Source organism: Enhydra lutris, unplaced genomic scaffold, assembly GCF_002288905.1.
Source record: "Enhydra lutris kenyoni isolate GAN:26980312 unplaced genomic scaffold, ASM228890v2 scaffoldscaffold76, whole genome shotgun sequence".
NCBI classification, from domain to species: Eukaryota; Metazoa; Chordata; class Mammalia; order Carnivora; family Mustelidae; genus Enhydra; species Enhydra lutris.
In genome coordinates, this window is record NW_019154160.1 from 1,009,522 (window position 1) to 1,080,608 (window position 71,087).

Sequence of the window (71,087 nt, forward strand, 5' to 3'; positions counted from 1 at the left end):
CGCAAATACGATTTAGTAGGTGTGCCCTTTCGTGCGATTTCTCTAGAAGCACTGCCTTGGGGCAACGACAATGCTGTTCTTGGCTGTTTGGGAGACATGGGATCTGTTTTAAACAAGGAAAAGGTGGTTTGACCTGTTTCACTGCCTTTGAGCATACCTGGTGGTCCCATGGCTTCCAGATTAATTTGAGTAAGCAGCGGGCCACCTGTGGACAATGTGCAGCTGGCTGACAACCCACCGTCCCCGGACGTGCGCTGCAGCTGCCCTCTCTACCTCAGGTTGACATTCTGTCTTTGTGAGGTGCTCGGAGGGACTGCAGATCTATCCCTGGGGCAGCACTTTTTCTTCTCGAAACGAAGGGAAGGCTCTGGGGCTCCTGTGCCCTGTGCAGCACGCCATCTACGAGACATCATAATAAGATGGTTGGGACCTCGTTTCTGGAGAGATGGCACCCCCATGCCCAAAAGTGACGGTGACCGTTTCCAGTAGGAGTGACGTGTGAATGACATGTAAGCCAACCGTTCCTCTTGGGGGAATTGCGGGCTATATTCACTTTCTGCCGAGGTTTCGTGGTCTTTTCCGCGTGTAATGAATTGAAGCGCTGGCAGCGCCGAGGGGTCCAAGCCGCAGCATAGTCTGTGGTCCGTCACGTGCAGTCGGTCGACAAACACTTGCGGACTGTCTCTGTGCTGCGTGCGGGGCGTGCTTTCCTCGGCGACACAGCGAGAAGAGCGATGGTAAAGGCTGGGAGAAGTTCCTGTGAACAAAAGCTGGCGGCGTTTTGAAGTTATCTGAGGGGGTTATTTAAAGGGAAATGTAGAATAGCGTCTTCCGTGTTTCTAAGTGTGCGTGGCCTTATGCCCTCCGAACTCGTGGCCTTGCCTCTGACATCTTCGGAGCCCAGGGCAGGAGGACCACCGGGGGCCATCGTGTGTCCCAGTATTTAGGAATGTAAATCAAGCCTACCAATATTTAAATAAAACATGCTGCGTCCTCTTACTTTTAAAAAACACACATTCAGGGGCACCTGGGTGGCTCAGTCATTGGGTGTGTCTGCCTTTGGCTCAGGTCATGGTCTCAGGGTCCTGGGATCGAGCCCTACATCGGGCTCCCTGCTCCGTGGAAGTCTGCTTCTGCCTCTCCCACTCCCCCTGCTTGTGTTCTCTCTCTCGCTGTCTCTCTCTGTCAAAATAGACAAAATCTTAAAAAAAAAAAAAAGCACATTCATAAAGATGAAATGGAAAAATGTGTAAAGGTATACTTTTTACATGACCCAAAGGTAGCAGGTTTAAAAATGGCTAAATTAATTATTATTGCATATTTTTAAATGTTTGAATGACTAACAGCATGAAGGCATGTAATTTTTTTAAAAAAGATTTTAATTATTTACTTGAGAGAGGAGAGAGAGAGTGAGAGAGCATGAGAGGGGAGAGGGTCAGAGGGAGAAGCAGACTCTCTGCTGAGCAGGGAGCCCGATGTGGGACTCGATCCCAGGACTCCAGGATCATGACCTGAGCTGAAGGCAGTCACTTCACCAACTGAGCCACCCAGGTGCCCCGAAGGCATGTAATTTTTAAAAAAGATTTATTTGTTAATTTACATGCATGTAGGGGGAGGGGCAGAGGGAAAGCATCTCCAGCAGACTCCCTGCTGAGTGCAGAGCCAGATGTAGGGCTTGATCTCATGACCCTAAGATCAGGACCTGGGTTGAAACCAAGAGCTGGACACTTAACCCACTAAGCCACCCAGGTGCCCAATGGAGGCATATAATTTGTAATTATTTCATATGTATTTTCTTAAATTTTTGTCTTCATTACGGCATGATCATGAATTCTGTCATTATCGTGAACATGGCCATGTAAGTTTGTTCTATCCACAGCAATGAGCTAAAGGATTTAAAAAATCTAAGTGTATTTAAAATACACAGCGTGCGAGTGTATTTCATAAAAAATGTGAAGTACATGTAAACATATCAAAATTCATTTTTCATCTGTATTTTCAAAGAAAGTTACTTTCTCTTTTTCTTTTTAAAAATTTTTATTTATTTGACAGAGAACAGAAATCACAAGTAGGCAGAGAGGCAGGCAGAGAGAGGAGGAAGCAGGCTCCCTGCTGAGCAGAGAGCCGGATGCGGGGCTCGATCCCAGGACCCTGAGATCACGACCTGAGCCGAAGGCAGAGGCTTAACCACTGAGCCACCCAGGTGCCCTAAAAGTTACTTTTTCTTATAAAACATAAAAATTAAAATGGGAAAGGGAAAATACAGATTATAATTAACATGTGTAAAAATGTTAAAATAAAATTACTTAAAGAAAACTGAATTTTAAGTTTAATTTTCTAAAACTTAAATCTCACTAAATATTCGTGCTAATGATGCTTCCTATTTCTAGTATTCAGCTCTCATCCAGCAGCTAACATAAAGGATGTGTATTTTGCAGCACCGTTGTTACATACATACTGGTTGGAAAGTAACAGGTATTGTGAGGTATCTCGCCATGTTTCTTAGCCGCCCCATGCAATTGTTGCAAATACCACGCTAATTCTCGAGTAGCTCCAGGACCAGGAATTGAAGCAAAGAAACAGATGAGTTGTGGCCCTGGGAAGTGACGTGTCTGAGGAGAAAGAGCTGACACGTGAATTTGCTTGTCTTTTCTCTCCCCTGCATGCATTACTGGTCAAATCCTTTCTGCGCTCTGAACTACCATCCTGCCTCGCATCGGTGGCCCCAGTACAACCTGCAGAACTTCATGGTCCTTGGACACAGTGGATTCTTCTTTTTTCCCAAGGACATAGGGCAGAAGATACAGAGAAGCTTTGGAGAAGCGGTATCCTGGGGCCTGAGCTGTGTTGATCACAGGAGTGGGTGTTTGGGTGATGAGCGAGACTTTGCCAGCCCTGAGCACTGGATCCCCAGCAGCGGAAGGGGCCGTGTGAGCCTTAGCAACGTTGTTCTTGTGAGTGTCCAAGGCACGGGTCTCAGGGCAGGATCTCTTTTACCTCAGTCTCTTGGTAGTGCCAACCTCTCCAATGTAGCAAGATCCCAGGAAGGATTTCCTACCGGGGTGACTTCTGGTACCTTCCAGTGGCTCTGGCCTGCCCACTTCTGGGGGGCAGGGGCCTTTGAAGAGGCGTGGCTTGCCACATGGCTCATTTCTGTCCTTCTTGGAACAGTTCAGTGTTGGAGTTGAAGTAAAGGTTGTACAGTTGGCTGGGAATGAGTATCCTCGTGTGGACTGCATGAAGTTGCGGTATGTGTTGGTCTTGTCCAGAGGTACACTGCAGAGGAATATCTGCTCTCACCCTGGTTTTAAAGATTTTATTTATTTATTTATTTATTTGAGAGAGAGAGAGAGACAGAGGGAGAGAGAGAATCCCAAGCAGACTCTGGTCTAAGCGTGGAGCCCAACGCGGGGTCCGATCTCATGACCCCAAGATCATGACCTGAGCTGAAACCAAGAGTCAGATGCTCAACCAACCAAGCACTTACAGGTGCCCCTCTTACCCTGGTTTAGACCCTCACTCCCGGGCTAGTAGTGGGAAGGACGTGCCTGGTGCTGATGCCTGATGGTGCTTCTGCAGTAAATTCACAGTTGCCACGATGGTCTGATGCTTTTGTCTGTCTCGTTGCTGATTTTGAAGCCGAACTGGGCCATTCTGTGAATATTGTGTGCAGAAGACGTCATGCTCCACTGGAGTACAGGGGAGTAGCGACAGGACTCTTGTCCCAGCCAACGACGTCTATCCCTTGTCTGTAACGTAGGTCCTGCAGGGAAGAAGACAGGCGGTCACACAGGCTTAAGCAGTCAGCGGGGACCACAGTGAGAAGGTGGTGGGCCAGGCATATCTAACGCCATCAGGGCCTCTTTTCCTGCTCAGCCTGCCCCTCGGCCCCACTCCGGAACCTGCTTCGTGTTTCTCCCTCATGACTGGGCACAGCTGATCTGGCCTTCGCCTTCTCTGTTCTTGACCTCGCTTCCTAGTTGCTGGATCTTCTTTCCCCAGACCCTGAGTTCTGTCATCTCCTCCCCACTGGTCAGTTCGCCTGGACTCCCGATTCCTCTCCTGGCTGATTACGTTATTCCAGCAGCTTCCCTGAACATAAGACAAAACACATGGGGAAGAGGTTTGAAATCCTTGCTCCCGAGGGTCTGACAGATCGAGACAGACATTCTCACCTAGAGAAAGAGCATACAGGCAAAGTTTTTTTTTTTTTTTTTTTTTTTTTTTTTTTTTTTTTTAAGTGAATGCATGGGCAGATGTAAGACCCACACAACATTTTGGGCGGGTGTCCATGCCACAGAGGCTCACCAGGGAGAGTAGCAGCCGGATACCATGGCCAGCCCCACAGGGCCCTGCTGGCCGCTGTCCCTCCGGTCACCTGGCAGTCTCACCCTTCGAGAAGGTTCCAAGGTTCTCACAATGAAAACACATGACTATAGTGACCCCCACTCTTCATTTGTCTCCTCCACAAACTGAGCTTTATGCCTGGTGACATTCGGTGTGTCTCACGGCCCAGTCAGATTAGATTGAGGTTGTGCTGTTATGCCGTTGTTCCCAAGGATGCCCCATTTCACTGGTTTCACAGATGTTTTGGTTGGATTGTATTTTTAGACTGTCTTGGCCAAAAACATCTTCGCGAACCAGCAGGTCACGTCAGTGTCTCACTGCGGACAATTGCCTGACTCCGTTTCACACCCCACGCTGGGGCTCAGGCTCCCCAGCCCTGCGTGCTTCTCCCCCATTAGCAACAGTGGGGGTCTCGGCAGACAGATTGAGGCCAAGGGAAGGTGGGCGCCTCGGGCTGCACTGTGGGGCCTCGAGCGTTGCAGAGCGGGAAGCTGGTCCCCGGGGAGAGTCGTAAACAGTGTATTGCCAGCCCGATGCTTGCTTAGATGGCATTTACGTTGAGATGTACAACATCTTGTTATCAAAGAAAGCAAGACACAACACTGAGCAGGAGATCGCAGCCACAGTGAGCACCCGAGTCCTCGTCCTCTGCCTGCTGTTGCCTGGGCGTTAAATCTGGCAGGAGGTCTGATCGGGTCTGTGCAAGGAAGTGTGACAGCGCCTCGTGTTGTGGGCCCATGGATGGAGGGAGGTTCTCCCTAAGTGCTAAAGCTGAAAGCTGTTTGGGTTTCTGCACCCTGGCTAGAGGATCCCTCCAGGAACTGGCGGAGGTCCTCAGGCCTAGCCCAATGTATGCCCCAGGACCTGACTGAGGGCCTTATAAGACCCAATCCTGGAGGGAGGCCGCCTCAAGACCCATCTGTGAAACTCTGTGGCTGAGAGTGTAGCAGAAGTCGACCTGGAGCCCAGTGGACGTACAGGGCCCAGCAGCCTAACGTCTGGTGGGTACACTGTCACCCAGTGGGAGCCTGACCACTGAACGCAGAGTGGTGGTGGCTGCTGGGGCGTAGGTGTGACCCTACATCGTTGCTCAACCTGAATCAGGGTTTTGTGACTGTGGGGGGCTCTCCCCTGTGATGAGTTCTGTAGAGGTGAGGTCCCGGCTCAGAGTCCACTGTGGCCCAGGTGACAGAGAAAAGCCCTCTCTCCTGGCTGGAAGGCAGAGAAGCAGAGGAGGAAGGGAGGGAGCCCCTTTGCCCGTGGCCTGGCCATAGCTCCCCGAAATTCACATGGATTTGGTAGGCACTCCCATTTGCTGAGCTCCCTGTTGGCAGGAAGCGGTCCGGGTATTAAAATGTTCTCACACGTTAGGGGACCACCCTCTGGGGGAAAGGTGAAAGTGGAAATTCAGGCTAGATACTCCAGAGAGAGATTTTCTGGAGTTCCTTAACGGGTGGACCCTCACGTTTGGGCCGATTATCCCTGGGCACGGGCGAGCTGGAAGTCTGATGAGTTTTAATGCAATTATCTAACGAAGTTGCCAGGGATTTTAGGGATTTTAGGACCCACTCTGCACCCGAGATTCTGTATGGTCAGTCAGGGGCTGAGTGCACACTCTCCCTTCAGGGACCCCTGAGTTTAAGTCCCATCTCCCAGGTTTTTTGCTGTGCCGCCTGGGGCAAGTTACTTAACCTCTCAGAACTTCAGTTTCCTTACCCTTAAAATGGTATGAGAAGTAGCCTGGCTCATAGTAGATGCTGAGTAAATGGTGATTGCATTCCTTTCCCTCTCCTTTGAGTTGGCAAAGGCCCATCGACACAATCCCTCCTTCTCCCAAGTGCGCTCTACCATGGACCCAAGTCTCCTTCCCACACCAGGAGGGGAGGATCTCCAGATACAGTGTAATTCAGAAGGAATACACTGGCTCTCGAGGACAGCTGTTCTCTTTCTGAGAGCCCATGGCCTCTGTTGATGCTTACAGACCCAAGGTGCCCGTGACCCCCACACCCTCGAAGGGGCTGGCTTGTTTGTGGCTGACGGAGCTGGTTTTCTACTGGCTTGCATGGCAGTAGGCTTTGTCAGTGCAAATCATTCTGTGCTGCTTTGCACGATGCCCTGCTCTGCATGTAGCCACCTCCTGCCCCTCCAGCCAGCCCCAGGCTCACCAGACGAGGTGGGAAATAAGACAAAGAGAAGGAGAGCTTCCAGTCTCTCTGACCTCAGTTAGAGTCTCGACGGTGCTGGTGCTTAGCTGCGTAATGTTAGGCATGTCCCTGAGCTCCCGAGCCCCAGCATTCTGGTCTGTGAAACAGGATATTAATTCCTTCTTGGCAGGAGTGTTGTAAATATCAAAGGCAGTGAAGTATCTGGCACATGGGAGGCATTTGATAATAATATCCTTGTTATTCAGAGCAATGTTCTCATGCCCTTAAATCATTCTCCTTAAATAATTAGAACAGCGGTTCTCAAAGTGTGGCTCCTGAGACAGTAGCCTCAGCATCTGCTGGAGCTCGTCAGAGACACAGATCCCCGGCCCCACCCAGGACTCCTGATTGAGAAGCCCTGGGGACAGGCAGCCTCAGCAATCTGTGTTCTGGGATTGGGATGCACCACCAAGTTGGAGAACCTCTGAGTTAGAAACATTTTTCAAAACATTGTCTTTCAAGGTCATTTCCTTTGCCTGCCTCATGATGCCTGCTTTCTCCTGGGTGTGATCGGGAGGGTTTATAAATTTAAGAGCCATGGAGGCCAGTGCAGAGCCCTGAGTCCTGGGGCTGAGTAAACGCCTGCCTGAATACAAGAGAAGGGCTCCAGCACCCTCCAGCCCCTCCTCCCATCACAGACAAGGGCTTCTGCTTAGTGTTCTGGGCTTTGCTTTCCTCCATCACCACCCACCCCCGGGAAGAGCTGCCCCCTTCCTTCACTGGGAGCAGAAGTGGGCAGGCCCTGTGCCATTCCGTTCTCTTGTAGCCAGAGCACAGGCACTTGCTCTCATCTTGGCTCTGTTTCCCAGGGCAAGGGCAGCCAGGGCCTCGAGGCTGGATGGGCCCGCGATTACCCAGGTGTGCAGCTGGAGTGTACTTCTTGAACGGCCACGGCCACGGTGCCTAGACCAGTACGGTGCCTGGACCCAGATAGCGTTATTCATCCCGCAGGGCGGCCTTGATTGTAGGGAAACCGGATGACTTGGTGTGTCGCGTTCTGTCGAGCAGCCTTCCGGAGGGTGTGCTTATTCCTTTCCCTGTGGTTTGTTATCCAGCTCACGGCATTACTGACCGCAGGCGCGTCCAAGAGTGTTCGACTCCGAGTTCTGTGACCTGAAGTTCTCCTGGATGCCAGGCACGCCACGAGGGGCCACGGAGCGTTCGCAGCCTGGGATGGCATCTGTTCCAAGAATGGAACATTTCCAATAGCTCCCCAGAGTTTTTCAAGGACACAGATATCTGGTGTCCTAAATAGACCTGGCCTCAGTGGGAGTCTTTAAGGTTTCGCTTCCCTTTTCAGACGCAGTGTGGTTTTGCAGGGACGCAGATCTGGGTCTGATTCTGGCTCTGCCACTCACTAGCTGTGTGACCTGGGGAACTTTAGTCAACATCTCTGAGCCTCAGTTCCCTTCTCTCTCCAATGGCCGTAAGAGCGCTTGTAGGGCTGTTGGGGATATTGCAAGAGATCTAGAGCAAGTTGCCTGCACGCAGAGGGGGATCTGTAAACTATTGTTGTTTTGTTATTACCATGGAGTTTGCCTCTGGGTGAAGCCTTGGAAAAGACAATACACCTTCCCCAGTGGAAAAATAACTTTGGAGGACCTGTTTCAAAATTTTAATGGAAGAAAGATGTAAGAGTTTCCAGAAGTAGAAAACAGAGGTCTTTCCAGGAACGTCTGAGCTTCTGGTTTCACTGTCCCTCACAAGGTGCCCCTCTGGTGAGTCCCCTATAGCGCTCCTCCTAGACACGGGGTGAGGGACATCTGCCCCGAACCAGGCCCTTGAGCCACGGTCCAGCCTGTCAGCAGACGGGGGGCTGACTCAGGATGCTGGCGTGCTTGGCTGTCCATTCTCCTCTAGGAAACGTGTGTCGGCAGCCCTGCGACTGACCGCGGTGGAAGCCTTGGCCAGCCGAGCCAAGCGGAAGACCTGCTTCTTGACTTTTCACTGTGATCTCGCAGTCAGGTCACCTGAATGCTTTGGGGTGGACGGAGCCGTCCAGATGAAAGGCTGGGTGAGACTGGGTCTAGAGAGTTCTACATAGGAGGAAGCCACTGGAACAGCCACACTGCGAGGCCGACGGCTCCCACACAGGCCCGGCCGCAGGTGTGTGGGTGCAAGCCCCCGGGTGCTCAGCGAAGCAGGTGTTTTGAAGGCAGAATTAGTAATTAGGTAAATTCATTCAAACAGGCTATTCTTAAAGATGAAGAGCACAACGGAATAGGCTTGTAAACCCTTTCAGATTCTTTCCAGCATGGTGACAGTTTTTTTAAAAATTTCATTGACACTTTTATTTTGCATGATTTTTTTATGGTAAAATACACTTAACATAAAATTTGCCATTTGATCTATTTTTTATTTTTATTTTTTTAATAAAAAAAATTTTTTTAAAGATTTTATTTATTTATTTGACAGAGATCAGAAGTAGGCAGAGCAGCAGGCAGAGAGAGAGGAAGGGAAGCAGGCCTCCCTCCGAGCAGAGATCCCGATGCGGGGCTCGATCCCAGGACCCTGAGATCATGACCTGAGCTGAACGAAGGCAGATGCTTAACGACTGAGCCACCCAGGCGCCCATAGTTGAGCCATTTTCAAGTGTACAGTTCAGTGGCATTAGGCGTGTCCACACTACCGTCCAGCCCTCAGCACCATACGTCTCCGGAGCTTTTTTTAATCTTCCCAGACACTCTGCCCTCGTGAAGTACTCACCCCTCTCCCTGCTTCTCCCAACCCCTGGTAAGCACCATTTATTCCACTGAAACGTTTGTAAAGACCAAAGGAAGGTTCTAGAAGAGAGTAGAAGGTGCTTCAGATAACCGCCTCCTTCAGTGGTGTATTCTGGAACCCCGTCTTCTCCATGGAGGAACGGTGACCCCTCAGACGGAGGCACAAACAAAAGCTTGAACGTAGGCAGAAATGTTTTGCGTCCTCGGGCAGCGGCGCCTGCCTGCGCTGTGCCCCTGCTGGAAAGGGCAGCCGCGTGTTTACTGACGATCGCTTGCAAAGAAGAAAGACTTGGAACGCGGCGCCGTCTTCCTGAGCTGCTGACAGCTGCTCTTCAGTGGAAATCTCAGTGGAAACAAAGAAATCCTGCAGCACTGTTATAACGTGCACATGGGAAGTGGCTTCCTTCCAGAGCGGGGCCGATCTGGGTACCCGGGATCTTTGGCCCAAGCCTCCCGCGCGGTCTCCGTTGCTCCCCGCGGCTATTGTTGTCACAGCTGCAGGAAGGTCTGGTGCACGTCCTGAGTCCGCGATCGCTTCCACTCGCTGGGGGCCCCGGGGTTCCAGGCTTCCAGGCCGGGTGCTGTCCCTTCCAGGAGCGGGTGTCTTCAGCAGAAGCAGGCTCTCCCTTGTTGAGAAGGTTCGGGGCTTTCTCAGAATCCAGGGGCCGTGGCTGCCGACCCAGATTTCGGTGGAAAACCACCACAGCAGGAAGGGAGGAGGAATCTGGGGGCATTTAAGAGAAGCGGGCGTTTTCCCCAGCTCGGCATCATTGGTCTTCCTCTCTGTGGCATGTGAGACATGCGATTGGGCCTCTTTCGGGCCTGGGCACCATGTGGCAGGGCCGCTCACCTCGCCTGGATGCTGACTCATTGCGTGCCCCGCTGAGTCGTTTCATGTCTCTTTTTTTTTTCCATCCGCAAAGTGGGGTTAATAACACCACTATAAGACTCAAATGAGAAAACATATGTGAAAGTGATTTGAAAATTGTCAAGTGCTTTCCAAGTGAGGTGTGGCGGGCCTGGCGCTGTGTGGGGTGTGCGGTGTTAGAGGTGTGGGTGGGGTGTTGAGCCCCTCGGCCCTCTGGCTGTGCCGTATCTCCTGGGCGAGGGCTCCCATGACATCCTTCCTCTGGTCATCCCGGCTCAAATGTCACTTCTTCCAGGATGTCCTCCGTCAGCCCCCAGGCACCTGGACTCCCACAGTGGCCACACTGCTTTGGGGTTTCTTGTTTCACTGTCTGCCCTCATCCCCCCCCACAGACCGTAGAGCCCACGAGGGCAGGTGCCCGCAAGGATCTCCCCTGTAGCAGCAGCTTCTCGAACGCGGGCTGTTCACTGACTTCCCCGCTTGGCCACTCGCTAGCTGTGTGACCTCAGTTTTCCTGTCTGGTGAGTGGGTATTTATGTCCCCCTTTCGAGGCCGGAATGAGGACTGACACAGTGGGTGTGGAGCCTGGGAGGTGCTCGGAGGGGAGGTCCGGGATCCTGTCGTGTTCAGTCCATGGAGGCAGCCTCCTGGGGGGACTTTCCTCATTCCCAATTTACGGCTGTTGCCGAGCGTGTTCTTTGCAAGCCCTTCCACTCCAGCCTCATCGCAAACTCATCCTCGATCCCGTCCCGTGTTCAAGCCGAGCAACCTCGGGGCTAAATTCTTTGAACCCATGTTTACTTATGTCACCAGATTGAGCAATGGGTTTGTGACATTCCTTTTTGGGACAAGGACACTCTCACATATGTTTTCTCATCCTGATGCTCATATTCCCCTGCAAAAGGCCCAGCTGAACAGTGAAATACCACATGTCCGGGATTTCCAGGGGCAGGATAGCCCGACTCGGCCCATTCTTTATCTTTCCAGCGGACTTTGTTTGAGGCACAACTTATACACAATAAAACATGCGGATACATACAGTGACTGCACAGCTCACCGAATGGTCGCGTTTGCACACATGTGTGACCACTTCCCAGGTCAAGCTAGAGAGCATTTCACCATCCCAGCAAGTTTCTTCCTACTCCTTTGCAGGAGACAGCCCACTGCCCACCTGACGTCCCTCACTTCTCAAGTTGGATCCTCTTAGGTTAGTTTGGCCTGTTCTTGAACTCTGCGTCACGGGGATCCCGTAGTCACACTTGTTTGTGCCCAGCTGATGCGTCGCTCATGGGGCACGGCCGCTCACGTCATTACACTGAGCCTCGTCCTGCAGGCACTCCTCCGCCCCCTCCTACCTCAGCTCTCTTCCCAGCGAGCCCCCCTCCCGGCCCCGCTCCCACGCCAGCCCTCCAGTCCCTGCAGGCTGGAATCTGGCAGCGGCCCTACTGGGCCGTGACCCCGGGGAGGGCTCAGCAGCCATGCGTGGCTGATGGCGCCCCAGTGATGGGTTCCCCTGCAGAGTGTGGCTCAAAGAGCAAGGACAGGGGCTTTTCTTGGCTCTGGGAAGGGGAAGGCCACAGCCTGGAGTCTGGAGAGGCAGACTGGTGATGAATGGGAACGCTAGCTCTATGACCTTGAGAAAGGCATCCGACCTTCCTGGGTCTCTCCGTGTTCTCTTTCCCAAAATGAAAGGGTTGTTGGGCTAGAGGCTAATGCAGGTTCCCTGTGATCTAGAGTCCATGATCCTGAATCGTCCCTACACAAGTTCATCTGTACCTCCTCTGTGCATGTGTGCTTCCCAAGCGATGTGTCCACTGAGTGTGTGTGTGTGTGTGTGTTCATCCCATCTTGAAGCTCAACATTCCTGCAGACCTCATTTATTTTATACTCCGGGTTGAAAAAAAAAGACATTCCAACAGCAGGGGTTCTGGGCTGGTAGAGGGCTGGCCTCCTTGTACTGATTGATGAGGGGCTTTTTTTTCTCCCAGCTGACCTCAGGGGCTTGCCCCTACTCTCAGGCAAAGGGCTATCTGGTGGTCCTCTCTATAGAAGTTTCCAGAAATGGATGAAAGGACAGTTATGTTTGGAGAGTATTTTGATGTCTCGGTTCAGTAGTTTTTAGAAGGCCTTTAGACTCCGAAAAAGTCTGTATTTTGGGATTCAGTTCAAAATGGGCTCTCGGATTCCATGGTGGGTGATTCAACCGTCAGCTGTGGGCCAGCTCCTGGGCCACGATGCTCTGTTTCCCATCTGTAAAATGGGTGAATAATCCTTGCTTTATCTTGCAGGATTGTTACCAGCATCCAATAGAACACAGGCCAGAGACGAGGCATTGTTCCAGTGAATCTGAGGGGTAGGCCAGTGGGTTTGGTCAAGAGTCTGGCTGGAAAGTGAACTGATTCTGGTTTTTATGTCCTGGTTTGGTTGGGGCCTATGATTTCAGTTCTTCCTAGCTGTCTTTCTGCCTTTTCCTACCTCTGCTCTTTTCTCCTGAACACCACCCCTCTCTCTTACCTCTCCTGCTACAGGGTGCGTTCAAAGGAGCCCTCCTCTCTCTCTGCCCTTAGATGCCCACTTATCCCTCAAAGGAAAAGCCTGGGTCCAGCTTAGGGGGGCCACAGGTGTGCCGGGGCCTGCTGACCTAGACATGTGGGCTTCTATTGCTACCTGCCGGCTTGGGATATTTAGAACGATGGTATATCAGTGCTCGGCAGGACTTTGATTTCTTTCTTTCTTTCTTTTTTTAAGGTTTTATTTATTTATTTGACAGAGAGACCCAGTGAGAGAGGGAACACAAGCAGGGGGAGTGGGAGAGGGAGAAGCAGGCCTCCCGCCAAGCTGGGAGCCCAATGTGAGACTCGATCCCAGGACCCTGGGAGCATGACCTGAGCCGAAGGCAGATGCTTAATGACTGAGCCACCCAGGGACCCAGGACATCCATTTCTTAAGTGAGAGCTGAACGCACTGCCGCTGGAGAGGCTGAATCCCCTGCCCCAGGCCCCTGGACGGTGAGCTCTGATTCCCCTTTACATTAGCTCTTTCAACCTGCTGTGTCCGGTGGCTCTACACTCATTTAGGTGGGTTTGCTTTGTGTTAGGCTCTTTGAGGACCTGGCCTAAGCCTTACACAGGTACTCAATATTTATTTTTGATCAGATCGGAGAGTTAATAAATATTTGTTTCCGTTAATGGAAGTCTGAAGGAACAGATCCATCGGGCAATGTGTTCTTGCATGTGAACGATCTGTGACTACACCTGGCCTTTGGTGCCAAGGCTGGGAAACCTCCCAACACCGCCCCCCGCCACCCCCACCTTTCCTGGCAGTGCCTTTTGCCATTACTTGTAGCTGAGAAGGTCCCGGCCAACAGGAGGTGGAGGCGAAGGGGTTAAGGTCCATCCTGGGTTTCTTCCTTTGCCTCCCGTGCTCTGAGCATCCTTGAAACATTACCTGCAGGTTACTAGAGCTTTAAATCGAAATGTCAACCCCCTCTTCATCCACACTTACCGTGCCGGCCCTGAGGGACAGAAGGTACCACTTTCATCGTGGGTGACATCCTTCCAATGCGTCTGCTGTGGGTGACTTCACCCAAGTGGCATCGGCTAGGCCGACGATGGGCTCACAGGTAACGAGTCCTGGGGTCTTACACTTCTATTATGTCATTGGGTTCCCAACTTCCGAAACTCAGAATCGAGACGCGAGCACCGCACAGGGGGAGCTTTTCAGAGTTCAGCGTCACCTCTGGCTTCTCGGTGAACATGCAGAGCCCGACGCCCCGGAGCCTCCCTGTGCTGGGTCATTGGCTGAAGCTGAAAACAAAAGCATTGCTATAGAGGAGCAGGGCCGTGGGAGACATCCTTTTTCCAGAAAAACGAATGCAGAGGGACCCACCCTTTCTGTTTCCAGCGTGGGGTGCTGCCTGTGTTTCTCAGCTGTGCCCACCTCTGTGAGCCAGGCAACTTGGCCCAACAGCTCTTGGCATTGGGCAGGGGGATGGTGCTTTGGGTCCCCCCACATCCCAGCTGCCAGGCACCAAACTGCTGGACTCGTTCATAACGTGAGCCCTGGTTACTCCATCTTCATAGATCCAGATTCGACGTGGTGCTGTTCGTTGGCTTACAGTAGAGATACAATCCCAAACCCGGAGGAAGATGACAAGGGTTATTTCATAGCCTCCTTCAAAAGAGCTGGGGTTGCCCTTCCAGTGATAAGTGAGGTAAGTTATAAGTGTTCCCCCTAAACTAATTTCCAGAAATAGTGGAGCTTTTTCACAGTCAAGATTGCCTCAAGGCCAAGGTCTACTGGAAGTTCAGATGTGGTACTTTCCCCACAAGGGAGCCAGCTAACAACTACTATGGCTCTCTGAGGCTCCCCCTGCTCCCAGGCTGCTGCAGGGCCTGGGCTGTCTCCAGGGACAGTAATAACGTTGACCATTCTAGGTAAAGCTGGGGTCCTCTGTGCTCCTGGTCATCCAAGAGGTCACAGGCAGTGGGAAAGAGAAAGGAGCCCTAACTTCAATCAGGGTTCACCTACCCTGCCCTCTGGGCTGCTGACCCTCAGCAGAAGGCTCCTTGCACTGTGGCCTTTTGTCCCCAATGCCATGGAGCTGGTGAGTGTGATCAGTCATAGACAAGCTCCACTTTCCCTCCCATACCCCACTTAGCCTGTCCCTTTTAGGGGGACACATCCATGGGGACATGGCTGTGTATCCAGAGGTGTCAAGTCTGGGAGAACTCAGGATGTCAGACCAGCTGCTCCAACCTCCCTCTGCTTCTCAGGAGGGCCTCTCCTGGTCTGTTCATCTCCTTTTATTTATGATGAATGGGATCCTCTTGGGACATTGGCCATTCCATGGGTCTCATGCAGTTTAGGCTGCCATAACAAATTATGGTAGACTGGGCATCTTAAAACAACAGATACTTATTTCTTATGGTTCTGGAGGCTGGGAAGTCCAAGGTCAAGACACTAGCAGATTCAGTGTTTGGTGAGGACCTGCTTCTGGGTTCATAGACGGCCATCTTCTCGCTGTGTCTTCGAGTTACAGAGAGAGAGGAAGCAAAATCTTATGCCTCTGGGCACTAATCCTCTGGGGAGGCCCCCACCCTCATGACCTAATCACCTCCCAAAGGCTCCACCTCCTAATGCCATCACACTGGGGATTAGGGGTTCAATATATGAACTTCATGGGGGGACTCAAACATTCAGTTCAGAATATCACGGGGCAGGTACATAGGTGTGGAGCCCCTCTCCAGAGCTCTCTGCCTCAGAGAGGGTGATTTAGGGCACAGAAGGGCCAGCAATCATTAGGGTTTACCTCTAAGAGAGGCTGTTTGCTCTGATCCATGAGAACGAAGCCAAGGATACCAGTCCATTCAAGGGTCAGCTAAGCACAATCCCAACAGTCATTGCCCGGCCCATTGACTGTTTTGAGGGCTGGTCTAATGTTGGCCTAGCCCCAGGATTGTGTGTGTGTGTGTCTCCTTGGGGTACCTAGTTGGTATTCTTTAGTCTTTCCTGGGACCCTCCTCGGGTCAGAGGTCTCCTGGAAGGCTAGTCTGGTTCCTGGAGGAGTCCAGTTGTGTATCTGTAAATTCCTCCATATGTTCAAAGATGCTTATTAAATAATTGCAACATGCTAGGCTCTTGGGGAGCAAGATAAAAAATAAATGTGGTCTAAGCCTTTGTATAACTCATAGTCTTAGAGAGACTATAGGCAAAGAAACAGGTGTATTAGCTAGCTATCACTGTGTAACAAAGCACTCCAGAAGTCCCAGTAGCGAATGACAATAAACATCTTCAGGGATTTGTGGGTTAAGTGGGATGGTTGAGTTTCAGGCTGTAGGTCTGTGAGGGTTAGTTGGGCTGCTCTTATTCCATGGTTGTTTATCCCAGGTCCCAGGCTAAGGGGTCACAGTGACCTGGAAGTAGCTCTTCTTTTGATAACGACGGAGCAACAAAAGAGCAAGTGGAAACACACAAAACTCTCAAGACCCAGGTCTGGAATTGGCGCATGGCCTTTCTGTCCACATAACTGTGGCCAACACAAGTCACATGGCCAAGCCCAAGGGGTGAGGAAGGGTTATTCCTCAATGGCAAGGCTACATGCATAGGGGAGAAGAACAGGGCTGATGGTGCAATCCACCATACCATGGGCAACTCCCATAGGCATAGACTGCTGGGCCTGGGGGACACTGGGCCTGGGGCACTGGCACAGGGCAGCAGGAGGCCACAGGTCTATGCTGCCATTAATTACATTAGTTTTCTGGGAGGGACTAGCAGGTTCTCCATGCAGGGTCTGGAAAGGTGCTGTTCCTGGCTTTGGGGACTCTACATGGCCGTGGCTCTGCTAACTCCAGTGTCCAGAGTGTGCATGGGCACGAGTTCGACCATTCTTTGGGGGATCGGTATGCTGCAGGGAGGGGACCACTGAGGTCCCACTGGGCCTGTTCTTGCTCTGGGAAGGGCAGGCCCATCTCTATGGCCAAGGCCCGCCCACCGTCTGATGTCTACGCTTTGAGCATAGCCCAGGACGTGGCAGCGAGCAGCAGGCCATCTGTCCAGGCAGGCTCTTCCCTCAAGCCCTTTGGCAGCATCAGGCCCCTCCGAGTGTGGCACTAGAGGCTTCCCTCCCTCCTGCACAGCTCTCCTTCCTGCCACAGAGCCACGCGTGCAGCATTCTCCAGAATCAGTGTGTCTCTGCCAGCCTCCCGGCCGAGGCCACGCTTGTCTTTGCCCTGACTTTTCCCGGAGTCTCCGGACGGGTCCCTCCTCTCCCACCCTTGTCTCTCTTCCGTTTCTGCTGGACACAGCCCCCACGTGAACTCCCTCCAGTGTAACTTGGAACACGCCATTCTCCACCTCACCCCTTCTGGGGCTTTCCATCATGCCAAGGAGACAGCCCCACTTTTTAGGGAGACTCTGGGACGTTGTGGCTCTTTGAGAACAATGCTAAGGCATCATTTGTCTCTTTTGCCTTTGCTCTCCCACGAGCGTGCGATGGAGTTTCCCACCCACTTCACGACAGGGCGACACAGTGGTTTCAGAAGCAGAAACGAGAATTTGGTCCCGGAGCTCAGCACTCAGGAGGTTCACGAAATTGTGAAACGCTGCCGCTCTTCCCGCTAGCTTGGTTTACACTCCTCTTCTGCCAAAATACAGCGTTTGTGTTAGCACGTGGGAAGTTATTATTGTTGTTTTTAAGCAAATTATGAATATTAAAATTGTTTCGGTTTCAGTTCTAAGACAGTACATTTGATAGACATAAGCTGCATAAACAGAAGCCCTTTGGGGATTTCGATCATAGAAATTTAAAAAAGAAGATTTTATTTATTTATTTGATTCAGAAAGAGAGAGAATGAGTAGGAGGCAGAACAGAGGGAGAGGGAGAAGCAGGTGCCCTCCTAAGCAGGGAGCCCGATGCTGGGCTTGATTCCAGGACGCCGGGATCATGACCGGAGCTGAAGGCAGATACTTAACCAACTGAGCCACCCAAGTACCCTGATAATAGAATTTTTAAAAAAGATTTTATTTATTTATTTGGGAGAGAGAGAGAGAGAGAGAGAGAACATAAGAAGGGGGAGAGGCAGAGGGTGAGGGAGAAGCAGACTCCCCACTTAATGAGGGTCCTGACATGAGGCTTGATCCCAGGACCCTGGGATCATGACCTGAGCCAAAGGCAGACGCTTAACGGACTGAGCCACCCAGGCACTCTAATAATAGAAATTTTTAAGGGCTGTGAAAGGTTCCTGAAACAAAAGGTTTGAGAACCGCGGGGATGGAGTATTTCTGAAACCTCTTTGACCCAGAATCCCCCTCCCTCACCCTTTTCAGGTCAGGAAGCCGCTGTTAGCACCTGTTGCTGTCTGGTTCCGTTCGGGCAGCCCTGGGACCGCCGATGCTATGGGGCAGGCGGGGGCGTAATGTCTTAGCGAATAGGGTTCAGGACAGATTTGGGTAACCTCGGTTCATGCCTAGTAGCTGTGTGACTCTGGGCACGTGACCTAACCTTGCAGGCCAGTCTTGTCACCTGTGTGTGGACAGTGACAAGAGTACTCACCACCAGCAGTACCTATACTCCAGGCCTGCTGGGAAAGTTATACGGGACCGCGGACACGGGCACCAGATACATAGCAAGCAGCCAGCAAGTCCTTGCTGATGTCACTACTCCATAATCATACAACTGCTACAGTTGTGTCTTTTTTTCTTTTTTAAGATTTTATTTATTCATTTGACAGAGATCACAAGCAGGCAGAGAGGCAGGCAGAGAGAGAGGGGAGGAAGCAGGCTCCCTGCGGAGCAGAGAGCCCAACACGGGACTCGATGCCAGGACCCTGAGATCATGGCCCAAGCCGAAGGCAGAGGCTTTAACCCATTGAGCCACCCAGGTGCCCCTATAGCTGTGTCTTAATTACAAAAAACAACACTAACAAAAGAAGCATGAGACTAAGCCTAGGAGGAATGGAGGAAGAATTTACTGGGCGCATGAGGAAAGAGGAAGACAGAGGTATCGAGGAGAAATGGCTTCTCTGGGGTATGGCCTCGAAGCCCTGCCTCAAAAGGCTAGAGGTGGGTTTTCCCAGCAGGGTCCCTGTGGCTCACAAGGAGGGGGTCTCGCCTTAGCCAGTCCGTGGGAGGTGGGATCTCCAAGGAGAGTGACTTGGGGACGCTTGTTTGCTCAGTCCAAGCCTTTGGGGGGACCAGGAGTGTGTGATGGGCCTGGCCTCACTGTAGGGCGCTCTGGCTGCCACATCCAAAAGGCCAGATACAAAGCCAGTTCTGTCTCTGTCCCGGGTGGAGCAAATCTGTCCCCTCTCCCTTTGCTGGCCGCTACCTGCTGTCTGTTTCGGAGTAACTGCTTCTTTGGCTGGTCGAGTGAAACTAAGACAGCTTTGACCTTGGTGTATTTATAGCCGGGAAGTAGGAAAGCATCATGAGTAAAACCAGAGCAGGGAAACCATATGAAGTCCCCTAGGGAATGGCAGAGTTTGTGTGAAGTGTGAGTGTGTGTGTCTGAGAGAGAGAGAGAACAGGTTTGAATGTGTGTATGTGTGTGTCTGTGTGTGTGTGAACAATTTGGTCAAAGGCTTGATTATTTCTAGAAGTAAGCCTGATTGGTTAGGTCAACTTAAAGACCAGCATTTCCTCCCTTATCTGAACTTAGTTTCACCACCTGTAAAATGGGCCTGGTGCTTGTGTGTGGGAGTAACAAATTTATAAACAGTTGCAGACATAAAGTGCTCTAGAAGGCATTTTGTTCCCTCTATGGTCCAATAAGAAAAACCACAGGATTGCTGGCCGAAGAGGGAAAAAATGTCCAGACATCAGCAGTTCAACTATCTGTGGCATCCTAACCCTTCCTTCAAGTTTCTCTTGTCATGGTGTGGTAACCACAGAGGACAATCAGCCCGAGGGATGGGGAGCTTCAGTCTGTCTGGCCTATGACGTCCTTGGCTCCATGTGCCTCTCCTCGGACTGAAGCCACTTCCAGGCCTTGGGAGCCACCACCAGGGGCAGCCCTGGGTGAGGGGGGCTGCTATGGCAGAGGTACGCTTCAGATAAAAATGGGGCAAGAGAATTGTGGAGGAGGAAAAACGTTCTTCCAGGGGAGCAAAACAGAGTTGCGTCCCTCCTTGGTGATGGCCATGGGCACACCTGTGCCTGGCGTCTTCTGATCTTTGTTCTGTTATCTTGACAGCCGCATCCCCTTTGGCAGCCGAAAAATAGGGGATAACATCTGTGTTAGATGATCTCTAAAGGGAGTGAGCCACCTTGAAATGACCTCAATGGTGAGGTCGTGCAGCTAGATGGCAGGTCTGTGGAGGGGCCTCATGGCCCAGAGGTAGGGGGACCATCAACTTTCTCATGCAAGGTGTGACCTTTTTTGAGAATGGAAGGAGGGGCTATTAGTAATTACTGTGGGTAATGGGAGTAAACTGGGATGGTCTGGGTAGAGGAGACATATGGTCACTTCCTTGGAGGCCATGAGAGCCTGGTGGAGGAAATTAGCCCATGGGGTTTCCCAGGGAAGTGTGGCCAGGCCACTTCACGAGGGTGTAGGGTAAGGGGAGAAAAAGTCCCACCGTTTCCGCCGGAAGAGTGTTGGCCAATGGCAGCTGTGCGGAGAAAGGGACTAAGGGTGGTTCCTCTGCTGCTGGAGGGACCCTCTCTGGACATCTGGGGACCAAACTGGAGTCATCCTCATGCTCCTTCTTCCCGGGTATTATACTTTCCAGAATGTCAAGCCCCAATGTCAGGACCCCAAGCGACCTTCCAAGGAGGGATGGGGCAGATTACCACTTGAGAGGTGAGGGACTGGAGGAGCAGATGGGCCCAAAGCCCTCTGCCTGCGGGGAGGAATTAGTTTTCCAGCATCTGCTGAGGGAATGTTTGATCCACCACACTACCTACCAGGAAAATGGCTAAGGTCCAAGTTTCTGACAGTGCCTTTCTACCCAACCGGTGACCTTCAGGGTGGTGTGGGAATGAGGGAAGGAGGAGCCTGCCATGGTCTGGGACAGAGAAGACCCTCTGGATGGAGAAGGGGAGCTTGGGAGCCTGTCTGGATGTGCGGCCAAGCCTCCATCCGGGTCTCTGTGTCTTTGTGGCTTCACAGGACCAGCTGTGCCCAGGGCATTGGGACAAGCAGGGTGACAGAGGCAGCGAACCGCCAAGTCCTCCAAGGACAGTGACTCACTGCTCCTGGAGTTTGGTGGAATGGCAGAAAGTTGGAGCTGAAAGGGCCTTGGTGTTCATGTCCTCCAACTCCCTTATCTGAAAGATGGAGAACCAGATGTCCGCAGTGGGAGGAGGAGGCAACGTGGGCTACCTCACGCTGGGCATCTCACTCGTATGCCTCTCAGTTAATCTACAAAACCCTCCGGGAGAGAACATACAATCTGAGGTTATCTCTGTTGTCCAAACGACTAGGTGGGGAGGCAGGATTTGAACCCAGTTCTCAGGCTGACTCTGAAAGCCACATTCTTTGTAACCAGATGGCGTCCCCTCTCCCCAGGGCTTTGTTGGGAAGAGGTCAAGCTCAGCTGAAAGTATGCTGATCCCCATCTCAGCCTTTTTTAGGCCAGCTCACATTGTAAATATTTTCTCTTTGATTTTGCAACCCATGGCAGTTAGTGACTGGGGCTGCAAAGGGAAGATAAGCTTGCAAGAGAGGAACATCCCATCTGGCCCTCGTGAACCAAGGGCAATTTCCGAGTGACTCTCAGGCTGTCAAATGCAATGACCCCATGAGGAGAACACTGAGCCACTCCGTAGATATGACCCGGGTTCACTTTTCCTTGATCTCAGCAGAACAGGATAAGCCAGAAACATCAGGCTCAGCGATGAGGGAGGACTTTGTGGCAGGTCCCGAAAGCCCACCCTGCCCCAGCAGAGGGATCCAGATTGGGAGGGTGGGTGGGAAGAGTTGGGCAGGGGTGGTTGGGGGAGGGGAGAGGCAGGTGGATGCACCACTGGGCAGGTGTAGGGGAGGGGAGAGTCAGGTGGGCTCTGTGTGGTCACCTCTGGTCTGCTCTCTCCAGAGATGCTGGCCAATCCACAGAAGGAAGGACTATGGGAACTGTATTCCCAAGAAGACAGTGAGTCTTATGTGGGGCTGGTGGTCTCTGTAGAGGGAGCCCTGATCCAGCAGGAGGGGCAATTACGCAAGCAGTGACGGGTGCGGGGACTGTCCTAGAGGCAAGGGTCAGCCCAGTGAGAACAAACAAGTTGTTTTGGAAAATTTCCTGGCGCCCTCCCCCTCAGCCTCCATTCAGGGGCCAGAATTTCCCGCCTCTTTTGCCTTATTTCTTGATCAGCACTTACCACATCCTTGAGAAACAGGTCAACACACAGGTGGCCCTTTTAACCCGAGGGGCCGATGTTTGGGACTCTGATCCACACAGGGGCACCCTAGCCTCTGCCAGCCCTTCCCGCCCCAGCGACTCTGCTGGGCTGGTCCCCGCCCCTCCCCGACGACGGTCCCGTTTCCACCTGTGAGATACTGCTCGCCTTTCCAGACTCTGCTGAAAGTATCTTTTCTGCTGCCTGCTGCCTCCCTCCCCCCCATTTTAAAAAAAGATTTTATTTATTTATTTGACAGACCGAGATCACAAGCAGGCAGAGAGGCAGGCAGAGAGAGAGGAGGAAGCAGGCTCCCCGCTGAGCAGAGAGCCCGATGCGGGGCTCAATCCCAGGACCCTGAGATTATGACCTGAGCCGAAGGCAGAGGCTTAATCCACTGAGCCACCCAGGTGCCTCTACCCAGCCCCCATTTTTAACCTTCCTGCAGGAGGAGCCTTTCAAACATGCCCCAAACTGGGAGCAGAGTATGGTGGGCACCACCCATGTGTCATCCGGAATCAAGAATCAGCCACACTCGCTTCATCTCTCTCTCTCTCCGTGAATTTTTTATAGCATAGTGTCATTTCACTTCGGCATGCTAGACTTTGCATCTCTAAAAAAGACGAACATTTTCAGACATGACGATGTCATGGTTATGGACCTAAAAATTACCGCCAATTCCTTGCTATCATCCAATACCTGACCCATACTGAGATTCCAATTGTCCCCCCCGCCCTTTTTTTTTTAACAGTCGATGTCTTTGAATCAAGTCTACCATTTGATTCGGTCAAGTTTTTGTAGGAATGGGGCCAATTGTTCTGCACGACTCCCACACGTGGCTTCTGCCTCTGTCTTCCCATTTATGCTTGTCTTACAGCCCTTATTACAGGCGCCCTCAATTATGCCATCGCTGCCCCGGCCCTCGGTCCCTCCGCAGCGTGAGCTTTTTGAGAGCAGGCATGATGGATACTCTTCATCTCTGTGTCCCGCACGTCTGACGCGGTGCTTTGTGCACAGTAAGCGTCCCATCGATGCTCCAACACGTCACTGCCTCCGAGTGAATTTTCTCTTTGCCACTTGAAACTTCAAAGTCTTCGGATTTTGAAACCCCCACGGCTGGGAGTGATCTTTGGCTCCCGAGGGGTTTGTACCCAGAGAGAGGGCAGACCAGATGACCTTGTAGACTCAGCATGACTCTGCAGTTTTGGGGATCCATCCAGAGCCTGGCTGATACCAGACGTCGACTTCGTCCTCCAACCTTGCTCTGGGGTTTATCAACGTCTGTGTGGTTAAATTCCATAAGCTGGCGTGATCTGAGGAGGGAAATTAGGGCATGATTTCTTGCTGTCACTTTTTACAGCTTGGCAAGGGACAGAAAGGTTATCCCTTGACCTCTCCGTGTTGCTCTGTCATTGAGTGAGGTTGCCTGGAGCAAGGGCCTGGTGTGTTTGGGTGGTGGCTCGTCCTGCCCCTCTCCTTGCTTTCTGACCCAATTCCCTGATCTCACAACCTTTGACTTGTTTATTTCTAGAGGTGTAATCCATATGCTGTATTGAGAGTGAATGAGAAAATATGGCTTGGATCATGGAATTCAGCTCTATGATTCATTGGTTCTACAAGCTGGGGTTTTTTGTTTGTTTTGTTTTTTTTCTTTGGCAAGTCTACCACCTGCCAGGCCTTGCCTGCCTGGGTTCTGGGAATCCATAGGGGGCCGAGGCCCGTTTTACCAGCTAGGAGTTCACTGTTTAATGAAATACACCCTTAGTGCCATAGAAGAAGGAAGGTTGGATATTGTGGATGACAGAAGGACAGCCATGTTGGACTGCTGGAGTACCGGAGGGCTTCCTGGAGGAGGCAGCTTCTCAACTGAGCCTTGAAGGATGCATAGGAATTTGCGGGGAGAAGGTGAAGAGGGAAGAACATTGCAGACATAGCCCAAGGATACAGAATAACATATGGAAAGGGAAATTGTATTTACTCGGTATTTTTTTTTTTACCCTGTATTTTCAGAGACATTTGTAATGTCATTTAAACTTCTCACATGATTTTAAAAAAATGGGCCTTGGGAGGTTAAAAGATTTGTCCAAGGGGAGAAAGAGAATTAGAATTATGTCCACAGATTCTCTGAGAAGCAGGTCAGCGTCCCGACTTTACTCTATGCCCATGTGACACTCATTCCTCCATGAAGTAACTCTAAAAGTCTCATTTGTACCAGTCAGAGAAGATCCCAGCCCAGTATAGGGAGCACAGAGTTGCTGCATTCCAGAAGGAGCCATCAGGCCTGGTCTACATGTGAGCGGAATCACCTACGGCCTGTTCACAACACCCCCGTGGTCCTCAGGACTGGACACCAAGGGCAGCAAGCCTTATCTCAGAGAAAGTTTCTCTTCCTGAAGCAGACACAGACTGTTTTATGTTGGCTTCCTGACAAGCTAGAAACACCAGACCACTGACCAAACAGGGTTATTTGGTAGTTTATATATTATATGAGAACCATCGTGTTTTATATATATATGTGAAATGATAGGAAATGCAGTTAATCTAGACCCAATCTTAGGGAAAACCAATATTTTTCTTCTCTTTTTCTTGTCAGACGATTTAAAAAAAAAAAATCGCTGGAAACTTAGAAGTGTTCTTCTAGAACAGTTCAATGAGCTGTTAAAAAACCCCTTGACCCTGAGGTACTTGGCCCTGAGGTGATCACCATGGCAGCAAGCACTTTGAAGACTTTCTGAGAGGAAGTAAGGGAACTAACAGTGACCCACACCCACCACACATCAGACACTATTCTAGACACTTCCAAAAGCTGTTCTGTTTAATTTTCGTTAACGAACCCTACCTGATACAGTCACACAGTGGTTATTAGCCCAGTTTTCACCTGTGAGGGAACCAAAATTCTGACAGGTTAAATAACTTGCCAGTGTCACAGAATAAGGAGCAAAATTAGCATTCTGACCCCAAAGTCTCCTCTTCCCTCAGCACCATGATTACATTTCACGCATGAGAGCTGATGCCCAAGACCGAGCTCTCAGGTCAGACGGACTGGGTTTGAACACAGCCTCCAGCAAATTACTCACTCTGGGCAAGTTACTTAGCTCCTTTTCCTCAGCTTTCCTCGTCGTGAATGGGGAAGTAATGGTACCTTCCTCACAGGAAAGGTTCAAGGGGTTAACCCAGCTAAAAATCCTCAAAACAGTGCTTGGCACCAATAACCACCTCATGAAGGTTAACTCCTCACGTAGGGACCTTTGCTTGAAATCGAGGTTGCCTCTTGCCTTGGCTTGTCTTATCTGGGAAGAGGACAGGGTGTTGGCCTATCTTCGAGGGCAGCAGAGGGGCCCCCAGCTGAACATTTAGGGAACCTGTGGGTCAACCAGGATGGGACTTCTGCCTGGTGGGACCGGGAAGCCCTCGCTGGTACAAGGGGGGTCCCAGAGCCCCCGAGGAGATGGGCTGCCCCTGCTGCACCAGATCCCTCTGCTAGGCCGGACATGGAAAAGTACACGGTTCGGGAGAAGAAGGTTCCAGAAATTAAAAGCTGAAAACCGTCTGTGAATTCAGTGACGCCGCAGGTTCCTGCAGGTGCTTCCAGGGGAATCAAAGCAGGGGCAAGCCTCCACCTGCAGAGGCAGGTCAAAACCTAGCCCAGAGTGTGCAAAACAAGGCCCATATCCAAAGCTGACTTGCCTGGGCATAGTGGCGAGAGTGTCATCTCGTCTGCTGGGGGCGTGCAGGTGCCCACGCAGCCCAGGGACGTCAGACCCAGAGCCAGAGTGTGGCTCAGCTGAAAGCGCCAGGCACGACCCATGGGGCAGGCAGATGAGGCGCTGGGGGCCGGCCGGGCTGTGCCGAGGGAGTGGGTCCATGCAGGGAAGTGGATGGCGCTGGGCATGTCGGGGGATTTGTGGAGCCACGTGCTGAGGGGACAAAGAGAACCCAGCGGAGCGGGGGAGGCCTCCGAAGACCAGCAAAGCCAAGGGGGAGCCCACGAGGGCAGGGCTGGACCCCAGGACGGGACTTCGGGTCCACAGCCGAGGGGGCTGGCACTGGGGTGGTGGGTCGTTCCAGCTGTGGCAGGTGCAGGGGGTTCCATGGGGAGAGGGACTGGCTGCTGTGGCAATGTGGCACGCCAAGGGCACTGTGCACTCATGGGAAGAGGCCAGGCCCTCGGTTTCCCTTCTCGCAATGGGCATCATGCTGTCTGCTTTACGGGGCTGAGTATAGACATCACAGAAACGCCGCCTGCACAGGTACCCGAGGACCCGCAGGGTGCACTGAGGCCGACGGCCCTCTCCAGCCCTCTCCCCGCACCCCAATTACTTCTACCCCGTCCCTTCACCTCCCCGAATCTTGTTGGTCTCCTCTGCAAAATGGGATAAAAATGACCAGCTTCTCTCATTGTGCCTGCGAATTCCCAGAGCCTAATTTCCCCTTGAAGGCGAGAAATCCGCGTGTGGGTCAGGCCCGCGTCTCCCGGCTGTCCCTACCAGCCTCCGTCGCACGGACTAAGCAGTAGGCTCCTCGCCGCCGGGTGCTGAGTGGGTCCCAGTGTCCCTCAGTGTCTCCTCAGGTCTCCCCGCTCGGACAAATGGCTAATGGTTAGACAAGGTAATGGTGATATATGCAGACCCCCCCGACCGTGTGCAAGGCGGGTGGCGTTAATGGCTATCTTGGAGGTGACATTCCATTAGGGGTGATTGGACTTAATTTTAATGGCCAGATGACTTACCATTTCATCATCCTCTCCTGGGCCTGAAGGTCAGTGGGAAAACTTTCTTTCCTCCAGGAATTACACTTTAAAATCCACATTAACACCGTGCCAGTCTTGGTTAATGCTAAAATACTGAACTGTAAGGGAACCCCTCTGCGCAGGCAGGTGTGTTTGTCGGTGTGGGTCTCCTGGTTCTGTGGCCCTGGAGCCAGAGATGGCACAGAGTTGAACGCTGACTCCACCACTCGCTGGCTGGGTGGCCTCGGGCAACTTACTTAACCTCTCTGTGCTTCCTAGTGTTGGTGTGAGGATTCCACAATGTGGTGTGTGGAAAGTGGTTAGAGCAGTGCCTGAAACATGGACTTGCCATGGAAACGTGGGCTCCTGTTATTAGTTCTTGAGGCAAAGGAATACAAGAAGCGGTCACTTATAAATCAGGTTCGAAATCACAATTGACCAGGTAGTCGGGCGAAGGTGGGGAGTTCAAGGAAGGGTAGGTAAGCGCGGAAACGCGGGTTGTGGTCGTTGTCCAGGCCTTGAATGCTGGGCTCCCCTGAAGGATACACCAGCGCAGGGAGAGTGTCGGGATGACAGGAAGGTGGCAGGAAAGGAGTATTTCTGGAGGCTCCTCGTGAAGGTGGGAAGTAAGAAAGAAGTAATTATGAGAGCCATTAGGAAAGGCGCCCCTGCAGGAGCTCGTAGTGATTAGATGTGGGGTGGGGGGGCAGAGGGGTGTAAGATGACTTTGAGGTGCTGGGGGAGGTGATGCACAGGAAAGTGTCCTCGCTGGTGTGGGACGAGCTGGTTTGGAGGTTTGGAGGGGAGAGTGTGCTGGAGTTCGGACCCCAGGAGACGGGGCTGCTGGGGAGCCATGTCAGGCCTGGTCCCCTGATCGGGGAGTTGTCCGCAGAGACGGGGCGGGAGCGTCTCAGCTTTTGGAGGGCACAGACGATGGAGGACCGGAATAGGGAACATTTCATGGGTCCGAAGCTGACAGAGGAGGAGCGGAGTGGGCAGAGGACAGCGGCCAGAGGGGGATCTAGTGGGGCCTGCCCTGGGGGCGCTGGGGGTGAGGCCTGCTGTCTGATGCAGCAGGGAGGCCGAGAGTGGGGAGAAGGGCCAGATCAGCCCGCGGGCAGCTGGTGCAGGTGCAGCCCCGGTGAGCCGGGCAGGCAGACAGGCGCCAGCAGGAAGGAAGGCCCCAGGGTGTCGGCGAGCCAGCCGTGAGATTTAGGCTTAAGAATTAATACAAAGTGCCAGAAATGAGAAGCTATTGTCTTCCTCCAGGGGAAGTACCCACACACCTGGCAGTGCTGGCACCCTGTTCTTTGGCTCACTAGGCTGCCTTCCGGAACCCGGAGATCAGGACACGGTGGTAAAGAGAGGCTCGGCTGTTGGTCACGCAGGTTGGAGCAGTCTGGCCCTGGATTCCACATCCGCGATCGAGGCAGGGCAGGGTGGGGGGGCATTTGCACTGATGGTGCCTGGGGTCCCTTTCCGCCCCCTCAACGCATGAGCCATTCCTGTGCTCGGCCGGGCTCCCAGGGCTGAGGGCCCCCCGCACGGGCTCAAGATGGCGCTGCCCGGGCCTGCATCGTGTGTGGGCCAGGAACCCCCGCCCTCCTCAGAGCCCAGGGTGACAAGAATAACTAAGATGACATAAAAAATATAGATTGCAGCAACTTATGCAAATGCGGACATGTGAGCTGGCTGGCACCGTCCTGTCTGTATAGTCAAGAAATCCGAGGCTCAGAGACTTGACTGAGGTCACAGAGCCAGTCAGCAGCCGAAGTGGGACCGAACCAGACCTTCGCACTCTTGGCTCAAAACTCTTCCCATCACAGCACACTAGTTTCAAATTTAGGGGGAGTAAAGTAAAAATTTTTGGTGTGAGTGGTGTGGACCATTTTGTGTGGTTCCTTGAGATGTGTAACAGCGCTGGTGTGGCCGAATTCGCCCTGGGATAGCCTGCTGGTCCCAGGGCCACTGGCCTCTCGGGCTTGAAAACGCTGTTGTTCACCTTTTTTCTTCTCTGCAGAGAGAGAAACCGAGGCAGCTCTAGATCGGCGTTCTGCGGCTGTTTCTGGATCTGATACCAGTTTGGACAGTGGCCATGGCAAGCTGTGTCTCCCCGGCCGTGGAGGGGTCTGTGTTCTGTGACTGGCAGTGTCCCCCACTAAGAGCAGGCTCTGGCTTGAAGGCCCACTGAAACTTCTAGAACCCAGGCCCCCCCTTTCGCTGGAGGGTAAATGTCCCAGGAGAACTTTCCTTGGCGGCAGAGAATTCGCACGACAGCTGTCCCTCGGAGGCCTCTGCTCTGCCGTCTGGGCCTCTGCTGTGCTGGGGAAGGACCTTGAGATTCGCCGTGTCCACACCGAGGTCTCTTTCTCTGTCTTCCTAGTGTTGACGTCATCTGCTCCACGGCCGCGTGCCCCCCGATGGGAAGAGGGGGCAGCCCGCTCCCCCGAGAGTACCAGCTTACACTGAACACAGGTAATTCTAGCTTTCTTTTCAGAACCACGGCCCCGAGTTTCGCTTGTGCCATTTCTTCCAATGTCCCCCGTGCTGCAAGAATTTAAGACCAAGTCCAGGGGCTGTGTGGAGAGACAACACATGTGAGAGCACTCAGCAGCATTGCACCCCAAATTGTCCCTCTCCCCGGACAGTTGGCTACTGTCGTATGACGCTCATGTGCTTCCGCAGGCCCTCGGTGGAGGGCAGAGTGAGGGCGGGCGGGATGCGGCCTCTGCCCTGTCTTTGTGGCGGAGGTGGCTCTGTGGCAGGGCCGAGCACATGCCCCTTTATTCTGGGGGGAGTTGGAATCCGTCCACCCCCTGCAGAGCAGGCTTGGGTGTCCCTTGACATGTGCTTGATCCCCCGTGTGCTCTTACAGAAACAAACCCAAAGGGATGTGGGAGTAGAGATGTGCAGAGGCCTTGGGTGATGCAAATGCTGGCTGTCAGTCAGACCATTCTGGCCGGTCTGCTGAGACCCCCCCAGAGTCCCGCCTCTTGCTGGTGGTCGCACCTTCCCACACTGAACGGGGCTGACCTGTGTGGCCCACAGAAGATTATGGGAATGCCCAAGTGTGACCTCTGAAGCTAGGTCCTACAAGATACTGAGGCTTCCTCTGCCTGGTTCTCTTAGCTAAGTCCCTCTGGGAAGCCAGCTGTCTCAAGAGGATGCCTGTGGACAGATCCACAGACGGGTCCCTGTAGTAAGGACCAAGGTCTCCTGCTGGCAGTGACTTGCCAACATGTGACAGTGGGGCCATCTTAGAGGCGGATGCTCCCATCCTGGTCAAGCATTCAGGGGGCTGTCACCTCTGCTGACATTTTAGTGACAATCTCAGGAGAGAGACCCTTAAGCAGAAGCATCCATCTGAGTCGCTCCTGGGTTCCTGACCCCACAGAAACTGTAGCTAAGAAATGGCTTCGCTGTTTTAAGATGCTAAGTTTGGGCTCCTTTGTTACACGGCGATGGAGAACTCATCTGTCTGTGGCAGGCACGCAGGGCTTTACGAGTCAGTCTGGACTCAGGTACACGTTCCATCTTCCAGTGTCTCCTTCCAACATCCCGGCCTGTCTGCTGTCTCAGGCTGCTGGGGGACGTTTGGTCCCTTGTGTTCCTGCTGTTTGGATCACCGTAGGAGTCCAGGCTCCAGAGCTCATTGCACACTGGTGCAGTGTGGGAGCCGGACGACTTCGTCCTGAGGGCCCTGGGACTGGGGACAGACGTGGAAGGTGTGGTGAAGTCAGCCGGCAGCTTGGCAGGAGGATGCACGTTAGCTGGCAGGCTTCCAGAACCCTCCACGCCTTCTCCTCCCCGCAAAGCTTCACTTCCTCCTGTGATTCCAGAAGCTGCAGGAAGCCACTCGAGACACACAAAGACCTGGTCTCACAGGCACTATGAGGGACCAAGAATTCCGAGTTTTAAGCCAGAGAAGCTGGGGCTGATGTGTTCTGTCCAGGGGTCGGCAGAGACCTCTGATGCTAGAAATCTGGCTTGAAGAGCTTGGAGAGCCCAGGGCTTGGCACATATCCAGCCAATGGGGGACTGAGGGGCCACACTCTCACAGCCTCTGCCCTGCTCAGAGAACCCTGGGGAGAGGATGGCACCATGGGGCTCCCACTTTCAGAGGGGCGTGGGAAAATGGGAGCAGCTGTGGGGTGAATGGGGGGCTGGTGACAAGTGAGGGGGGGCCGGGAGAGCGCTGAGGATGCTGTCTCTGATGGGGAGGCCCCAGGCGTGTCATAGTCTGGAAATCATCCATGGGCCCTCTTGTGCCCTCTCAGGAGCTAAGGTTTGCCACGGGTGGGAGGGCCTCTGTGAGACCTGTATCATAAAGAAGGGTGTCATAGATGCTGAGACACACCACGGTCCTTGGGGAGGGGATGAACCGCCAGTCCCTGGAGTCACCTAGTCCCAGCCAGATGGCTCAGATGAGGATCAGAGGGTGAGGCCCTCCCTGGCTGGTGGGCCACACTCTGACAAGTCCTTTGGAGCACTCAGTCCTGTGCTTCCTTGCGTGGAACGTCCCTGGGCTGGCGGGAGAAAGGTCCTGCCCTCGGCTGACCTGTCCAGGGCCTCTTGGTGTGTGGCCTGGCTACGCCGGACAGCAGTGGCCCGTTGCTTTGACTGACGGTCCCTGGTTCCTTAGCACTTTGGCGGAGAGCAGGGAAAACACAGCGCCGTTCCCTATCCTCTCTGAAGGGTGGATGAGTCACAGGCCCCAGGGAACCCGGCATCCCCTTTCTGTCACTGAGCTTGTGAACCAGGCCCCCTTCCTGCAGAGGAAGTCCTCCTTCCTCTGCAGTTTTTAATTAGGGAGTCGAAGTGGCCTCGCAGAAACCGGCGGGCCCTCTGGACATGGAGGGGTGCCGCGGGCGGTGGAGGGCCGTGGAGGGGCCAGAGGGCCGTGGCTCTGCTTGATGCCCAGGCAGACGGCAGCCCAGCCTCAAGCCCTCTATCCTCAGGACCCCTCCTGGGTGGCCAGTGGCCATGTCTCCTGCCCCCTTTGGGCCAAGACCCTCACTCGGCCCTCACGGCACCAGGCGGGGGATACATCTGTCTTCTGCCTTAGCGACAGAACGAATGCGTTCTCTCCAGCCCGCTGTCAAAGCTCGGGGACGGGGGCCTCCCCGAGCCAAACCAGCTTGTTCACGCGGACCGCGTTCAGACTGGTGGGAACTGGAGAAACTGGTATCTCCCCCTCTCCCGGCACCCGCACACCCCTCAGCCCTTGCCCTTGACGTCCCAACGCGGGGAATGAGCACATTCTTTCCCAGGGCAGCTGCTCTGCTGACTTCCAGCGTGCTGTCCTCTGAGCTCACAGAATCAGAGGAAGCCAAGGGGGAGCTGCCAGTGCCCAGGCCCGCGGGGACCAGCCGCTTTGGAGACGCCGGTTTGCTTTTTTCCCTCCACATGCGTCAGATGCGCCGGCTTGTCCTGCATAGAATCGGCCAGGTCTTGCCCTTCCGCAGAGGAAGGTAAAACAAAGCTGTGGTCCTGGGTCCCTTAGGCTGGGAAATATTTAGAGCTGTGGGGGTGGGGGGATGACAGGCTGCCATCCGGGGTGCTCTAAGAGAAATGCAGGTTACTGAACCAAACCTGAGAGCAGTTGCGCATCTGTAATCCGGGTAAAGCTCTAAACCCCGCAGAGAAGTAGGGTCAGTTGGGGTCCAGCTGCAGCACAGGAGTCTGGAGCAGAAACATTCTGGGGTCGGGAGCCTTCTCTTGCCCGGGCTGGCGGCCAGAATGTGCCGTCCGTGGTCACAGTTGCTCTGCCTAGATGCCCTGACTCGATGGCCCGTTTCTTCCCAAAGCAGGCACGTGTTCCTCTTGTGGCAAAAATAGCCCCGCCGCTGACTTCATCTTTTACAAACAAGCAGGAGTCCATTCACATGGGGCGATCCTGATGGGTCTTGTGGGGCACCCCCAGCTGCCCATTCACCCTTGACCTTGCCCCATCCTCCAAAGTCAAATGTAGAGGTGGGAAAAGTACTTGATGGATGGAAACACGAGAGGCTTAGCGGGAGCCTGAAGAATTGGTAGGGAAAGACTTCATTTAGTTTGCGTTTACATTTGAATGGATAATTCATTTTCTTGGTTCAAGAATCAAAACTGTGAAAAGCTTGTCTTCTACCCCTGCTCCCATCAACCCAACCCAAGTGAACACTGAGGGTAGTTTCTTGGGCATTTTTATGGTGCTTCTGTGTATGTGTGTGTGTGTGTGTGTGTGTGTGTGTGTGTGTGTGTAGTTTTTTCTTTTTCTTCCCCCCTTTACAGAAAAGGAATTGTAAATGGCTCATGAAAGATTGGAAGGATCCTCAGTCTTGCTTAAGGAAGGAGAAATGCACATTGGATGTGGATGGTGGGATGCCTCGCGGCAAGCCTGACAAAAGTCAGCGTTCTACACAAACGGGTTTGGACTTGGTTCTCTTCGCTTTATTGTATATCTTGGAGATCTTTCAAATCAGTGCCTAAATAGTGTCTTCATTCATATTTACAGCTTTATAGTGTCCTATTTATGGATACACTATAAATTTATTTAACTAGTTTCCTATTGATGGACCCTTGGGTTGCGTCCAATCTTTTGCTACTACCAACAACACCTCCCCCTCCCCACCCCCAAGGACATTTCCTGCATGTGCAGGTATGTCTGTAGGATAAATTCCTGTAAGTAGGATGGTTGGGTCAAAAGTAAGTGTGTTTGTGATATTTACAGGGCTTTCCAGATACTCTGAAATAGGTTGTACCATATACACAGCTCCTGGTCATTGAGGAGGGATGCTCGTTCCCCACAGCCTCACCGCATGGATATTTCACAGCAGTTTTCTTTTTTAAAGGTTTATTTATTTACGCATTTATATGAAAGAGTGCTCATGAGTGAGGGGAGGGGCAGAGGGAAAGAATCTTTCAAGCAGACCCTGTACTGAGGGCTCCATCGCAGGACCCTGAGATCACGATCTCAGCCGAAACCAAGAGTCGGTCGCCTAACTGACTGAGCCAGCCTGGCGCCCCTGATGGTGGTTTTCATCTGCGTTCTTCTTATTAAAGTGAGACTGAACATCATTCCATTCGTCTAAGGAGCCACTTTGCCTTTCCTTTTCTCTGAGCTCCCTCTGTGTCTCCTCTCGCATCTAAATAAAGATCGTCTTGTTGGCTCTTTTTCCTTAATCATTTCCGGGAGCTCTTTTCCTGTCGAGGAAGGGTTAGCTCTCTGTAATAGGACTTGCAAATATTTACGCCCACCTTGTTGTCTTTTGATTTTTCTTACCTTGTGTGGGTATGTATAAGATTTACAAAAATTAGGTGGTAGGATACTATAAACTTTTTTTTAAAAAATGGATTCCGGATACAAAAGAAAGGCCCTCCATACTCCAGGGTTCTACAGGAACTTGCCGTGTTTCCTTCTAGTACTATTATGGTTTCATTTTTAAAAAAATCTTTATATCTTTGATTTATTTGGAGTAGATGCTGAGACATAATAGGGAGTATGGTATGGTGTGCTTGACTCTTTTTCAGTTGTTTTGATAGCATTTATTGGCCCATTCCCCAATGATTAGACATACCACCTTTGTAATTTACTGACCAGAACTGGGTCTCTTTCTAGTTTATTCCACTGACTGGTCTATCTGTCCGTGAGCTGGTACAGTGCTGTTACCCTTGTTGAGACTTTATGACTTGCTTTGATATGTGGGATGGTTGTTCTTTCTTCCCTTTTCCCCCTTTGCTCTGTTTTCTTTTTCCTTTTCCTGACCATTCTTGTTTGCTTCATTTGCTATGTGAACTTTAAAATCTGCTTACTTAGTTAAAAAAAGTGGAAATTTTATTGAAGTCACATTGTTTATAAATTAACATAATGGACACAATCATGTTAATTATTATAGAGATACTGACATGATAATGAATTTTCTTCAGAACGTGGTATGTGTTTCCATCGGTTCTACTCTGCTGTTGCATTTTTTTTTTTAAAACATGGGGTCCACACCCGGCACAGAGCCCAACATGGAGCTAAAACTCACAACTGTGAGTTCAAGACCTGAGCCAGGATGAAGAGTTGGACACTCAGCCAACTGAGCTGCCCAGGCACCCCTCTTCTTTAGCATTTCTTAACAGTTTTTCTCTGAGACATCTTGCTTGAACCTTAAGATTTTTGCAGATTATTTTTTTTGTGTTGCCATTGTAAAAGGAAAAAAAAAACCTCTTGAAGGATGTACCCTTTTTCCTCACTGGATCCTCCAACTGATTGCTATTTGTGTATCTAAGCGTTGTTCTTATCCAGTTGTGTTGGTTGTGTACCAAGCTACATTAATGAGTTCATTGTTTGTATTTGTTTTTTCTTCAGAAAGCCTTTAATTTAAAAAATAACAATGTTATTTGGGAAATTATCCAAAATGGATGGTTCAGCAATCACAAGAAGGCAGCTACAAGTGGGTTTGGGGAAAGCCATAATTGGGGTGGAAATGCTAAAGAGTGTGTCTCCTGAGATGTACTGAATTCCCTTCAGTGAGGTGGACTTGGGGGGATGGAATCTGATTTCAGAAGCTCCATTTTGGGCCAAGATTTAAAAGGTGTAAAAGAAGAACCAGTTACTTGGAAATGCATTTGTGATGAACGCGTATGTGGTCGTATTCCTTCAAGACCCAAAGCACAGAAGGAAAATGTGTAAGGCTGATTGCAGTGAGAAGCAAGTTTCTTGCCCACTACAAAGCCTGTGGCTACAGAAGGAAATGCAGGGGCATTGGCCACCAAGGTCTGCATTCTTAGCTTTCAGAACCACTCATCGGGGCCCATCAGGGGAGGGATTTTAGAACACGGGGAAAGAATGGAGATTCATCATGCATCTGTTCTCTTGGAGATGGAGGACAATGGAATTAACAGGTGGCCTATGTAATGACCCCGGGAGGGACAGTTACCATGTTCTGTTCTGTCTTGGTTGCGGTTTAAGGCAGACCCAGCCCCAATAGCCCAGCGCTTCTGGAGTCTCTCATATAGTTTATGCAGCCAAGGGCTTGGAGCTTCATCTGGGACTTGGGAAAATTTTAGGGAACAAAGCTTAGCTTCTTCTTCACCTTCACCTACCACAAGTCAGAGGAGGGAAAGGAATGGTTTGCCAGTACCGGTTCATTTACGCTTGGAGCCATCTGTACGTCCCTTTACGTAATCCTCTTAACAAGTCCTCTGAAGCCTCTTTGCTCTACCTGTAAGAACGAAGGCTCAGATGGCCAGTTACCTTGCCTGAGGATAGTCAGCTGATAATCAAAGATTATGAAGATATAAAGTGGCGGACGCCGGGTCCAGCAAGGAGAACAGAAGCAGAGCTCTGGACTCCACCCGCCCCTTGCTTTGATGAAAATAGCTCTGCCTTCACCTACTTTGCTCCCATTACATTTTGGTTTGAAGAATGAATTCTATTGTGGAAGAGTCTGGGTTCTCCATTCCGTTGTTTCTCATCCTTCCACCCCGGGTGGGGGGTTTTGAATTGGCAGCACCTGCTGACCCCTAGCTCTACCCCCACCCCACACCTGCCACCATTGCTCCTAGTGGATCCTAGTGGATCTGAGGGGTCCCATTGAGGGGTGTTATCCGGTGGTGAAAGCTTAGAGTTGCTCAGAGCTGAGAGAGAGCTGAGGCAGTTGGAAAGGTGATTCCACAACCTGCCCAGCCCAGCAGGGTCCTCCAACCCATTGCCACAATCAGCGCCATGTTGGAAGGCCCAGCAGTGGGGTAAAGCTGACGTTTTCCCCAAGTGCTATAATGGGGAGACGCTGTTGTGGCCACCCCCTCCCCATTCCCTTCATGCCACGCAACCAAAATCCTCCAGCCAGCCGTGCAGTCACTCAGTAGTGTCTTTGGGAAGAATTAGAAACTCAGGAATCACAAATCAAGTTGAGGCACTTTTCAAAGTACTTGAGCTCATTATATACTTTTACAGATTAAATTTCCTTTTGCATCTAATGACTAAGGGTCCTCGGTGCTTCTGTTATCATCTTACTCAAAGGTGTTTAAGAATACTAGAAATAAGAGGATTTTTAATATCATCACTGCTGTCATGATCATCACATCCTTTGGCTTCTAGATTGGGTTGAATCTAATGTTGATGGGGGAAGCCAGCACCATTATTCTTACCACCATTGCAAAATAATACCAAATTACATAATCAGCCTTTTTAGGAGAAGCTCCGTACACTGGGTCCAACACAACCCACTCACATCTTCAAGATAGGAAAAATGGCCTTCCGGGTAGAGGAGCTCATTTATTCCACATTCCTTGCAAAGATAAAGGCAAATCTTCAGAAGGCCCTCTGTTCTGTTCTTCCTGATGGTTATGAGCAGTTACAGCTTGTGAGGATCTTGTGTCCTGGGCAGAATTCCGTGGCTGGATGGCTGCGTTTTGTGAGCAGCACCGGGGCTGTGTGTGGGCAGGTGGGTGTGCTCAGCACCAAACATCTGTGTGTTCCACCCTTAGACTCTTGATTGTGGACCAGGGGATGCAAGGACCTTCCATCAGGCTTGACGGGAACAGACTCAAATTTTGAGGATGGTGGTGCAACGGAATGAGCAATGATTTATCATCTGTGGTCCACAGCTGGGGAAGAGTTGTATTCTATTAACAAACACCTAGATATTGGTGTAAGCATTTTACAAATATTAATTTATTTAATCCTCTTACCAGTTATTGTTTTCACTTTATTGTTCCTATTTTCATTTATGAAAACGAGGGACAGAGAGGTTAAAAAACCGGAACAAGATCACACAGCCAGTCCATTGCAGAGCTGGAATGGGGGCCCAGGCCATTCAGATCCAGAGTCCATGATACACTTACTATTCATGAAGCATCTCTCATGTGCCCTGGGCTTGGCAGTGGAGATCAGAATCCATTCCAACATGGCCCCTTCCTTCAAGTAACTTATAGTCAATGAGGAGCTTATATTTTGAAAGAAGTTTTGCCCTATAAGGTTCCATACCTCATCTCCTATACTTCATTCCTCTGTATAGCCATATCAACCTCACTCAGCTACAAGGATTTCAAACAAATACTACAGGGGTATAGTGGTTAATTTTACATATGACCCAGCATAGGCTATAGTACCCCAATACTAGCTTAGGTGTCACCGTGAATGTATTTTTAGATATAAATAACATTTAAATCAGTGGATTTTGAAGAAAGCAGATTACCCATCATAATGTGGGTGGGCCTCACCCAATCAGTTGAAGTCCTTAAGAGAAAAAACCTGAGGCTCCTAAAGAAGAAGGACTTCTGCCTCCAGACTTGAGACTGCAACAGTAAGTCTTCCCTGAGTCTTTAGCTTGCCAGTCTGCCCAGCAGATTTCAGACTTGTCAGCAATTGTGTGAGACCATTCTGTTTCTGTATGCACATGCTGTATCGGTCTGTTCCTCTGGAGAGCCCTGACATTAGGGGAAAAATTCTATTTCTGAGCCTGGTGATAAAATTCTTCAGTGGCAAATGACTTCTATAAGTAGGTGGCCAGAACATAAGCGAAGGTGTCTGAGAACAGGAGAATCATCTTTAGGATTTCTGCGATGCAGACACCTCTTATGTGATCCTCACTGCGTGTGAGTCATGAGTTGAATCTGAGAATTCAGAAATTCTCACCCCGGTCCTGGGCTTGGATCTCTACATACTCAAGGTTGGTAGGTCAGAGAGGAAAACCTCATCTCCAAGCATAAGGTCCGTTCTTCCAGCAGGATGGCTCATCTAGCCCAGCACAAGCCACTGCTTCCAGTGTACAACACGAAACCTCTACCTCAAGCCGGGAGCGGGCTGGAAGTCTGTGCATGATGATTCCTGCAACAGCTCTGAATGGTAGGCACAGTGCTTCTGATTTGCTATTTACAGAGAAACATTTTCTGAAGGGTCGTGATCAGGGGTGGCATGTACCCATTTTCAGTGGCAGACATGGTGCCCCCCTCTGCAGGGATGGTGAGGGCATCCTATCTCAGTCCTCTGCTCAGGTGAGCATGACACAGAAGATGCTCCTGGGGAGGACCGTGTGGGGACTGGCCGCCAAGCAAGGATGCAAGGGAGTAGCTGAGGGTACTCCTGGGGACAGGAGAGCCTCTGAGGGGCTCTGCTGGTATCTGACAGTGCCCTGTGAGAGGAGACTGCAAATGGCCTTGGCCACGATTAACCCACCCCAATTAGCTACAATAGCCTTGACTGTAAAGCAAATCTAAGGGGGAAAAATAGCTTTTCCAAACTGGGGAGAGTTGCCCCTTAGTGCCACATTATAGTGATAAGCTCCTGGACCTTATTCGAGGTGAGAGTCAAATGAAACCCAAAGTTTTCCTCTGAACAATGCTGCTTCATGAAATAGACCTGTCACTCAGTGGGTCTGGCTCTCTCTAGGGGCCCCTTGCTAAGCCTTGGGAGCACCTTCATGGAAAGCTTGCAGCTTTGCTGACTCAAAGCACTGAAAGTTGGAAAAAAAAAAAAAAAGCACTGCATTTCCTTCTACTCAAGCCTTGGCCAGGAAAAGTCAGGTAGGGACCCATTCATGAAGCATGTCTACAGTGTGTGAATGCAGCTGGGCTCCCACAGTTTGTTTGAGAAGAATGTATTAAGGAGAGTTGAAATGGACCGGTTATCCCCAGCTCACCTCTACTGTGTTAGAGGTGGAGACAGGGTATGGGGCTGCCTTGGGGCCACTCACCACCCGCCATGTTGTTTCTTTGGGAAAGCGCACTCCAAGTATCTCTGTTGGTTAGTGGGTTGACTGGCCGGTGAATTGAGCAATTCATTCATTTATTGAGTCAGTCATTGCCTTTCGTACACCAGGAAATCACCAGGGATGCCATGACTATTCTTCTGATCTGAACAGCAGCAGTGAGGGGTGTCTGGTGGGAGATAGGGGACAGTGCTGCAAGGTGCTCAGGGAGGACCATGCTCCTGCCAGTCATTTCTACGTGTCATATCAGGAACCAAGGAGCAGAGGGCAATGCCATGTCACTTGACTTGGGAAGACTTGATGTTTGGGCCATCCAAACATCAAGTCTTCCTAAGTCAGAGAATATTTGGGCTTCCCTGACTCAGTTGGCTGAACCTATGAGCTCATTGGGGAGCAGGGCTGTGTCTCAGATATTTTGGTAGCCTTAGATGGCTCACGCAGAGCGAGGGCCAACCAGCTCAGTCAATACCCATTTGATAAAGTGAAACCAACTTCTGCTCTCCTAAAGCTTGCTTTCTTTTGTTTGGTTCGAAGTGGTTGAGGACATCTTGGCTTGGCTGGAGTCTTGGCTCTTGCTGGGGTTTTGTGATGACTGTGTATTTTAGCAATATGCTTTCCAGTGATGGAGGGGTTTCTAAAGCACAGATGATGTGTGGATGTTCCTAGCAGAATGGCTCAAACCTGGTGTCTCACCTCGGCCTAGAGACGTCTAAGAGGCTGGAGAGGGAGGTAAATCGCTTTATGAAGGCAAACGCACTTAATTTTGTTGGTAATTATAATAAAAACACTGTTAGCTAGCTAATGTTCATGGCGCATGTGTTACGCACCCAAAGCTATGCTAAATACTTCTCATGCATTATCCCACGTGACTCTCCAGCAGCTCAACAAGACACTCTATTTTCCTCCCATTTTTGCAGACAAAGGAAACCGAGGTTTCAAGAAGTTCATGTAGCACCTCCAAGGCCCTGTCTTGGGTCAGGCTCCCAGAAGCAGACCTTGAGAGATGAGGTGACGTGGTAGGGAAGTGATTCCTGGAGAAACTTGCTCAGAGAGCCAGACTGGGAAGTGAGCCAGTAGGGACCATCTCAGAGAAATCTCGGGGCAGGTGGCTACGCTCTGATCCCACAGGCCAGGCTGGCTTTGTGGGTTTGTATCGGGCGCTGGCACATGGAGCTCCATGCTCAGAAGAGCCCTGTGCTTGGCTCGATGCTCTGCTGTTGATGTCTTGAATTCCTCAATAACTTTGAAACAAGGGACCGGCATTTCCATTTTGCACTGTGCCCTGCAAGGGGGAAGTGTATGCCTTTCAGGGATGTTCCTGCTGGCAGCAAGGGGATGGGGTTCTATACTCCTGCCATCAGCCCTCGATCCTTGGGTAAGGGCTGCCTCTTAGTCATTGCCACGGTTTTCTGGTTCCTTATATAAGCAAGTCAAGCTGTCTAATGGCTTGCAGGCAGTAGTCTGAAAAAGAGCCGTAGGTAGTGGCTGTTGGAAGTATAAGCCTCCTGAAGGCACAGCAGGCTTCAGACTCGGGGCCACAGTCTTAATCACTCTTCTTTCGAGAGGTCATATGGCGGCTTCAGTTCCTCCGTGAGCCCCGTGTCCTTTGACTCCTTCTTCCTTTCTCTTCACCTCCTGCTGCAGACTGTGGGTGAAAGCAGAAGGGGAAGAGAAAGAATGCTAAGTGGGGGTAGGCAGTGGTGCCCGCTGCTGGGAATGCTGTGATTCACCGTTTCTGGAGACAACTATTCTGGGCTGGGTGGGGGCCACCCAGGAGCCGGTGGTGGTCAGGCTGGGACAATGTCCATGCGCTCATTCAGCTTTCCCTTCAATTACTTGGTCCTCGAAAGTTTTCTACCAAAACACGAGGTCTACGCAGTTTTCTGCTTTACCACTTCTGTGCATTTATTTATTTATTTATTTGAGAGAGAGAGAGAGAGAGAGAGAAATCACATGCAAACTTGTCAGGAGAGGAGAGAGAGAATCTGAAGCGGGCTCCACACCCAGTGCAGGGCTTGATCCCATGGCCCTGAGATCATGACTTGAGCTGATATCAAGAGTCTGATGCTTAACTTCCTGAGCCACCCAAAGCACCCCATTTCCTGTGCATTTTTAAAGATGTAATTCTTATGGCTTTGGCTCTTTGTACTAAGCTCCTCACAATGTGCCTTTTAAAGAGCTTCCTTTCTTTAGCTTAAAAATACTATTTAACAACATGTTTGTCCTTTGGCAGGCTGCATTTATAACTGTGTAGACACATCTCCTCTATCTCTGTAATGCTCTGCCTAAATAGGATTCGTCTTACTGGTCTACCCAGTGTTTTCTGTTAAGTTGTGGAAACCTTGACTACAGAAAGTCTCTGTCAAATGACACATTCGTGCAGCCATTCCCAGAAATTTTGGTGGGAGAAAATGGGCAGGCAGGCATACAAAATGATCCCTGGAAATAGCTTGCCTTGGCATGCCTGTTCAGATCATGGGTTTTAAGTCCTAATAGCAGGGACTGCACTTTAAAAAAAAAAATTATCATTTTTTGTACATGCCCATGGACTGTACTGCAGGAGGCACATTCAGTACATATACTAAATATAAATAAGGAATAAACGTGAGGGTCAACTTGCATTCTGGTCTGCATTACTCATAATGCTCTGGAAGTGTTCAAATGTCTCCTGCATACCTCTACCGCGTTCTGAAAAAAGTCCTTCTCTGTGCACTGTGCACCAGCTCTTTAAAAGATCTTGACTTGGAAGCTTTGGCTGCTTGTTCCGGGCTATGCCTTAGTCCCTGGGTGGCTGTCCTCACAGCAGGACTCTGTATGGGAGAAGGGGGTTAGCCAGCAACTCTTCTAGAATGTACCACCAGCGAAATCACCTCCTTCCTCCCCTTTGTCTTCATTGTCTCAATGACCCATTTTACTTTGTCGTGTTCTCTTTTTCTTCCTCCTTGCGTTTTTGCCATGTGCTCACCTTGTATTTTAATTAGGTCCGACTCACTGGACTAGCAAAGGTGGCATGCTCATCCCGATGAAAGCCCCCATCCGTGTGGCTCATGCGGGCTGCTGGCCTAGAAACCAACCGGCAAACCACTGCCTAAACTTCGACCTCCCTTGCATGGGAAACCAGTAGAAACAGGATCTCTTTTTTATTTCCACAAAATGTACATCCCCAAAGCACATAGAGAAGCACATGCTGGATCCTAGTGTCATTGTTTACTCAAGATGCCTAGGAAGGCCGAAAGAGGAAGGAGTGGACATTTGGCCATCAAAGCTGAACTGGAGGAATCTTCGAAGGAGGAAGAGGCTGAAAAGCTAGGCAGAAGCTGTGATGCGAAGGCCATTCTTTGTGCCTTTACGCAAGTCCTGATCTCAGATGTCCCTGTTTCAACCTCTTATGTGAGAACATCCCCACCTCTGGCCATAGCTTGTCCTGGGAGGGAAAGAAACCGGCCAAGAGAGCCATTTTCAGAGAGTTCTCTGGGGAACGGAGGGAGTGAGAAGAAAGGAGAAACACAGGCGTGTGTGGACTCTAGGGACGCCCAGGTGCGGCCAGTCTGGAATCCCCCTTCTGAACTCATCCCTCCCACTCCCCCGATTTCCATTCCTAGTGCCAGGCTGTGCAGGACAGATGTCCCATCTGAGAAGGAGTGTCTCAGACCAGCGAAGAGTTAAATTATTGTGTAAGACTGCCAAAGGACCCTTTGCACTGCCCCCTTTCCAGTGTGAGGACGGCTCACTGAAGGTGATCAGCATTTATAAACAACTGGGTCATTTACTAGTGCTTGTAAATTTCATATCCGAGGAAAATTTTCACTCTCTGCCTCCATGAGGATAGTCAGAAGCAGTCCCCACCCACCCAAAAGTATCTCCAGATGAAAAACTACAGACGTGGCCCCCAGGACCCAGTGCAGACTTGCAACCATCATTCTCACTGTGTCTCTGTCTCGGTCTGTGTGTGTCTCTCTGTCATCTGCCACTTTGCCGTGGCTCACCATCTTTCCCCATCTCACCCACGTAACCTCAGAAACTATAGATGAAAAGTTTCCATTTTAAATCTGATATTACAAGGCTGTCTATTTTGCAACTCTGAATTTTTAGTCTGAAAAATGGTACTTTCTATGAGATGTTTGATACTTCTTTTTTTTTTTTTTTTGGCCTAAGGGACCGAAATGGCTGCAAATACAATACGCGTGGTTTAATGAACTCTCTATTTCTTCAAACGTCAGGGTAATAGTGAAAACCTGTTTTACTGGAGAGAGCCCACTCTCATTAAGGCCTTAAACTTGAGTCTTTGAAAAAATAATGAATAGGGTAGCTTCATACCAGTCCTGCTACTTTTTCTTGCCTTGTAAGGTACCTTCTGATATTCCCAGAATCTCTTGATAATAAGAAAGATTAAACAATGAGATGCATCGGGACTCTTTTTTAAAGCAGCTTTCCCCCGTCATTACTTGTTATAACCTGAAGGAGCAGAGGAGGGACTTTCTCTAGATTGTTTTGATTGGTGTTACTGTGTTTCTAGCTGTCTGATTTGGACCAATATATAGATTTCACCAGTGACGCTGTGGAGTGTTTCATTTTTAAAGATTTTATTTATTTGAGAGAGAGAGTGAGAGCAAGAGAGAGAGAGAACGCACAGGTCGGGGAAGGGGCAGAGGGAGAGGATGAAGCAGGCTCCCTAAGCAGGGGCCCTGACGCAGGGCTTGATCCCAGGACCCAGGGATCATGACCTGAGCCGAAGACAGACATTTAACTGACTGAGCCAGCCAGGCGCTTCCCGTGGAATGTTTCTACTGATATGTTTGAGAAAGATATTTTTCTTTCCACCACCATCAGCTCCATCCACGGTGTTAATCAGCTCCTGGGTGCATTGTGCGAGTCACCAGGCTTAACATATGTCTATTTTTGGCGATTTATCGCACTCCTTTCTGGTACTACCCTGACGGAGCTTGGTTTTCCCTTCTCTCCCCGTGTACAAGGGGAGACTTGCTGTTGAAAAACGCTATCAAGTATATTGTCATAAATCCTTTTCTCTGTCTTTCAAGCTACAAGACTTAGATTTTCCCGCATGGTGTTTGCTTTGTTCTAATGAACTTGACCACACATCATGTAGGATGTTGCTGCTTGCTTCTCACGGGCACTAGGTCCTCAGGGGCTGCATACAGGACCAGCTGCATAATTTGTAGAGTCCAGTGAAAACTGGAACTGCAGGGCTCCTTGTTCAGCATGATTAGGAAATTTCAGGCTGGTGACAGCAGAGCCTCGGGCCAAGAGTGGGGATCCTGTGCAACTGTACAGATCATCTCCCCGACGAAGTCGGTCATTCCTACAGAAGTAACTTGATGACGAACCCTAAGCATGATCTATGACTTAGCCTTAGTTTGCTCCTTTGCTATTTTGAGTTTGTAAACAGAGTAGGATCATCTCTTGGTGCTTTGAGAAGTTTCCACCGACTCCTGGCTTCTATATTGCTGCTACTGAAAGTCTACCATCAGGCTGCCCCCCACCCTGGGTTTCTCCCTTTGGCAGCTTTTCCTTACAATGGATCTAATTTTGTGCATCTTGTTTCAAACCAATTTTGCTTCCTGAATCCTCTCCTAGAACATCCTCCGCCCTGACCTTTAAAATATTGCCTCTTAGTGTCTTTCTTTCCAGAGCGCCTATGCGGTGCCTGCTGAAGCTTCATTTATCTTCTGTGTCTTTAACTTTTCTTTCATTTTTGAGATTCTCTTTGACTTTCTGTGTTGTCCTCCAGGTGATCTCCTTCCACACCATTTCCCGGGCCACAATTCTCTCTTTAGCTGTCTAAACTGACCATGAAACCCACTCATTAAGTTTCTGGTTTTGATGACCTACATTTCATTTCTAGAAGTTATATTTGGTCCTTTTTCAAATATGTCTGGTCTTTTTTTATTTTTTAAAGCAGAGTCTGATTATTTACTCATAATTTTGATCCTCCCTTTTACATTTTTAAATTATTGTAACCATAATTTTTTAGCCTCTTCCGATAGTTTCATTACCCGGTCTTCTTGGGGTTCCCGAGGTTCATGATCTGTGCTGCCTGTTGTGTCCGTTGACCCCGGTCCTTCGTGCTCGTGTCCCTTGAAGCATTTTTGTAGTTTTTGATTGTGAGCTTCTCAAAGAATGCTCACAGAGGGGATCTTGGGTGGTTGAGGTCGGGGATTGGTTGCCACAGAGAAGTTGGCTATTTGCTCCAGCAGGTGCCGTGTGATATGATTAGATGGGGACTCTCTCTATGTTATTTAGTAGGCTGGGAGTTCCCAGACGGTGCAGATGTGTCAGCTTAAACCCCAAGGCTGTGTGAAGTGTGGCCTGAGGTTATGAGACTCAAGGTGACTTCTTTTCCTTGCCAGAGCTCCTGCTGCGACCGGCAGCCAAAGCGTCAGCACCTTGCCCCGGTGTTCAGCCGGCTTTGGCCTCAGGGATTTCCTTTACTGATCTCAGCTGTGCTTTTAAAACCGTGTTTGTTATTTTTGTATGGCATATCTAGGTATTTTGTGGCCGGAGGTTTTTCAGATTCTCCTCCATGATAATGCCACAAATGATAGTTTCTGTCATTCTGAATTTCTGAGCCCAGAAAAAGCTTTCTCACTATGATTACATATTTTGAGATCTCCCTAGTTGTTAGCGATGGGTGGTGGTGGAGGGTTGCACAACACGGTGAATGCACTTAATGCCACCAAAAAATGGTTCAGCGGGCCAGGAAGCCTGGCCAAGCTCAAGGCAATTCTGCAGCACTAACCAGAAGATCCCCCCCTTATTTTTGTGCAAAGCTTTTAATTTAGATGAGGTTTGGGTTTTGTTCTGCAGAGAAAACAACAAATGTACTCTTTGCTAAAAATGACTGGAGTGCGCAAATGGTTGGATTTTTTTAGTACCAAAATGTGAGATGTTTAAAAAAAAAAAAATCTTAGGAATTTGAGGACACCGGGATGGTTGCTCAGCATTGAAAGCAAACTGAGGAAAAAAGCATTTCAGTTCCCCTGTGCCACACCCGCTCCCCGGCTTTGAATAATGCAAGTGTCTCTTTCTGCTGTTCTGTTCTTTTTGCTGTTGAGTTTCCCGCGCCTCAGAGATCCACTTTACCAGAAAATGAGAAAGTCTTTGCCCAGGGAAGCACCAGAGCCGTGAAGTCAGATTACTGTAAAGGTTTCATGGCTGAGTCAGCGGGAGGGCAGCTGGTGATCACTTCCTGTCTCACCCAGGGGAAGGAGCTGCCCCGGAAAGGGACGTTGTCGCCGGCCCAGCTTTGGGTGGTTCCTTTACCTCTCCAGGGATCAGGAAGGCTCTCTGCATCGAAGCTGCTGATATCTGGTTGGGGACAGTCTAGCTCTGTGGACTGGGAAGGGAAGCCATTCATTTATTCATTCATTTATTCATTCATTCATCAGTCTTTCCTCTTCTTAGAGTGGAGTGAGGAAGGCTTTGTGGAAAATGAAGACAAGAAGCTTTCAATGTGACCACAGATGTGTACTTAACGTTGGTGTTTTTTTGGATTGAAAGTCTTCATTACTCTGACTGCAATGCAATCACGTCCCTGTTTTTGTTGTTATTCTGCTGCAAACATGCTTTTAGGAAAAAACAGGGTGCAGGGGCATGGCCTTTGTGGATGAATGAACGCTGGGTCATGCATTCATTCTTTTTTTTTTTTTCTTTCAAATAACATTTATCCAGCATTATGTATTAGGGCTTCGTACTGGTGCTGTGGGCTCCCACGATAAATGATAAATAGTTCCTGTCCTTAAGAATCTCTATCTAATGCCTCGTGGAAAGGCCAGCACATATATAGAAGGAAAATGCTAAACAGAACACAATTAATCTTCAAATGATCTAATTAAAGAATCAGAACAAGTAGTCCCATCACTTTTTTTTTAATTGTGATAAAGCCTACCTAACATAAATTTACCTTCTTAACCATTTTTTAGCGACATTAAATCTGTTCACACTGCTGTGCCAGAATCACCCCTATCCATCCATCTCCAGGACCTTTACATCTTCCCAAACTGAAACTCTGTCTTTATTCAACACGAGCTCCCCCTTTCCCCTGCCCCAGCTCCCGGCAGCCACCATGCTACTTTCCATCTCTGAATTCGACTCCTCTAGGGATCTCATGTAAGTGGAATCCTACTTTGTCGTTTTGTGTCTGGCTTCTCCATTACCTTTTTAATCCAAGGAAATACGACTTACTGAAAGGCACATGTCCGGCCTGTCCCTGACTGACTCACCACTTGGCTTGGCCCAGAGGAAGACGGTCAACGTTCCTTAATGGGTCCAGCTCTATGACAGCACGGCCATGTTTGTATCTTTTCTTGAAGATTCCATTGTTGTAATATTGGTTCATTCAAGTCGATTGACAGGATTATAGCTTTAAGAGGCTACCACTCCTTGGAATCATGTCCCAGCCTCCCTCATCAGGGCCTGGAGGAGTGAGGTTAGCAGCTTGCAGGTGGACAGTGAATTGGCCCCTTGGAAAGCCCTGCTGGCTTCCGCAGGCTGTGTGTCTCACAGGACTTCACACGTGAGCACGTAGAGAGCCCTGCTAGTCCCTCAGTCCAGATGCCTGCCAGAAACCGGGGCCCCAAGGACTCCCCTCCAGACATGTGCTCTGAGCCGGGCTGTCTAAAATCTTTCCTCTGGAACCAATCAGACACTCGCCAAAGGGGCAATATCTCACCGACTGCTTTGAGTCACATGTTATATTTGAGATCTGCCCTGCGTTAGGAGCTGAAACATGTTGGCTTGTCTCACTGGAGTTGGGGAAAGGCCTGAAGTCATGAGGAGGGCTGCTCCAAGTTTCCCGCTGCATTTCTGGGGCCCTTGGATACACAGCTGAAATGTTATACCTTACAGCAAGTGTGGTCAGCTGAGTCGGTGTCAACATGGCGGCTTCTTCCTGCTCATCTCTCTATTCCATCAGAATATAAACTCCTCGGGGCTAATCTGATCACTCCAGGATCCTCAGTGCCTGCAGGAGGGTCTGGATCAAAGGGTGAATATCTCCTACAACTGGAGGAAACATCTATTGTCAGGACAGTGAGTGGATGAGCATACCGACAAGCATGTTGCTAGAAACCAGAAAATGATACCATGGATCAATGCACTCGTGCTAGCTACTTAATCAAGAACTATTCCCAACTATTTTAGGTCTTTAAGAAATTAGAGTGGGAAAAAGATGTGTGGTTTTTTTTTTTAGATTTTATTTATTTATTTAACAGAGACAGAGATCACAAGTAGGCAGAGAGGCAGGCAGAGAGAGAGGGGGAAGCAGGCTCCCCACTGAGCAAGGAGCTCGATGAGGGGCTTGATCCCAGGACCCTGAGATCATTAACCCACCGAGCCACCCAGGCACCCCAGTTTTTCCTCTTTTTAAAAAGAAAACTAATTAGTTGTTTTCTCCTAAAATAACATCACTGATTACCTTTCTTCTTAACAAGTGTCAGAGAGTCATCTGGATGTATCACTGAAACCCTTAGCATTGAAAGAGGAAATTAACTACTTGAATTTTCAGGATATCTGTGTCTATTGATTCTCTACTATGGTTAAATGCTAATCTCACCACTGAGGATGTGAGGTAACGTTTGTGAAGACATTGCTGTAACAGGGCTGCTGTGTAACATTTTCTTGCCTAGGATTTCATAAAAAAAAAACAAAAAACAAAAAAACAAACAAAACCCCCAACAAGCTGAGGTCTTGGAAAATATTAGAAAAGAGCCTCTCTATAGGCTGACCACAGCAGTACATTGTTGGTTGTTTTCATTCCCCAGTGGACTCTGATTGGTTTTGACCCGGCAGTTCCTCCTATGTCTCCCAGGCTTGGGCCTCACTTCTGTTTTTTGACCACCAGCCAGCCATGCTGTCTTCATGGAAGTCATGCAGTGGGAGGTGATGTGGCTCTCTCTGACCCCTCCAGGGCCTCACACAGATGTGAAGTCCATTGCCAGCACAACCGCTCTCTTAGAGAGGGTGCTGGGACGCCGTGTGGTCCACCAGAGCAGGGGCTAATGAACAGAACAAGGGTGGAGGCTTCCTCTCAGGGTGCCCCCGAATGTAATCCGGGAACCCTCACCTTTTTTCTCCTTGCTTCTTTCCCCTTATGTGTGTGGTTATCACTACACACCCCTTTTTCACTTGCAGAGACCATGTCTGGACAAGGAAGCCAAAGATGACACCTATCATTGGAGCAACATTCCGTGGTCCTCAAAGATGATGGCTTTTCAGTTCCCCACAGCTCAGCAAGAGGGCCCCTCACTGCGCAACAGACCTTTCTGGGCCACTGGTCATGCCAGGGATGATTCCAAAATAGAAAAGATTTTTGGAGCTCCGATCCTGACCCCCACATCCCCAGTCCCTTTTGGACTAGACAGTCTCGGGACCTCATCACGTCCCTTCATCTGTGACTAGACAAGGGTTAGGGGCATTGGTCAGTGTGGGAAGGGGGTCGACAAGAAGGCGGTCGCTGGCCAGGCCCCACAGCCTCCCGGAGGTGCAGTGGCGGGAAGCGCGGTGCTTCGTGTGTCTGCCAAGGCAGAGCAGGGGCGGAGGCAGGTGATGGGAGGTGAAGCTGGGAGCAGAGCCTTCCCTGGCGTAGTGATTCCTGATGGCGCCATGGAGGAACCGCTGGCCATAGCAGTCCGTCTGGGGGAGGGCATCTCCACCCTCCAATCATCTTCGGTGCAGAGAAAGGTAGCTGAGTGGGGCTGCGTGGCTGGGGTGCTACTTGCACCGACCATGCTGGTCTCCACTCAGCTCTGGTCCCAGGGGCCCCCCTTTGGCAGGTGGCTGGTGGAGGCCACAGAGGAGCCGAGTGGGTACGTAGTGTGGCTTGGGAGTATTTCAGCACGGTGGGAGGGTGCTCGGAAGGCGAATGGCCTTGGGATCTCGTCTCTGAAATCTACCAGCATTTTGGCACTCCTTTCACTTGCTGCGTTATACAGGGTAACAGTAGCAGCCATAACAAAGAAGCCTTCCAGCTTCAGAGCCTTCACACTGATGTCTGCATCCCGTTCGGATCCGGGACTGACCATCCTCAGGTGGTGATGCAGCAACCCAGGCTCCTTCCAGCTTGTGGCTCTGCTGTCCCCTAGGACCTTGGAGAGCTCTGTGTGGAAGGTGAGAGAAAGTGCGGCTTATGTTAGCCTGAAGTGACACCCACATTTCACTGAGTGGAGGGCAGAGAAATGTAATCCCAGTGAGAACTTTGTGCTGTGGCCAGGAGGGCGTGTGTGGTGATGAACAGTTAGTTTCTCGGTCATGATCATGGGGTAAACTTCTAAAGCTTTGATTTCCTTATACGTAAATAAAAATTGAGCCTATGTCCGAGAGTCACTGTGAGGATGAGAGCTCACACGTGTGATGTGGCTAAGGTTGTGCCTGACGTGGACCAGGCACTCCTGCGACTACAGCCAGCAGGGGAGGGGCTGTTTCATTGGCCAGAGCCATAGAGGGAGGGGGGTCCAGGCTCATGAGCACCCCAGCTACTGCAAGGGCTCCCTGTCCATCCTGTTCTTCTGCACGAAGAGGTTCCATCCATAAGATGGTTATGCAGTACGCATTCCAGATCGTGATTATTAGGTAAATGTGAGTCTATGTCATAATGCTTACTCGGTAATATGTATTATGCATGGTGATTATTTTGTAAATGTAAGCGAACGGCTCACTCCACCATACGTCCCATGGACTGATATTCCTGGGGCATCGATGTAAGCTTTGGAACATTTTCCCATTGTTTGCTATCTCTCAAAAGGCTTTTGTTATCAAAGCACACAGATCACTGCAAAAATTGCCAACACACAGATAGCTATAGAATGGAGCTGAAAAGTCTGTTTCCCACACGTGGTGCCCCCTCTCCTACCACTTGGATAAGCAACCATCGTTAACACTTTCAGTAAATCCTTCCAGAAATACCCTGTGTTATATGCAAACCTACTGAAATCCTCTCTTTTTACACAAAAGCAAATCATGCTAAAATGTTATTCTGCAACTCCTTCTTTTTTTCTCTGTTTTCATGTCTGCTCTAGCTCACTGCTTTTAACTGCCACACTATTCCGTCATGGCACGAGCCACAGACCAGAGCTTTATTGGGAAGTAAAAAGACATCAGACTCTTCTTTCCTCCATGTGAGTTGATGGCTAACTCCCCAAGCTGACCGCCCCAGCAAAGTGCAGGTTCCCTCTGAAACCACAATCCCATACAGGTGCTGCTATGGTCCACCTGCCTCCTACCAGGGCATCCCGCAACAGCCCAGGGCATGAACAAGTGTGGTTCAAAAGCTCTTGCTTGTTCTCTCAGGGATGAGGTCATGAGGAGGTGGAAGAAACTGTCAGAAGTCTGCAGGAACTCCTTCCCTGTACCTGTACCCTCAGGCTAGCTCAAAAGAGCAAAGTGGTCTTTGTTGTCCCCTCCAGGGCATTGGGCACACTTGGTTCAACTGTCAGAGATTTGGGCTCGGAGATGGTAGATCACAAAAGGAATCCTCTTCTGTCACCCTGTTCATTTGGATTAAAACTTCTTCAGGTAGTGAGGAAACCAAGTGGTTCTCGGAACCTTACCGAGGTCCCAGACCGGCGATAAGGTCCCTGGGCATTTGGAGATCTTGGTGGTTCTGTGTTCAGTGAGGCTGTGAAAATGACTGTGAACCATGTCACTTGTCCACGCCATGGGAACCCATCTGGCTTCGGCCTAGAACAGCGTTTTCCAATTTTCTTGGGTTCTTGTGCCTTCTGATTTCCTTTTTCCCGTCTTGGCGGACCCCCTGTACCAATTTATTTAGCATTTATATATTTGAACAATTGCACTTTTTGACTTACAATCTGTTTTAGGTCTGTCTTAATTCCCAAGCAACGTCTTGGAGTCATGGGTTGGGTGTGTTCTGTTATCTTATTTTGCATAAACGCATGATGATAAATCAACTCTTTAAAAAATTGCTCATCTGTGTACCTCCCGTGATCAGTGCCCACACGGTGCTTTGACAATTGCCGCCCAAGTGACCCCCACATCTCTCCAAGGGAGATGTCTCCCTTCGAACGATTTAAGAGAAGATCCTTCTGCGATCTTTGAAACATGTAGGATTTACTCGATGGGAAGACAGCGTCTGTTTATCCTCCTGCATCAGCACAGAATGATATTTTTGGCCACAGAGATCCTCATGGAATGTTTTTTGCTTTTTCTGGAAAGCAGATAAATGCCTCCCTTCCCAATTACCACCGAGGATGAGTAGTAAAGAGCGAGGGAGCGTCCAGGGACTCTGGCGCTAGCAGATGTAGACATCTTTTTATTGCCCTGCATTCACTGGGCCGGGCTCACATTAGTGTTATTTTTAGATTTTCGGATTGACTTGGTGAATCTAGCCTCCTTTTCAACAGATCATATTAATGAGCTGCAGATGGGTCCGCACTTGATTCCTCTCGATCACGATTTATTTTGCACGCAGGCAAATGTCCTCAGTGTCTCCTTGGGAATAGTCACCTAGTTTCTAAAAGCCCCGCTTCGTCTGGAAACAGGTTTTCTCTTTGGCTGGACTTCAGAGGAGAGACAATTCTAGACGGAATTCAGCGAAGCGCTTGGATGCACACGTGGCACCCCTGGCAGTTGTGTTGGGCGTTTGGAATCCGGGTGGTTCTGCCTTCGGTTACACCGAGACGCTGATACCTATCAGCCTGGCAGGTGAGGCCAGGGCTGTGTTACTGGATGACTTTAGGAAACTTTCTCCCTCTTATTAACATACTACTCACGAGCTCCATTATCCTAGCAGTCTGCCCAGATGATTCCCCTCCTTCCCTGGCCACACCTTGAAGTATTGCTGTACGTCTGGGTCTCCAAAGGCATTTTTAATTTTATGTTAAACCGACCTTTCCTCAAGAGGCTCTCATTTTCCCCTTTGGCTCCGTGTGAGATCTGGGGGCAGTTTACTCAGGGTGACCCGAGAGCTGGTCAGGGGGTTAGCGTTGTGTTCTCGTATAAAATAATGGGAACATGAGTCTGCACACACAGTAGGGCAAGCCTGCCCACACCAAGGGGAGCTGTAGATGGTGCCAACAAAGAATTTCCACTGGCTCAGGCTGGGCATTGACTCCCTTGACTGATACAGAGAACCCACTGATGGAAAGTGATGGAAAGAGAAGACAAGAGTTCCCCCATGTTCATACTCCAAACAAACATCTTCTGTTTTCCGGTGGGTTACTCACTCAAGCTGGGTTGATCTCAGTCTCGCCAGTCAGACAGCGGGGTTTATCCCTGAAACATCCAGCTTGGTGATGTATTCAGGATGCCTGCTTTTTGTGTGGAGTAAGGGGCTCACTGTCACCCTAAAGGCATGTAGTCACATCCATTCCCCATCGGATGCTTGGGACCAGGAGAAGATTTATGTGTTTGCCTAGATAAACGTGTAATTTGAAAGCTGAAGCTTCTGTATAAAACATTGTAAGTTCGTTTTCAGGTCCGACAACTTTTACTACATTATTATCTGCCCTTTGGGTTCCTTGAGCTCCTACTCGTCATGGAACCCACAGAGAGTTACCTTTTTTATATCAAGGTATAACTGACATGGGACATCATTTTAGTTTCAGGTATAGAGCATAAGGATTCGATATTCGTGTATGTTGCGAAGTGATCGCCCCAGTAAGGCTAACGAACATCTGTTGCCACACATAATTACAGATTTTTTTTCTTGTGATGAGAACTTTTAAGATTTATTCTCTTAACGACTTCCAAATATGCAACACAGTGTTATTAACTGTAGTCACCCTGCTGTACACAAGATCCCCAGGACTTACAAAATTTTAACTTTTGGAATGCAGAACTCACATTATCCAAGTACGTCCTGGGAGAGCCTTCAAAAGGGCCAAATCTCAGCTGCCCTACAGTTGACTGGATCTTTTAGAACATCTCTGAGCTGAGGGGTTGGACAAAGCACATCAGTAATGAGTCTCGCTGGCTTTGAGATGGAAAGACGAGGGGGAGCTGAGGTCTGAGGTCGTGCTGGTCTACGGACAGCCTGGCCTACTCTCTTCAGGGAAGGTGCAGATGATTGGAGTGGGAGGCTCTGCCAATCTCCCCATTTCTTCCTTGGGGCTTCCAAGCCCACTTCTGATGGCCTTGGTTACAGGGTCTGTTACCTAAAGAAATGAGGTGTCCCTAAAGGTGTCCCCAAAGAAGCGAACAATTATTTTCATTCATCCTGAATTAAATGATCAGGGTGCCTGGTGGTTAAGTATTACGTGACTTTTGGACAGGTGGCCACCAGAAAACCCTGTTTGCTCACCTTAATTCCCTCCAGGTGCCAACATCTCTGAAATCCTGCAACAAGACTCTGGGAAGTCATTCGACTCCCCTCATCATCTCTTAACCGTGACATTTAATGGGCTGATATTTCCTGGTTTGGCAGAGTTAGGAAATTTCTAATCTCTGCTGATAAAGGAGTTTACTGTTTTTCTAGCACATGATCCTGAGGGTTTACTGGCTTGAGAATTATAGTTGACTTCAGTAGATCTCTCTTAGGAGGAACAGGGCTCATAGTGGATTGGAGTTTAATTACAGATTTATAGATACTGAATGATAGGCTCAATGGCTATCATTTATCCTCCAAAGATTTTTTTTTAAAGATTTTATTTATTTACTTGAGAGAGAGAGAGAGAGAGAGCGAGCACGAGCAGGGAGGGGCAGAGGGAGAGGGAGAAGCAGGCTTCCCGCTGAGCAGGGAGCCTGACGTGGGGCTCAATCCGAGGACCCTGGGATCATGATCGTGACCTGAGCCGAAGGCAGGCACTTAACCGACTGAACCACCCAGTCAGTTCAAAATTTTTTAATTCAAAATTTTTTTCAAATTTCAAAAAATTTTTAAAGCCTACAACTGTCTCTCATTTATTTGAAACAAATCATGCATCCCTCTTTCTGAAAAGGCCTATCTTCCAGACCCACGTTTCCTTCAATTTGCTGTTGGAATTAAGCCCCTTCACCAAGGAGAGGCCTCAGTGGGGCTTCTTATGCACATTAGCTTTCGATTGGAGAATGTCTCACACTGACCCAAGTCTCCCCCCCGCCCCCCCACCGAGGAACCTGGTTGTTTGGCAGGCCACTCGTCCAGGCCGTTTGGGGGTCCAGATGCTGAAGAAGGAAGGAGCAAAGTGCCCAGTGCCTCAGGGTTTGTGGATTCTTCCCTTTGAAGACTAGAAGGGGCTTTGCAGATAAGGGTCAGCGTTCAGAGGCCCTCGTCAAGTCTGTGGAATGAGGACAAAGGTGTATAGGATTCTGAATTAATTGGACCAAGGTTAAAAATCCCAGCTTGGCCTCTTACAAGCTGCTCGACTCTGGGCAAATTCCTCATATTCACTGGCCTTCAGGTTCTCCGTCTGGAAAATGGCAGGTGTCTACGGCCATACCACCCTGAACGCGCCCGATCTCGTCTGATCTCGGAAGCTAAGCAGGGTCGGGCCTGGTTAGTACTTGGATGGAAAATGGCAGGTAACCAGGCCCGTCTCATGGAGCGGCTGCTCGCTAGGATGAAGTACAGCAGGGAAAAGCCCTTGGCGCCATCCAGAGTGTTCCCAGGGTCCAGAGTAGTCCCAGCCAATGTCGGCTCATTTCCCCTCCACGTGCAAAGGGAAAGCCACTTGGCACAAAGGGCAAGTCCCCCTGAGCAGGCCCACAGGGCGAGCTTTGTTTGGGTTGAGGCTGTCAGGATGGAGACAGCATCCTGCCTCTGTAAACGATTATTCAGACCCAAGGCTGCCACCGCAGATACAACTGCTTTTTAGCCCCTGATTATGTTGGTATTAGAAGCCTGACCTGAGGTTTGGCTTTCCTGTCGTTGGGAGATGGACCGGACCATCCCAGCATGCCCGTGAGCAAACAGAGTCGGCAGAGTGGGCTGTGATCCCTGGGCGGGCTCTCTGTGCTTCTCCTGCGCCAACAGCAGTAACAATCTATCAGTCGATCAACAAACCGATCAGTAAAATCATGGATGCTTTCTCCCTGCGGGACTCTGGTTCATGCTTTCTGTCCGGAGTCCTCAGCAGGACCTCTGCAGGAATACGGTGACACACATTCCTAGGGCGGCCCCAGGAGTTCTGTGTTGTTTTCATCCTTGCCTCCCAGGTGAGGAAATAGTCCTAGAGAAGCTCTTAACAGTTTACACAGCATTTCGATAAAGCATAAATATTTTGAGTCTAAATGCCGTGCCTAGTAGTGGTCGGAAATACGGACGGCAATAGAAGGAAGAAGGCATCTCAATGGCTCTTCGTCCTGGTCCTCGGTGAAGCAGCTACACTCGCGCCCTTTGCATGGGCTACAGGGTGGAGGTCAGGGTGGTGAGGACACATTTTGGTGACACAGAAACAAGGGCTGCAAGAGATCGGTCCGCAGCCTGTGAGCAGAGCCAGGGCTCACTCCCATTTTCCTGCATTGCTCTATGTCTCTAATTAGCCAGAGAATTTTTGGAAATCTAAGCCTCTTGGATGTGCCAGTTCCCTTTCCGCCGTGGAGGAGGCATTTGTCCCAAGTGACTAGAGCCGAGGCGGGTTCATCCTATGAGGGTACCTCTGTCACTCTGAGGTTTCTAACCTGGGAGCCTCAGGTCCCAGGGGGAAGGGGACCACCGGGGTCATTGCAGGGCACCTGAGGAGACCTGTGCCGGCCAAGTGTTGTCTGCGGAGTCCAAATGATAGCCCCTCCCACCCGTGTGAGCTATTATGTGCCAGATTCTATGTAGGTGGTTAGGGTTAATAAAATGTACATTTGCTTGGGTAAGCATGCCTAAGTTCTTTTTTATAAAACAAGATTTTATTGACAGAGAGAGACAAGCATGAGCAGGGGGCAGGAGGGGCAGAGGGAGAAGCAGATTCCCCACTGAGAAGGACCCAATCCCAGGACCCCAAGATCATGATCTGAGCCGAAGGCAGATACTTAACCCACTGAGCCCCCCAGCCACCCCAGCATACCTGAATTCTATATGGACTTTCGTCAGTATGTATTTTCTTAATCAGAAATATTAAACATGAACAATTATTACATGTGAGTCTGCCACATTTTGGGGGTTTACAAAGGCATGTACAAAGGGGTCCCCATGTTGAGAGTATGGGAGCTACTAATACGGAGCAGATCCAAGGCCAATATGGGGACAAACCTTTGAAATCGCAGACCCAGCAGGGCAGGCGCGGGCCTCCCGTGTTGGGGGCACAGCAAGAGGACAGTAGGAATAAGGAAGGGCTTCTGTGTAATGAGGCCTGGGAACAGCCCACTCATTTATAGGATCTGTGGCTTGGCAACATGTTTACGAAACACCCACTTAATTTGTTAATTTTTAAAATGCGCTTTTATCTAAACTCACTTTCATGTCGTGTAGATCCAGGCTGTTTGGACAGCTAGCCCTGCAGAAATGGAGGCTCTGACTTATTTCCTGCCTCTCATCTTTCAGAGGGGAAAAAACCATATTATCGAATGGGACGGTGGGAAGCAGGCCCCCACGTCCTTTCTCACGGCAAGGAGAGAAGCCACCAAGTTGAGTACCCGGGCACCACTGTGCGTCTCCCGGTGGGGTGGGGCCCCCCGCGGCACCCCCTCGCCTGTCACCTGGGACCCTTCCCTTCTGTCATATAGTGTCAGGTTCCAGGCCTAGATTTTGGGCCCTGTACATTCAGGCTGTGACTGCCTCGCCTTCTTTTCCTGGGTCCAGCCCAGGACATGTTCAAAAACATTTATTGAATGAATAAATCAGTGAGTGGAGAATATATGAATAGTTAAGTATGCCTTTGACTTTTCAACTGAGAGATTGAAAAACTTTTAAAGAGATTTTAAAGTCCAAATCACTATTCAGGGGTGCCTGGGTGGCTCCATCAGTTGAGCGTCTGCCTTTAGCTCAGGTCACAGTCCCAGGGTCCTGGGACGGAGCATGAGGCTTCTTGCTCAGCAGGGAGCCTGCTTCTCCCTCTGCCTGCTGCTCCCCCTGCTTGTGCGCTCTCTCTCTCTCTCTCTCTCAGAAAAATAAATAAATAAAATGTTAAACAATATGTCTATGTAGTTTTTTCCCTTTGTATTGCCTGCGTGGATTTACAGACGGTCAGAGTGTTAAATGATAAATCTTATCTCCCCCCCCTCACCTTGATTATAGAAACAACATATGCTCATTGTAAAAAAATAAATTAAGGAAGTGAGGAAAAGCCTGACTCTCCCTCATAACCAAACGTCCATGTGTCTCTGAGAGCACATCTTTCCAGACTGCGCTGGGTGTGTTCTGCACGGTTTCCATGGAGCCCCCAGACCCTGCTCTGTGCCCAGAGGGCTGACCCATTGTGGCAGACACCAGGCTTTTTTGCACACCCTTTCCTGGCTTCCAGTTATGCTCAGCTGATGAGTGGCACTGGCCAGAACAAAGCCTGTGGAAGGAAGAGAAGTCAGTACACTCTCCCTCCCCACGGCCACCCCCTGGTCAACTGTCCTTCTGGACTTCAGTGTTTACCTCTGACCACTCCTGGATGGCTCCAGTTCTAACCAGGGCCAGGACACATGACCCCCTCTTTGTTCTTCCTGCTCATGGGGTCATGATGGCTTCTCACCATTGCTGGTCTCGGTGTCACCGTCCTGCTGTTCACTCAGCTGTTCACAGCTCTGGGATGGGTCCCTTCGCTAAATCTCCTTTATAGGAACCACACCAGATAGAGTCTGCGTCTGGCCTGATTAAAACAATACCCCCTGTATTTGCATATGTGCTGCCGTACTACATTCCGGCTGGGTCCCTGCTTTTAAAGTTAACAATACTCAGTGATAGGAATCTTTTAAGGCCAGTAAGTACAAATATGTTTCCTCATTATTCTATTTGTTAGGATTTTAAATAGGATCTAGTTAAATCCCACAAATATTTATTGAGTTTCTACCCTGTGTAAGATATAGTCTCAGCCCTTAACAGGGGTTACAGTGCTCTGTGGGCCTTAAGACAAGATAATTGGGTGGAAAATAAGAGGAGTCATCCAGGAGATACTAGTTACGAGTCATAAAATTTCAAAGGAGAGAGTGTGGGTCGTGGAGAAGGGCTTGTTGGAGGAGGCAGTGCTGTGATAGCTGGTGTGTGTGTGTGTGTGTGTGTGTGTGTGTGTGTGTGTGTGTGTACTTAAACCAAAGGGGACAGGAGCCTGGAAGACACCCCAGGCAGAGAAGGTGGCACGAGCCAAGGCCCGGAGTTGAGACCTTTGAGGTTTTTCGAGCTGTGATGAGTTTGGTTCAGCTGAGCAGAATGGAATGTTCTCCCAGGGTACTTTATTCATCTCACCTCTTTTTCTTTCCCTTTTTTTTTTTTTTTTTTTAAGATTTAGTTATTTATTTTAGAGAGCACATGTGCAGGGGAGGAGGGGAAGAGGGAGAGGGAGAGAGAAACGTAAGCAGATTCCTCACTCAGCGTGGGGCCCGACTCGGGACTTGACCTCACGACCCTGAGATCATGACCTGAGCTGAAATTAAGAGTCGGATTCTTAACCGACTGTGCTACCTTTAAAGGAATTCATCTCGCCTTTAAAGCAATTTGCTGGAACAGATATAATTTTTCTGTCTCCCTTCTAGTTGATCATCTCCTGGAGCCCAGGGAGCATCCTTCATATCCTTTTATAGACCATATACTTGGAATAGGGTAAGGATTCCCAGTAGAGGTTTGTTGAGTGAATCCGAATGGAAAACCCTCTGATGGGATCGGAAATTCGTTGTCAGATCGTGACGGGTCCCCAGGGCCAGGCTGAGTGGTTTGTGGGAAATGCTCTGAACTTGCCTCCTTCTGGTCAGGGTCCCCTCTCTCTTTTCTTGCTTTTCCAGACTTAACTGGAATCATAGATATGAACATGCTGTCTGGACAAGGACACTATCTCCTGAGACGAGAGGTCCCATTTTCCCATATATTCGTTCTCCTCCACGTGGGTTGGGGGGTGGGGTAGAAAGCCCTGACTCATGTTAACCAAAAAACGGTTGCACGTGGTTCCACCGAATCGGGCTGGAACAGACAGCAAAACAAGAACTGAGTTTGGCTTTTCTCCCAATACGAAAAGTCCCGAGGATCTCTCTTTTCCCTTCTGCTCCAGCCGACCCGAGAAAAGCCAGAAAGCACCCACTTTTGCCCAAGCGCTCAGCTTCTCCCCGTCTTCTCCACATCCTGCCTCTGGGGCTTGGTCAAGGCTGAAGGCATTGATTGTCGCACAAGGGAAGCCCAAAAAGGCTGGCAGATTTGTACAGCACTTGGGAATGCAGTGGCGGGATGTAGGTGACAGTGGTGGGTAGTAACCACAGTCATGAAACAGAGGAAGGGACGATGAGTGTGGGCATGAACGTGAACTCCACCACATGCTGGCTGTGGTAAGCCCTCACTCTGAGGCCACTCGCCCCCCTTAGCTTTCGTCTCCATCAGCAGAATGGTGATATCTATCCTCACAGAGTTGTGCAAACAAGGGAGACAAAGGGCAGACAGAAGCGCACAATTTGGCTCAGGGACTCACCGTAATCTACTCTTTTCTCCCTGCACACAAGTACTCTACCTTTTCTATTCCAAACTCTGGTGGGACAGAAAGTTACATTTCTTTGTGAACCAAGTGTGTAGCACTTCGGATGTATCTGGGGAGAATTATCCATTACCTCTTCATCTCCAATCCCTAAAACAAAACAATAGGAAACAAATAAACCAAAACTTGAGCGTCTGGCTTCCATTCCGAAACCAGGTGTTGGGTGCCTCGTCTGTTGAGAGATGCACGTCACGCAGACGGATGGCTTCCCAAAGCCCGGAACGTGCTCCTCAGGGAGAAGAGGGCTTCGAACGAAACCAGTTTGTCCTGATGGACCCTCGGGCTGTCCTGTTACGATGGTCTTGTAAACATCCAGGAAAACCTGTTGGCTGTTGAAAATCCAGATTCTAAATACTGTTTACTCCTGAATAATTTGTAATTCCTTTCCCAGCTCAAATAACTATAAACTCCTACAAAGTGCTTTATAAACACTCATTAGAGCATTACAAAAGTCCTTTGAGCTCCACGTGATTACCTCCATTTGGCAGTCGAGTAAACTGAGTCACAAAAGTTGAAAGATCTGCTCAAAGCTTTGCCAGGAGCGAAGACAGGGCAGGGCCAGAGCTCAGACATCCTGGCTCCTGGTCTGGCGAGCGGTTCCATAGAACGTGCTGGGATCGGCCGCCTCCGGGCTCCTGACCTCTCAGGGTCCCGCCGTGCCACGGCCTTCTGGTAACTCATCATCTAGGACTGGCCGAGGTCCCCTGGCCCCTGAGATACCACTGTCCAGGAGCAAAGGCTCTGCTTTGAAAAGGTCATCAGCACATGTGTCCAATAGCCACCTATGTCCTTCTGTCCCCAGAGGCCAGTCCCACTGATTCTCAGTGTCTGCTTATACGGGCCACAGGGGGATCAGCAGAGAGCAGCAAGGCATTGGTTTCCTGCTTTTCCTGAAAAGCTGAAAGCAGCCAGGATCTGTGGGGTAGTATACATTTCCTGGATTTCATCTGCCCTGCATTTAAACCCACTTATGTTTAAGCTCTTCTATCTACCAGGGTTAACCGAAAAGGCCGGCGACGTGCTCTAGATTGCCAGCACTAGGCTGTGGGCATGGGACCCAAGCTCAGCCAGCTTACAGCGCTGCGGGGGACGCAAGTGACTGATACGAACGAAGAGGGGGCTTTGCCGGGTGGCAGGTGGAGATGCCTGCGTCCCAGGCCTGTCAGCGGTGGTGCCGCAGGGCCAGTGGGACGGAGGAGGCGGCACTGCCATCAGATTGCTGCTGTCTTTGACCTTGGCTGTGGTTAGAACTGTTATCCCGGGTGCGCTTGGCCTCCCGCTCATTTCTGGAAACCTCAGGATTGTTTGTGAGTTAGCAGTTTTCCTTCCAGCAAATTCCTTCCTGAAGCATACCAGAGTCAAGGGTTTTGTTTGTATCTGGCTGGGACCAAGCTGCAGAATGAGAGCGGTTTCTCTTTTCCTTCCTCCCAGTATTGAGAGATGGGGTCTAAGACTCCGAGGAGACCGCGGTACAGCGGAGATGGTAAACATGGCACGATGTGGGACGTCTGAAAAGGTTAGGAGCTGGTGTTTGAGATGAGCTAGCTCATTCTTCTCCAGCAGCGCTGAACCCACATCCACAATGTTGTTGGGTGGTGCCTTGTGGCCGATCTCCCGGCCGTCAGCATGACCGGCATCCTCACTGGCATGATAGCCCCTGGCACTCTAACCAGTGGTCGTGACTTAGACCAGCATCGACGTGTGCCCAACCTCCTGTCTCCCCCGGGCTCCTCTCAGCAGGCTGCTCCCCATCCAGGGTCCCGATGAGGCTTGCGCATGGAGGTGAGGGAAGGCTGCCCACAGCGGTGTGCGGGGAGTGCAGAGCACATCTGCCCCGGAGCTCTGTGTGCTTTTGCCCTTCCTGGTACTTGGGGATGTGAGGAAGCTGTCCCGGGCATCTGGAAATCTGAAGAAATTGTGTTTTCACTGATGCCAGGGGCAGCGAGGAAAATGCCTCTCACAGACTCATAGAAGAAGGTAAGAGAATAAAAAATAATATTTGTAAGTGTTTTTTTATGGAGAATCTCACTTGGTCTTCCTACTATCCCTACGAAGAAGGTGCTGTTGTTACCCCTAATTCCCAGGTGAGACAGCTGACTCGCCCGGGACTCTACTACTGTGTTACTGCGCATCCGGGAGGTGCCTGCCTGCGACCAGGTGGCTTCCAGAGCTAACTCTCTCTCACGCTTCCATGGGAAGATTATAAAAATATAGATTTCCAGGGGCCGCACCCAGAGATTTCAATTCAGCAGATCTTGGGAGGGTGAGGGGCGGGGCTTGGAGACTGAGCGGCCACCATGCAGGGATCCCAAACGATAAGGAATGTGTCCATGGGCAGGTGTGGGGCAGCCGCTGGCTGACACAAGAGCAGATGTGGCCACTCCCCTCTCCCCGGGCTTGCGAGAATGCCTCCTGATCACTGTCCCCTTTCCTGACTTGGCCTCAGAGTCCTTCCCAGTGCAGGTAGTGACCAGCGGTCACACGGAGGAGGCTTCAAGGCAAAGGTAATTTGTCCTCTTCAGCCTGCAGAATGCAGGAGGGGGACTGAAGAAGCTGGGTCTTGTCACAGGCCACTAACAACAAAGAAGGAAAATAATGGGCTGTTTCTGTGCCTCGGGTTTCTTTCTGCTCTGTCGCGGGGAGACATTACAGAACCTTTCATTTTTAGCCTGGAGAGGGTGGATTCTTATCTCTAAGTTGCTCTATGAGTTTAAGGCTATGCCAGTTACTTTAACATTTTATGACATTTTATAACATAACTGTCGTCGAAACTGTGCAAGTTCGTTTGTTTGTTTTAAGTCATCCAAATGACCAGCTTCTCCCCCATGGATCGGATTAGTTTGCACATGCTGGATCCGTTCATTAGGACGGCTCTACACACAACATCAACGGTTCGATCTGCAGCAGGACACAGGGAAGGGTTCTGTCCCACCCACTCCCTAAGGTTCCAGGCTGATGGAGGCTCCGCCATCCTCGATGCGAGGTTTCCGAGATCAGGCCCCCTCTGTGTTCCCATCTAGGAGACTGACAGTAGTGAAAGAGTGGAGAATGGCCCAGGAACATCTAAAGAGCATTGGTTGGACGTTGCAGTCCATTGGCCGGAATTGGTCACATGGCTTTACCCCGCCGCAAGGGAGGCTGGGAAATGGAGGCGAGTGAGCCCAAGAAGAGAGGGAGACGGGTCTGGTGAACAGCCAGCTGGAGTCCCCTTGGGGGACATGAGGAGCTGTGGGTGTGCCCAGAGGAGTGGCCGAGTACCACACACAACCCAGAGTGGGTGGTGTCTGGGTCACTGGTATCTAATTCCGTCCCCCTGTTGGACAATGAAAATACATTCAGTGGGACAATTTTCAAATGGTAAATGGTAAAAAAAGCCCCAAGCCAAGAAAAAAAACAAAAACAAACAAGAACAATGCTTTAGAATTCTTCCCATTATTTTAACAGTCTTTCGGGGCTTTTTTGGAGTTCTTTATATATGTATAATTTTAGAAACACTTGTCTGGCTCACCTCGTGGTTTCACTCATTAGCTGGTTGTCTCCCAAAATGTTTCCTTGGACCCTAAGGGAAACCTATCCAAATCCGTCCCGGCCTTCTCCGTATTCTAAAGTGTTCCTCCAAGACTGGAGGAATGCATTAACGTTTCTGGCTCGGAACAAAAATGTTGGCCTGGGTCCTCTTTCTTGAAAGTCCTTGTCCTTGGGCCCATAAGTGGCAGGCTCTGGGTCCTTTGCAAGTGTGACATCTCAAGCCTCATTCCATTCACCCACGGGGACCCGGATACCCACCTCACAGGACAGTGGGGAGCTGTAGGGGAGCCGCTGTCTGGCATACAGTTAGCATGACCTCTACTGCTGTTAACTCCAGGGTCAACAAGCCATCCACTGGTGTTTCGCTGGGTTGGGCTGTGCGGGTGAAATTTACACCTGTGGGGAAGCAGCTAAACATTCATGCTTGGAACAAAGTTGTGGTCAGGGGGTGCCTCCCGTGGGCCCAGCTCAGAGGTGTCTCCCAGAGTTCTCCCTTGAAACAAACCCCGTGTGCTCTCCAACCAACCCTCACTGCGCCATGACTCAGTTTCTCTGACAAAAGGGGGGATACGATGACGGTTCTAAACTTGTTTGCAAAACACGTTGAGAGCCTTGAAATAAAGGTGGTATTTAGTGTGAGTTCAAAGAGTTACGTGATTATTTTATTGCCCCTTTTATTCCTGAGATTTTTCTGTTTGCTTGGCTTACAAACCCAAGCCAGAGCCATAAAATCACTTTTATACAAGCGCCTTTCACACACATCAGGAACCAACTGCGTATTTCAATCAATGCACAAGGCACTCAGGAGGGTGAGGTCGGAGACCAGCCAAATGGGAACACCGGCGGTTTCTGCCTAACTGAGGCCATGACTATCCACTGTCACCGAAACTGCTCCGCGCTCGACCACACGACCCACTCACGCACATGTTGGATCTATTGGTTAGGATGGTCCTAAACACCAAAACCATTGTGTTTCTCAACCCATTGTTCCTTCTTGTGGGGTCAGCCTGTGACTCACCACATTCTTCCCGCAGTCCCATGACCCCCAAGTAGAGGATGAAAGAAGCTTCGGTGTAAGTGACCCAGGGTGGGAACCCCTTCTACAGCGCCCCAGGTGGGTGGCGGCGCAGCCTTTGCTAGCCAACACGGGGCCCACCCTCCCCATTTAGGGAAGCATGCCATTCTATCGTTGGGCGGATCTGGTCATAAAATGCTCTTCCTAAAGGCGACCCTCCGTGTTGGCTACGCTCAGGTGAGTCCCAGGTGGCCCTGGGTTTCCACGCTGGGCATGGAAGCCGGCAGCAGGAAAGGCTTGGAAAGCTCCGGTGGTCCCGGGCCTCTTTAAGCCATTGAGCGGGAAGAGAAGACGCACGGGACCCAAGGGTCATTTCTGTTTATGTTCTTCTAACACTCGGTTTCACAGACCATGGCAAGGGGCAGCCCATTTAGATGATTCAAAGTTTAGGATTAATTTATAGGGACGGACTCTTCAGGGACAGCATTTTTGCTGCTGTTCTCCTTCTGAGCATTCCACTTTTGGTGGTTCAGGTCAGGAGCCACAGGCCACCATATCATGCAGGAACAGGGAGCCTCTGTGGCCTCTGGTTCCATTCGTAGGAGCTTACAGTGAATGATCGGCTCTTCAATTTCACTGAGTAAATCATTTATTCAATTGCCACTCAATAAACCCCTCCTGTGTAAACAGCCCTCCCCAAGATAAGGGAATTCAGATCCTTATGCTTGAGAAACTTATATATTCCTTAGGGACATGGGAAATTTTACCTGGACAGGCCCTCTGTACACCTCGCCCCAGGAAATCCCATCCTAGGATGCTGGAGGTCTCTATTATTTCCCTCCATTGGTCTCTCTCTCTCTCTCTGTCTTTCTGTCTGTCTGTCTCTCTTTCACACACACACACACACACACACACACACACACACACACACAGCCCTGGAAGACAACTTTCTTTTACCTGGCAGCCACCTTACCCCATGGACCACAGAGAATGAGAGCAAAATGTAACCAGGTGTAAGGCTGCCAGCCAAATGACCTGATTCTGAGGGAGACCCAAGGCCGGGACAGCTGTCCCAGGGACGGGAGTCAAACAGGGATGACCCAAACCCTGGGCTTGGTGGTTGAATGCTTTGTAGGGAGCTCCTGAGAAATGCTCTGTAAATCTTTATGGAATAAATGAGTAAGGGAGTGAGGGCCCGAATGTGGAGTCCGCCCGTCTCTACATGGTCCCAAGTATTACTCATCCTCATTTTCATTCTTCTGTGCTGAATGCTCTAGCCTAGATGATTCAGGGAAAGGGATTTTTAAAGCCAGACAGTTCCAGAGATAGCTCTTGCCATCTATTGGCCCTGGACCCTCGTCTTCTAAGAGATTTTATACAGCAGAGAATTCTAGAACCAAGGCCTTGTGGGATTCTCTCTCTTTTAATCTCTCAACAGAGATAGGCAGGGGCATGTATTATTATCCACTTGAGTCAGTTGTCCAAGGAAACCCAGCGGTGAGAGCACTCATGTTTAGGTCGCTCCTTTTAATGTGAACCTGAAGCCCTTGGGAAAAAATTTACAGTCATAGCATCCAAGTGAGGCAAGCAGAGGTCAAGGGTCACCATCCCATTTGACAGATGGAAAACCGAAGGCTGTCATTGATGGAGCGAGCCAGGGACACAGAGCACAGGAGGGAAGCCATCTCTCTATGCCGCGCACATAGACGAGTTACTCTGAATGTCCGCTGCCGCGTGCTCTTGGGATACGCCTCCTGGAGTCGGCCTTCCCTGGCCAGTGCTCAGAACTGTTTCGATTCAAAGATTCTGGACTCAGAGGACTCCCTCTCTGACTACAGACTTCCACTGCTGCTGCCCCTCGCCAGGAACTCTTTCTGGCCTATCCACCTCCCCCTCCACTCTGGGCCATTTTCAATCCGTTTTACGACCGCTCCTTGAGCACATGGGACACTTTCCACGTCTCATTGATTCTTTGCTGAACATTCCCCCAGCCTCGGTTCTAATCGCTCCAAGACATACCTACAATTGGTCATATTCCCTGGGCTTCAGACCTTGATGTCCAACTGCCTGCTGGACACACAGCTCTGCCAGGACATCTCATGAGCACCAAAAACTCAACACATTGAAAATGAATTCACTGTTCTCTCCCCAACTTGCTCTTTTTTTTTTTTTTTAAGCTTTATTTATTTATTTGAGAGAGAGCAAGTGGGGGGCGGAGCAGAAGAAGAGGGGAGAGAGAATCTCAAGCAGACTCCTGGCTGAGCATAGAACCCGACACGCAGCTCAATCTCATGACCCTGAGATCATGCAGGACCTGAGCAGAAGTCAAGAACCAGCCACTCGATCTACTGAGCCACCCAGGCACCACCCCCCACCCCAACAAACTTGCTCTTTTTCTATGTTCCCTTTTTCGCCATGATGGTGCCACCACCTACCCAGGAGGTCATTCAAACCCAAGACCGGGCATTGTGCTTGGCAAGCTCATCTCCCTTAGTCTCCCTCCAATCGACCATCCGGGGACATCTTAGTTTGCCCATTTCTGTCTCTCCACTGTCTTCTATGGTCCTTTGTGGTCCAGGCCACAGGCCTCCCTCATTGGGATCACGTCAGCCTCTCCCCCGAGCTCACCTCACTCTCTAGGCTTCTCCTCTCCAACTCCACATGCAAACTGCAGCAAGAAAGATGATTCTAACACACAGATCTGATCATTCTCCTCCTTATCCCTGTGGCCTCGGGATAAAAATCACGCGTTGCTATGTCTCCGTCCTCCTCCTGCTCCTTCTGAGGTCCGGCCTCTCCCTGCACTCCGGTCTCACCAAACCACTTCCTGTCCCTTCTGTGCTTTTGGCTCTGCTGCCTGGGAACTTTGTAAGTGCTGTTCCTTCTGCCTGAAATGTGACCCCCTTCCCCATCTCATCCACTCCGGTTTGGCTAACCCCATACTCTCTGTGTGTCACAGCCCAGAAGTCACCTTCCCCAGAAAGCCTCTCCCGACCCTCCGATCTGGGGCAGATTCCCCACCTGGGTTCCCACAGCACCGTGTCACCCCCCACAGAACCCCAGCACCGTCATCTAGCTGACAGCCAACATGTCCTAAGCACTCACTCTGTGTTAGGCTGTTTCTCAAGGCTTTACTCATGATCACATTCAGTTGTCACTACAGCCCTATGAAGAAGATGCCATTATTATCCCATTCTACCGATGAGGAAGCAAAGGTGAGAGCAGTCACATACACACATATTTGGTAAGTGGCGGGAACTGGACTTGAGGCAGTTGGACTCATGATGCTACAAGGTTTCACGATTCTAGCTGCACATTCGAATCGGCCTTTGAAAACCACTCTTGCTCGTGCCTGATCCTAAGGGATTTTTTTGGTGGTGGCGGTGGACAGTTGGCACAAGTCCATCATTCTAAAAGTCTCCAGAGGTGAAACTGATGTGCTGGACCAAGACCCAATATGCCGCACGGCAGCCACCTGTTCCATTGTCTTGGGTCTGCAACGAGCTTCGTGAGGACAGGGAACATTACCTCTGACTCGCCAGCTCCCCTCAGCACCTAGAATAGCGCTCGGCCCACAGTCAGCTTTCAAGAAGTGTTCAAGGAGTAAATAATTGCTTTTACTCTGGACTGTCTGGACTCCTGGGATGCTAGAAAGAGCCAGATATCCTGGCCCACTGGCCCCATGAGTTCACAGTTGCCGTCCTCGGCTCCCCTCATGGCTTGACTCCTTCCCAGGAATTGTGGAAGTTTCCCCCACAGTCTGTGAGCCCCTCCCCCTTCTGTGCTATGCTCTCAGCAGACGGCCCAGCCCCCACACATGAGACCAGGATCTCCAGAGCAAGATCCCTTGGCTGGCCTCCCCCCACCGCTGCGGCTCCCAAAGGTCTCGGGGCCTTCACTCCTTGATCTTTTACCTTTTCAGACACAGAAGGTTGAGGCTTCATTCTGCCTCAGGGTCCCCTCCCCAGCCTGAGCCCCTGGGATGACATTAGTCCCAATTCCCAGGTGGCATCCTCCATCATTTGCTATCTTTGGAACCTGCGTGCGCCCTCCCTTCTGAATTCCCAGCCGTCACCGCGCACCAAACGCCTCTGGCTTCCAGGCCCCACGCTCATGCCCTGGGCCATCCTGTGGCCTCACAGCCGACTGGCTTGTTCTCGTCTTTCAGCCCCACCCCCCGCCCCCCACGCCCATGTGGTCGTTCCACATCTCTTGCCAACTTTCCAGTGAGCAGAGCAAATGTACGGGGGCCTGCAAGCTTCCTCACGGATTAGGCCTGAATTTCTCTTTAGAACACCATCTCTCCTCCTGTCCTCTCTGGTCTCGTTAGATCTCTTTCTTAAACATTTCCTGCCATCCCTCTGTCTCTCTCGTTTCCCCCCATCAAAGCCTCGCCCAGCCTCAGAGCCCAGTTTGATGCCCAACCTGAGCCCTATGGCCAGCCTATCAGGAGGGGGGGGGCACCTTTCTGTGACTTTGTGCTGCAGTTCGGCAGTGTGTGCTGCTTTTCCAGAGCTTACTATCGATTGTCTTCCCTCCTTAATGGCCCTTGAGGGCCGGATCGGGCCTTTCTCCCCTGCAAGCGCTCCGTGCTAGCTTTGCACAGAGAGAAGGCTCCATTCTGCATGATGGTCACAGAGGAAACGCGATCTCGCAAGCTCCTCTCAGCCCCACACAGACTCACAGCGCCATCAGTGGAGCCCAGAAGCCGGCAGGCTGTGCAAAGCGGGAGTTTGGCCCCTCTGTCTTCCCGCGGCCTAGGCAGGCCTGCTGGGAAGCTGCTCATGGTCGCCCGGTTCCTGGGATAACAGCCAGGCGGCAAGAAGCCGCTCGTCTTGAGGGCAGGAAATGGGCAGCCTCTCCTCTAGGCAAGGCCGCCCTGGGGCCCAGCGGGGTGACTTGAGTCAGGGATCAGGGCTCTGGTCAGGGTGGCCCCTTTCCACGTGGGCCCTCCTGGACACCCTCACTTTCCTCCAGCACGAGTTCCCCGGGACTCCCCTCCTTCTTCCCAAAGGGGGCCAAAGAAGGACTCCCACGGGGGACGGACTCGGCGATGGGAGGCTAGAGCACAAAAGCCAACAAAACCGGCATTACTTGTAACGCACCCACCCTCGTCGGTTTGTCAAGCCCTACTCTGTTTCCTCCGAGCAATGAGACAGGGAAAAGAATTAAAAAACAGAACAAAACAAAAAACGCTGCTCTAAGTATGCACGAACTTTATGGCCTCCCTCGGCTCCTTGTGCTTCTTCTTCCCCGCCAGGGCTGGCTGTGAGTTCCCCTCCCAGACTTTGTGTTTTCCATCATAACGTTTCTGGCAGCTCCTGCGTGAATGGCTAACACGGTCATTTTCTCCCCTCCACCCCCATTATCAAAGCGTGCTTGAATAACTGTTAACTCCCGGTTAACAGAATCGTGTTAATCATCTACAAGCCCTTGGGCAGGGAAATTATTCTTTGTAACCTTGTCCCAGTGGCGTGAGAGCCCCTGTCCCCTGGCAGCTGACCTTCAACCAAACCCGGGCCTAGAAGCTGGCGAAACCCAGACCGTGAGGGTGTTACAAGGGCTGTTTGTCAGCCAAGGTCAGAAAGCGCTGGGCCAGGGTGACCCTCGCGCTCTGCC

The 71,087-nt window shown here is 50.5% G+C and overlaps 1 long non-coding RNA gene across 1 annotated transcript; it reads left to right on the forward strand.

Moving 5' to 3' along the window:
* Positions 1–28,597: 28,597 nt before the first annotated feature.
* Positions 28,598–49,617, forward strand: LOC111160508. Its single transcript, XR_002641491.1, has 3 exons — positions 28,598–28,933; positions 29,090–29,181; positions 49,533–49,617. It is a non-coding gene; the product is annotated as an uncharacterized LOC111160508 (long non-coding RNA).
* Positions 49,618–71,087: the final 21,470 nt, after the last annotated feature.